Below are 60,948 nucleotides of genomic sequence, written 5' to 3'. Positions count from 1 at the left end.
GATCACTCGCTTATTGTCGACGTGCATTTTTTTGACGTAGTTTCATTAAACTCCTCGTCACTTCTCGTGTTTGTTTTCGTGACAAAACATAGTTTGGGAGACCGGACAGACTCATCCGAGATTCCTCCTGATGGTAGATAGTGTAGTGTGAAACCCCCTATTACCGATCAGTCGTGTAGTGTGACTCCCGAGTGCAAAAGATCCAGTTGTGTAGTATAAACTGGACAGCGACATGAACAACTTGAAAGTCGTGTAGTGTGAACTTGGCATCATTTACCATTAGGTAAAATTAAATGCAAGTAATTGCAAACTTATTGTGTTCTGTCCCACCCAAAAAACAGAAAAGACAAGTAAGCTGATATAGTATTCAAAATGTGACATTTTAGCATTTTGAGTTATTTTTATTAAAAACCAAACAAAAAACCCAAAATAAACAAACAAAACACAAAAACAGGCTATTAAAATTCAATTCTGATAATGCTGTAAACCAGCTTCTGGAGCACCCTTTTAAATTTAACGGTAAAAAACATTACAAATAGGAGGATACCAGTACAGAAGTTTCACTACATATAGAACTTGAAAAGACAAACTGATAAAAATGGCATTTTACACTGATCAGCTATAACATTAAAACCACCTCCTTATTTCTACACTCACTGTCCATTTTATCAGCTCCACTTACCATATAGAAGCACTTTGTAGTTCTACAATTACTGACTGTAGTCCATCTGTTTCTCTGCGTGCTTTGTTAGCCCCTTTCATGCTGTTCATCAATGGTCAGGACTCTCACAGGACCACCACAGTGCAGGTATTATATGGGTGGTGGATCATTCTCAGCACTGCAGTGACACTGACATGGTGGTGGTGTGTTAGTGTGTGTTGTGCTGGTATGAGTGAAAAAGACACAGCAGCGCTGCTGGAGTTTTTAAATACCGTATCCACTCACTGTCCACTCTATTTAACACTCCTACCTAGTTGGTCCACCTTGTAGTTGTAATGTCAGAGACGATCGCTCATCTATTGCTGCTGTTTGAGTTGGTCATCTTTGAGACCTTCATCAGTGGTCACAGGAAGCTGCCCACGGGGCACTGCTGGCTGGATATTTTTGGTTGGTGGACTATTCTTAGTCCAGCAGTGACAGTGAGGTGTTTAAAAACTCCATCAGTGCTGCTGTGTCTTATCTACGCATACCAGCACAACACACACTAACACACCACCACCATGTCAGTGCAATGCTGAGAATGATCCACCACCTAAATAATATCTACTCTGTAGTGATCCTGACCATTGAAGAACAGAGTAAAAGGAGATTAAAAAAGCAAGGTTTTATTGTTATGGCTGATCGGTGTATAATGGCTTGGTAATTTCCCACCCGATGCAAATTCACAGGCTGTAGCTTGAGCTCATGATAAAACCGCTTCATTTAAACCGCATGATTTTCATGTGATGCTAAATAATACAAAGATTATACACAAAAATTATGTTTTCATTTTCTATAAATTCATCATTTCTATAAATGAAATTTTTTCCTGGCATTTTGAGGTGATTGTTTGAACATAAAGTTTAAATAGTTTACTAAAAATGGAAAAAAAAGATCACACATACAAATACATACATGTCCACAAAGAATATTCTCTTTAATTCCCAATGAGTCTAATGTTCCCAGTCCAGCTGCCCAATAACTGTTTTGTTTAGTCCAGTCGGGTTAAGAAAGGCAGTGGGTATAAGTCAATGTTAATAATGTTAAACTCCTCATATAGTTTGAAAGCAGAGAAGACATCAGGGCTCCTCAATAGCACTGGCTGCTACTACCGATCCAAGCTTGTCGTTTCTCCACTGTTCTTATCTACTTGCATGTGAGCTAACACAGTTGTAAATCTGATATCGAACAGTGTCTGGCAGAGTGTTTTTGGAAGTATAGCATGGCAGTTCGTTGGGTTACCTCGGAGACAGAAACGCTCTCTTAGTCCAGTGAGATAATGTCTGAAAGACTTGTTGCGCCAGTGATGACCCCTGTGTCGTGACTTGAACTGCCTCGATGTGAAGTCGAATCGTACTGGACTGATGAGGACACGAGGCCGGAGCTGGTGCCGCCACTCTGGATGCTGCTGGAGAGATTGTCCAGGAACACAGGAGTCCGGTAATGCTGATGGAGAACAGACAACATTAGAACAGGCATTTCTGGTCATTACAATAATCTGCACATTACCTATAAAGGCCTAAACTTAAAAGTAAGTCTATTTAATACTAGTCTATACTAGCCAGAACTCCAGAATGATTGTTTAAATAAAACCACATACTACAATCTGGGTTATTATGTGAATAACAAATAAAAAGCAGAAGGCCATTTTTTGTAAATGTACTTTCACTTGTATGTAAATAAGCAGTACAAGTAGAAAACATGTAATGCTTATTTATTTAACTGCTTTTGGCAATAAACACAACCTAAAATTCATGACATGTTAAAAATGCAGAGGGGGACTATCAGGGCCCTCTATGCCTTTAGAGAGGGCCTAAGACATGTTAAAATAGTTTAACATATAATAATAACATAAGTAATAATACATAATGAAATTTTATCTAATTAACATTTCAACAAACACAAAACTAAACAAATAAATCTTTCAAACCTGCCTACTAAATTTGTCTTGGAATGTGAAGGGTTAGATTTAAGCAGAAGTGTTAATAGCAATAGTTTCTGTACTGAAATGTTTTAGTGTAACACAGGTTTGCTTATAGTTAAGTGACAAGTGGACTGGTACTTATGGCTGCTCCTCATGGAGTGAATAAATATACAGTGAGGAAAATAAGTATTTGATCCCCTGCTGATTTTGTAAGTTTACCCCCTTACAAAGACTTGAACAGTCTATAATTTTTATGGAAGGTTTATTTTAACAGAGAGACAGAATATCAACAAAAAATCCAGAAAAAAACCCATTAAATAAAAGTTATAAATTAATTTGTATTTAATTAAGGGAAATAAGTATTTGATCCCCTACCAACCAGCAAGAATTCTGACCCCCACAGACCGGTTATGTGCACAAAAGGCACACAAATTAGTCCTGTCCCTGTATAAAAGACTCCTGTCACAGAATCAGTTTCTTCCATTCAAATCTCTTGACCACCATAGGCAAGACCAAAGAGCTATCAAAGGACGTCAGGGACAAGATTGTAGACCTGCACAAGGCTGGAATGGGCTACAAGACCATCAGCAAGAAGCTTGGTGAGAAAGAGACCACTGTTGGCACAATAATTCGAAAATGGAAGAAATACAAGATCACAGTCAATCACCCTCACTCTGGAGCTCCATGCAAGATCTCACCTGGTGGGGTAAGAATGATTCTGAGAAAGGTGAGGACAGTCCAGAATTACACGGGAGGAGCTTGTCAATGATCTCAAGGGAGCTGGGAGCAGAGAAATGCTGGATATGACCCCAAGAACACCATCCCCACTGGGCATTTCTCTGCCTCCAAACACGGCGAGTGGAGTTGATGCCAAAGAGCACAATTTTGGTCTCATCTGACCATATCACATTCTCCCAAGCTTTCTCTGAATCATTCAGGTGTTCATTGGCAAACTTCACACGGGCCTGTACATGAGCCTTCTTGAGCAAAGGGACTTTGCGGGCACTGCAGGATCTCAATCCATTACGGCAAAGTGTGTTACTAATGGTTATCTTGGTGACTGTGCTCCCAGCTCCCTTGAGATCATTGACAAGCTCCTCCCGTGTAATTCTGGGCTGACCTCACCTTTCTCAGAATCATTCTTACCCCACCAGGTGAGATCTTGCATGGAGCTCCAGAGTGAGGGCGATTAACTGTGATCTTGTATTTCTTCCATTTTCGAATTATCGCACCAACAGTGGTCTCTTTCTCACCAAGTGTCCTGCTGATGGTCTTGTAGCCCATTCCAGCCTTGTGCAGGTCTACAATCTTGTCCCTGACGTCCTTTGACAGCTCTTTGGTCTTGCCCATGGTGGTCGAGAGATTTGAATGGAAGAAACTGATTCTGTGACAGGAGTCTTTTATACAGGGACAGGACTAATTTGTGTTCCTTTTGTGCACATAACCGGTCTGTGGGGGTCAGAATTCTTGCTGGTTGGTAGGGGATCAAATACTTATTTCCCTTAATTAAATACAAATTAATTTATAACTTTTATTCAATGTTTTTATTCCTGGATTTTTTGTTGATATTCTGTCTCTCTCTGTTAAAATAAACATTCCATGAAATTATAGACTGTTCAAGTCTTTGTAAGGGGGTAAACTTACAAAATCAGCAGGGGATCAAATACTTATTTTCCCCACTGTAAGTAAAGACAAGTGCTTTAACTGTCCACTCGGTTTATTTAAGCATATAAACGAACAGAAATTTACAACACTGCACACGGAGCTAGTGTGATTTAAAGTGATTATTTGTAAGAAGAATTTGCATTTTGCTTAAGAAACAAGCTGTTATGTTCAGATGATAACACTCTGTGCTGTTTGTCGGATGCATTCCCAACTCTAAACTATTATTGTCTATTTTTGTTTTTTAACTTTTGCAGTCATTTAAGAGAGGATTGTGACAGCTTTTTAGAGCCACTGTTACAACAATTTTTTATTCGACTTTGAAAATAAAGTTGGAAAATTTTTACAGAATAAAGTAATATTAATGTTTCAAGAATAAAGTCTTGGCCATATATTATAGCCAAAGAGTGTACAACAGGAAGATAGCAATTAACCTACTTGTGTTAAAATGAGGGACACTTATTACTTAGGTATACTTTTATATCTGATTCAGAATTGAAGAAATACTTAATCCTCTGGCACAGCAGCCTTAATTATTGTTGTTAATACCTAGGGCTGTCGTTAATTGCGTTAAAATTTTAATCGTGATTACAAAAATGTACTGTGTATTCTGTATGACGATAACATGGGTCTTTTTCCAGTTTGCGTCGTGAGTTACAAATTACTTGAGCTGCTGCTGCTACATATTGTGAAATGTAGCGTGTTTTGAAAAATAATTTCTGTTTTGAAAAAGCGTGAGAAATCATCACTAGACAAAATTACAGTTATTAATTGACGCTTCAATATCATCTTTGGTCAAAGCACGCCTTTGTCTCGTCAGATATCTAAGTGCACAAATATGCGTTACAGGCAAAATGAGCTCAGACTCAGTCTGACTTTATTTCAGATGAATTTGGATGGAAAGCCCATGGACTGTACACATCGTGGGAACATTAAAAACACTGGTGTTAAATGGATCACAATGGACTGTATAAACGCTTTAACATAGTTAATGATGTGGGTTGACATGACATGATGGGTAGCTGTTAACAACTCTATATAGGCATTGGCTGGCTTTCTTAAGATAATTTAGATGTAATAATTTTATCATAATTGCATTAATTTTTTATTGGTAAACATTTTCTTGCAATAAAAATGTGCCCAACTGTTTAAATTTTGCTTAGTTATTTTTGCAGTCGATTAATCGCGATTAATTTGGTTCTTTAATCGCGATTAACCTTGATAAAAAAAATTTAATCGTGTGACAGCCCTATTAATAACATACGAATGCTAAAATGGCTTTGCAAGAAACTGTGTTTATGAAGTATTAAGACTTTATTCTACAAATGTTGAGTTTTTTCTAAAATCTTATTTTTACTTTATTTTTGAAGTTAACACTACAAGTAAATGCTGTCGTAGTACACAGTAAATTAAGCTGTCTTTCTCCAAACAGTTTGAAGATGGAGGGTGGGAATTGCAGGCTGAGGTTTAACAGTCAGAGTTTGCTACTGTGAAAGCAGCATAAAGAGAAAAAAAATCCTAGGACATGCTTGGGTATTTAAGGAACATAAGGGAAACTTCAAATTATTGTGCTGATAAATTTTGTTATGAAAACCACTGAATTAAACTTGAGGGGGAAAAGCAAAAGGGAATAGAAAATAATGAAATGTTTATTTTTAATTAGTAAAAGAGTTATGCTAGTTAACAGTGTAAGTTTTATTACTTAACTTAGTAAACAGCTTTACTACAGATTGTCACATTAGAAATCAGATAACAGACTCGTGTAAAGGTTTTAAAAATGACTAAAGTAAAAACCTACAAATGGAACTATTTTAATAATCTAATTTCTTGCAACAATCTGATTGTTATTACTCACATAGTGTGTCATTGTCAAATTGTTACCCTGCTAGAGCTGCTAAAATCAACTGTAAGTTCTGTAATTTTGTAGTATCTAAACACTATTTGCACAACATATGCAAGACTTTAGAATAACGTAATGCCACATATTTTTCTTAGTAAAACACACCTAAAAATGTAATTACTGATTGTACTGACTAAATTACTCCAGTTTTCTATGATTGGCCCTACTACTTTGGGAAACTGAAAACTGTTGACTAACATTAAACAGTGTAAAATATCATTTCACCAAGTCTCAGTAGTGTGGACCATACTATACTTTAAACACGTACCTGTGGGTCTGCTTGAAGTAACGAAAATAAATCAAGACCTGTGTGAAAAGAAATATTCATAGTTAAATGTAAAAATGTATATGTTTGAGTTAAATATGTCTGACTGGATTAGAATGTACGGTGGCGTACCTTGCATATCGGTGGGAATAGCAGACAATGTTGAGTGATGAAATGGAACTGCATAGTCAGCGATGGAGGAACTTAGGTATGAGGTGTCCAGTGTTTGGACATTTGGCACTCGAACCGTTGGTGGCTGGTAGGTCAAGACCCTAAGGGGAAAAAAAGAAATGAGATGTTCAGCTGTATTTTTAGTAATGTAACATTTAAAAAATCTGAAATACTAATATGTCTCAGCAGGGCTGTTAAACTGTAAACTATACAACTGTACATTTAACACCGGGTGTAATGACCAATACTGTTAAAAGGTTTGGCTCTATTGCAGACCTGGGCATTGTATGGCTCCCCAGGCCACAATTGGCCCTTTAGCTGTCAAAGGTAGTTAGGAATCAAACGTAAATAAATGTACATTATACACTCAATACAGGCGCATTGCTTTTATTTTGAAGGGACTGCTTTTTCCCCGTTTATGCAAGTTTGTGTGTTTGTGCAAGTGTATGCAGCTACACTGCAATATGTTGGCTAACAAAAGTAAGCTCTTACCCTTAAAAATGTCAGCTCACATTAAAAAACAAAGACTTATATAAAATGTACAGTTTTTAACAAGACATTGTACTTGTTTAAGCCTAACAGACTACATTTCTCTTACTGAGTAAGAAAAAAAAGAAATGAACACCAGCAAATGAAGTGATTAGACTCAGGGGTGGGCAATTAAATTTTCCAAGGGGCCACATAAGAAACTGGGAATGTTGTGGAGGGCCGGACCAACAAGGTGAACTTAATTCTGCTCAATATTAATTTTATCTCTTGATTTACATTTACATTACATTTTCAGCATTTAGCGTCGACGTCTTTATCCAAAGCGACTTACATTACAGTTACAGTATACAGTCTGAGCAATTGAGGGTTAAGGGCCTTGCTCAAGGGCCCAACAGCAGCAACCTGGCAGTGGAGAGGCTTGAACCAGCGACCTTGTATTTCCTAGTCCAGTACCTTAAGCACTAGGCTACAACTGCCCACTCTTTATGAAAAGCAGTAAATTGTGCAGTTCTAATAAGCTGTTAATGTTTAGATGTTACAATCAGAAAATTAAAAGTAGTCAGAGAAAAAACATCAACATTATTTTACTATTTAACTATTTAAACAAACAAATGCAAAAAAAAAAACCAAAAAAAAAAAAACCAAATAAATAACAAATGTGAACAAATGTGCAGGTTTTTAAACTATTTTGTTTTGAGTCTAATTACCACATTTGTTTTTCAGTCCTTTGTTATTGTTAGATATTCTTTTTAAAATCACAAAGCTGGTCCTGACTGCTTCAGATCTGGATGTGTTAAACTTTATAAAAAGTCCTTGTTGCTTTTGCAGTTTAGTTAGTGAAGCTACAGGTGTGACGCTCTGCATCGTTCATGTTCTTGTATTTCTCTGTTTAGTACCGTGATTTAGAGCCTAAATTGTGATCCTTAAACAGCTTTACACCTGACTTCAGTAAATAAATACTTCAGAAGTCCATGTCTTGTTAAAAACTCCACCGTCAGTCACACTCAGTTCTGTTCGCATCACGGTGAAGCTGGATACACTCGCGCACACACGTAAATCGAAACTTACGAAAATTTAAAGATACAGCGCTCCCATCAAAATCAATCCTGTTATATTGCATGTTTGATGTACATTTATTTACATCAAATTTTTAATTGCCTCGAACCTCATGCGGGCCGGTTAGGGATGTCTCGCGGGCCGTACAATGCCCAGATCTGGATTAGACTATGAACAAAATAGCAACAGCATAAAGTACATTTTGTCCACACCTGTGATCGTTGATTAAGTAATGTTGGCTTTTTAACTGCTTTCATTGCATCCATAGAATTAAATGACATACGCTTATCAACCATCACATTAAAACCACCTCCTTGTTTCTACACTTACTGTCCATTTTACCAGCTCCACTGACCATATAGAAGCACTTTGTAGTTCTACAATTACTGACTGTAGTCCATCTGTTTCTCTACATACTTTTTTAGCCTGATTTCACCCTGTTCTTCAATGGTCAGGACCCTCACAGAGCAGGTATTATTTAGGTGGTGGATCATTCTCAGCAATGCAGTGACAATGACATGGTGGTGGTGTGTTAGTGTGTGTTGTGCTGGTATGAGTGTATCTGACACAGCAGCGCTGCTGGAGTTCTTAAATACCGTGTCCACTCACTGTCCACTCTATTAGACACTCCTACCTAGTTGGTCCACCTTGTAGATGTAAAGTCAGAGACGATCGCTCATCTACTGCTGCGTTTGAGTTGGTCATCTTATAGACCTTCATCAGTGACCACAGGACGCTGCCCACGGGGCGCTGTTGGCTGGATATATTTTTGGTTGGTGGACTATTCTCAGTCCAGTAGGGACAGTGAGGTGTTTAAAAACTCCATCAGCATTGCTGTGTCTTATCCACTCATACCAGCACAACACACACGAACACACCACCACCATGTCAGTGTCACTGCAGTGCTGAGAATTATCCACCACCTAAATAATACCTACTTGGGGTCCTGACCATTGAAGAAAAGCATGAAAGGGGGCTAACAAAGCATGCAGAGAAATAGATGGACTACAGTCAGTAATTGTAGAACTACAAAGTGCTTCTATATGGTAAGTGGAGCTGATATAATGGACATTATAAAACGGATAGTTCCGGTCCTAAAATCTGATTGGCTGAGCCGCGTTCGAAGCCGTTGTAAAATCCCCGATAAACTCACACCTATGACCACCTCACATCATTCCATATTAATACGCCACTGAATAGAAAAAATTAATGTTATTTTCGCCCTCATGTTGCCTAGCAACACTGTTAATCGAACTATTTTGCGTGGCGGAAGTATGCTTTATTGTAAGTTTATACACAATAAATACATTTATGAATTAAACATTGTTGTATTTATTATATTTTATGTTGACCGCCGTTTTATAAAAGCAATAAGCCACTCGAGACCGTGCGTTACTGTTAAGATTTTAGCACGGGGAAAGAAGTTTTAGGCACTCCGCTTCGCGTCGTGCCAAAAACGTCATCCCCGTGCTAAAATCACAGTAATGCACGGCCTCTTGTGGCTTATTGCTTTAGTGAGTGCAGAAACAAGGAGGTGGTTTTAATGTTATGGCTGATGGGTGTATGTGTTAAACATGGCATTTAAACCCAAATAAATAAATAACTACATCCATAGAATACTGCTGTTTTTATAATAAGATAAGATTAATATTAAGCTAAATTAAGTACAGCCTATTGGTCCGACCCCACACGACTGTCCCAGTTTCTCGTGTGACCGCTTGGAAAAATGAATTGCCCATCACTGTGCTATTGTTTATACCACAGCATTAATTCTTCTTAACTCTTACAAACTACAGCAAAACTGCACAGGCATAAATAATTTTGCAGTTTTTTTTTCATACGAAAGATCAATGATGGCAAAAAAGTGAAATTCTATTTAAAGGCTTTGAAATTAACACATGGCTTTTATAATAAAAATAATAAATCTGCCTGATGCCAATGGTGTGTTTAAAGCAATAATAAAGCTCTGCACCAGTTATGCTGTATAAATATGATTTTGGCAGAAAAGCAAATAAGCAAACTGATATAAAGGAAAGTCTGATATACACATAGGCACTACAGCCAAAATACATTGTACGTGTGTGTAGTGTTGATTGCTTAGAATTTAAATAGTAAAACATGTTTCTACACCAGTGTAACCTGATCTCTATTAATGCTCAACACAATGTTGACTCAGCTGATAAGGTCCTCAATGTAATGTCATCATGACATGGATGTAAGGTAGCACTAACCCTTTACTGTGCATATCCTCAGGTTTGGACATGTAGACACAGCGTTTTTTCAAGGGAGGGTCTGGCTCTGCTTCATCCTCCGAAGAGCTTTCTTGCGTCAGGTCAATAACGTCAGCCTTCTTGGTGCTGCTCGGTTCGGAGTGAGGGACCACTGTGCTCTGCCGCACAGGGGCAGGACCTAGAAGAGCATAAGATAGAGGTCAAAGGTTATGCTACAACCTATACAGCAACAAAAGATGATAATATAGGTAATATAGGATAATAATAGGCTAAATTTATTTATTTATTAGTATTTTAACATCATGTTTTACACACTGGTTACATTCATGACAGGAGAGGTGGTTATTCATCAATTCACAAGTTTAATTACAAACACAGTCATGGACAATTTTGCATCCCCAATTAACCTGACTGCATGTCTATGGACTGTGGGAGGAAACCAGAGCTCCCGGAGGAAACCCACGCAGCCACAGGGAGAACATGCAAACATACAGAAAGGACCCAGACCAGGGATCGAACCCAGGACCTTCTTGCTGTGAGGCAACAGTCCTTTTCAACTAACTTTAGGTCTTGTCAATAGGGGGCGCTACAACACTGGCGCATCTACAGTACATCTCAGGTAAAGCTGGGTGAATTCAGTCACTTTCGGTTAGGTTACAGGTGACATTTTAATAGAAATTGCTATTAGCCATTGAAAACTCTTAATTCAAAAGGCCTTAATATTAACCATTTGTCAATATTATGCATATTCTTACATGATATGTTTACTAAGCTGTACAATTTCAAAGAAACTGGTAAAAGGATGGAACATAAAGTAATGCATGTAACCAACATATTTTTGTATATTCCAGTTATAGTTTCTACACATACGGCATTAAAAAGCACGAATCAGCCACTTAGGTGGCTCAGCAGTAAAACACGCTAGCACACCAGAGCTGGGATTTCGAATACATCGTATCGAATCTCAGCTCTGCCATCCGGCTGGGGTGGGCGACTATATGAACAACGTTTGGTTGCCGTTCATCCAGGGTGGGGAGCCGGATAGGGACCTCATAACTAATGCAATTACGACCTCTGCTGGCTGACTGATGGCGTCTGCACAAAGTAGAGGAATAATGCACAATGCTGATGGCACGTGAACTCAACTTGTGCGGGTAAAAAGATGCAGTCGGGTACTGCTCACGTGTCGGAGGGGTGCGTGTCAGTTCGCTCTCCTCAATCAGGGGCGGGGGTCAGCACCAGTAGAGGAGAAGCATAACGCACCTGGGTTAAAAATTGGACGTGCTAAAAATCGGGAGAAAATGCATTAAAAAAAGCATGAATCAGTTGAAATACTGCACCAGCCAAACAGTCTGCAAAAGATGAATGCTCTTTGCAGGAGAGTGTATGTAATTACAAAGGAAACGGACATATCTGGAAATGCTGGCTGGATTCTACAGCAAAGAAGCTCTCCAGTGATATAGCCTCATGGGATTGTGCAAAATAAGAGAAGACGTCACAATGGCTGTTAACTAGAAGCAAAAATCTTGATGGGATTCAAATGGCTAATTTTGCCTATTGTGTCTTGCCTAATGGCCTATAAGAACTGTGAATTATGAATGCTTTGATAAGTTTTAACATTTTCCAAACATAATTCAAGGAAAGGAAACCAAATGTGAAATAAGCAAAGCACAGTACAGGATTTTTTAGGGTTTAACAGAGTTTAGTTTGCTTTAACAGCTGTAACTCATGAATGCTTTGAATTCTGGCACAAATTAAGTGTTGACCACTGAGCATGATGGTTTCCTAGGAGTATGGGTGTTAACGATTGCATTTAAAGCCATTTGGCAAACACTTCTATTGCAAAAAACCTACAACTATGACTGAATACAATTTGAGCAACAATAGTAGCAACTTGAAAGTGGTGGGGCTTGAACCTGCAACCGTCTGATTGCTAGTCCAGTACCTTATATGCTGAGCTACCACTGCCTATTGATTACAAACTGTTTGATTAATGCTGTCAAGTTAAAATGACTTAAATTCATGTATCAGCTCATGGGCCCAACCACTGACGTTCCAATCAGCTACCATCAATTGACTACATACACCGATCAGCCATAACATAACATCCTTGTTTCTACACACATTGTCCATTTTATTGGCTTCACTTACCATACAGAAGCACTTTGTAGTTCTACAATTACTGACTGCAGTCCATCTCTGCATGCTTTATCATGCTGTTCTTCAATGGTCAGGACTCTCCCAGGACCACTACAGAGCAGGTATTACTTGGGTGGTGGGTCATTTTCAACACTGCAGTGAAAATGACATGGTGGTGGTGTGTTAGTGTGTGTTGTGCTGGTATGAGTGGATAAGACACAGCGATGCTGATGAAGTTTTTAAACACCTCACTGTCACTGCTGGACTGAGAATAGTCCACCAACCAAAAATATCCAGCCAACAGCGCCCTGTAGGCAGCATCCTGTGACCACTGATGAAGGTCTAGAAGATGACCAACTCAAACAGCAGCAATAGATGAGCGATCGTCTCTGACTTTACATCCACAAGGTGAACCAACTAGGTAGGAGTGTCTAACAGAGAGGACAGTGAGTGGACATGGTATTTAAAAACTCTAGCAGCGCTGTTGTGTCTGATCCAGTCATACCAGCACAACACACACTAACACATCACCACCATGTCATTGTCACTGCATTGCTGAGAATGATCCACCACCTAAATAATACCTGCTCTGTGGTGGCCCAGTGGGGGTCCTGACCATTAAAGAACAGGGTGAAATCAGGTTAAAAAAGTATGCAGAGAAACAGATGGACTACAGTCAGTAATTGTAGAACTACAAAGTGCTTCTATATGGTAAGTGGAGCTGATAAAATGGACAGTGAGTGTAGAAACAAGGAGGTGGTTTTAATGTTATGGCTGATCAGTGTATAGTGCTAAATTATGACTCGCTCTCAGTGACTGTGATTAAAAACATTATTAAAAGTGCATACTAACACTCAATTTTAAGTACACTTGGAGATGACACTTTCAGAGTCTCCTTCTTTGGTCTCATTGGACACCAGGTCCCATCCTCTTGGAACTTGATTTCATCCACATCTGTGCAGTCATTTAAAATTTCCATGAAGAGTCTAATAAAGCAAGCATAGATCAGTTAACTGGAATGAAACTTCAAATAAAGATGCAATTAATATTTTTGCAACGAGCACAATGTAGTTATATATACCCATCTATGATCAGACTCTCATATGTGGCTTTCTTGTCACATACAGGGCAGATCCAAGTGGGCTTCTTTTCGTTCATTTGCAGGTACAATGCAGCATCGAAACACTGCAGGTGAGAGCAGGTAACTGCTCGACAGGGCACTGTAAGACGCATCTTTCCAAGCTGAGTAAAAACAAAGCCACATTCCAAACATAAGACTGGGAGTAAATGTAAATAAACAAATAAAAGAACACAATTTTCAGAACTTACCGGACACATGAGCGAGACTCGCAAACTGGTCGTGGCTATTTCACTGTCTGGGTCTGCTGTAAGCTTTTCCTTTACTGACAAACAAAGAGAAGACAGCAATTGGTTATTGAGATAAGGCACCTGCTTGCAAAATGTTTTAGGATATATGAAGTAGGGCTGGGCAATATGGATCAAAAATAATATCTCGATATTTTTTAGCTGAATGGCGATATACTATATACAGTGTATCACAAAAGTGAGTACACCCCTCACATTTCTGCAAATATTTCATTATATCTTTTCATGGAAAAACACTATAGACATGAAACTTGGATATAACTTAGAGTAGTCAGTGTACAGCTTGTATAGCAGTGTAGATTTACTGTCTTCTGAAAATAACTCAACACACAGCCATTAATGTCTAAATAGCTGGCAACATAAGTGAGTACACCCCACAGTGAACATGTCCAAATTGTGCCCAAATGTGTCGTTGTCCCTCCCTGGTGTCATGTGTCAAGGTCCCAGGTGTAAATGGGGAGCAGGGCTGTTAAATTTGGTGTTTTGGGTACAATTCTCTCATACTGGCCACTGGATATTCAACATGGCACCTCATGGCAAAGAACTCTCTGAGGATGTGAGAAATAGAATTGTTGCTCTCCACAAAGATGGCCTGGGCTATAAGAAGATTGCTAACACCCTGAAACTGAGCTACAGCATGGTGGCCAAGGTCATACAGCGGTTTTCCAGGACAGGTTCCACTCGGAACAGGCTTCGCCAGGGTCGACCAAAGAAGTTGAGTCCACGTGTTCGGCGTCATATCCAGAGGTTGGCTTTAAAAAATAGACACATGAGTGCTGCCAGCATTGCTGCAGAGGTTGAAGACGTGGGAGGTCAGCCTGTCAGTGCTCAGACCATACGCCGCACACTGCATCAACTCGGTCTGCATGGTCGTCATCCCAGAAGGAAGCTGACGCACAAGAAAGCCCGCAAACAGTTTGCTGAAGACAAGCAGTCCAAGAACATGGATTACTGGAATGCCCTGTGGTCTGACGAGACCAAGATAAACTTGTTTGGCTCAGATGGTGTCCAGCATGTGTGGCGGCGCCCTGGTGAGAAGTACCAAGACAACTGTATCTTGCCTACAGTCAAGCATGGTGGTGGTAGCATCATGGTCTTGGGCTGCATGAGTGCTGCTGGCACTGGGGAGCTGCAGTTCATTGAGGGAAACATGAATTCCAACATGTACTGTGACATTCTGAAACAGAGCATGATCCCCTCCCTTCGAAAACTGGGCCTCATGGCAGTTTTCCAACAGGATAACGACCCCAAACACAACCTCCAAGATGACAACTGCCTTGCTGAGGAAGCTGAAGGTAAAGGTGATGGACTAAACCCAATCCTCAAGTGGAAGGTGGAGGAGTTCAAGGTGTCTAACATCCACCAGCTCCATGATGTCATCATGGAGGAGTGGAAGAGGATTCCAGTAGCAACCTGTGCAGCTCTGGTCAATTCCATGCCCAGGAGGGTTAAGGCAGTGCTGGATAATAATGGTGGTCACACAAAATATTGACACTTTGGGCACAATTTGGACATGTTCACTGTGGGGTGTACTCACTTATGTTGCCAGCTATTTAGACATTAATGGCTGTGTGTTGAGTTATTTTCAGAAGACAGTAAATCTACACTGCTATACAAGTTGTACACTGACTACTCTAAGTTATATCCAAGTTTTAGTTCTATAGTGTTGTCCCATGAAAAGATATAATAAAATATTTGCAGAAATGTGAGGGGTGTACTCACTTTTGTGATACACTGTATATCTCAATATTTTTTCATCCCATACGGTAATAACAAAAAGACACTTCTGAGACAAAGCTACATGTTCCAAATGTTATACAGGCACTTTTATTAACATTCAGCTGTAGATAAACATGAGAAATTCCTCAAAAATAAACTATTGGCATATATTAAATCAGGGGTCACCAACCTTTTTGAAACAGAGGGCTACTTTAAGGGTACTGAGTAAGCCAAAGGGCTACTTGCAGGATACAAACTTCCTGAATAACATAGAGTTGCATGGTTCACCTTTAATGATAATATTATCATTAATAATAATAAATATTCATATATGTGAAGAGACTGTCTTGATTTACATGTTAATTATTTCTTGCTATAATTATTAACAATGATTTACCATGGCAGGAAACACAGACATATTTAAACTAGGGCTGTCAAACGATTAAATTTTTTAATCGCGATTAATCTCAGAATTTCATATAGTTAATCGCGATTAATCGCATTTTTAAAAAAAAGAAGAAAACAAGGATTTTAAAGTGAAATGTTACAATTAAAATGGTGAACACATTTTATGCTAAATGTACTGATGTTAAAAACTGCTGGGACAAGAGAAAACTGTAAGGGAGTTTTATTCACTCACATACTAGGCAGTAATTCTATCCAGCAGAGACCCTTGACTTCGTATAAATGTCAGATTGTAGGTTAGAATTTCTCCAAACATTGTAGATCAGCGGTGCTTTAGGTGGGATAAGGCGTAGTTATTGTAACAGACTTTTCTGTGGTTGTATCGTGACATTTGATGGACGTTTCTACACGAAGTGAGTGTGTTTTGACCCTTTGGGGCTTCCATAGTTCATGGACTAGCATGCTTGGCTAACGCGATGACTCCAGCTGTCCGGTACCGTAACAGAAGGAATTAATAAAAGTGTTCTGCTCCCGACAACTTGTGAATATACCGTGTATTTATTTCTTTATTAAGCGAGTGCATCACTACACGCTCGGTTACATTATGATAACAAACCGCAAATGAAAAATGGTGGCAAGCCTCAACATGAACTACGGATGACTCGCAAGGCCAAATAGAATTTGCGTTAACGGCACTATTTTTTTAAATCGCGTTAAATTGAGATCGCGTTAATGCGTTATTATCGCGTTAACTTAGACAGCCCTAATTTAAACATGTAACATTATTTATTTCTGTTCATCTCAATCAGTTTCAATATTTGAAAGGTCAGAGTTATCACATCTCTGATATTTTTGTATATATTGTTCCTGACGGTTTTGTATGAATGAGCACATTTGTAGCATTTTGATCAAAATCACACAATTTTTATTTATTTATTTTTTACAAATTATGACTTCTGTAGCATTTTTTTCAAAATCATTAACAGTCCCATCTTCAAATAATGTCCCGTTTGTACTGATCCCATTTGTACTGATCACTACTTTTGTTTTAGAACAAATCATGAACTCTGTCCCATGTTTGTACAAATGTTAAGTAAGATTTTTTTTATTTTTTTTGTATAAATTTTTACCCCTTTTTCTCCCCTTTTAGCGCATCCAATTGTTCAATTAGCATCGTGCTTCCTCTCTGTCTATGCCGAACCCTGCCCTGACAGAGGTGATTGAAGCTAACCCGTATCCCCTCCGAAACACGAGCAGCAGCCAGATGCATCTTTGCCACCCACACATTGACGAGTTTGGCGCCACCTAGCGTTGCATGCGGAGAGACACACCCTAAGGGCACCCTCTCCCATCTCTGTGTAAGCGCCTCCAATCAGCCGGCAGAGAACGCAATCGCATTCTGACAGAGAGAGACCCACATCCGGTTCTTTGTCCCACCCCCCACATGAGCAACCGGCCAATCGTTGCTCAGATAGCCACTCAGCTTCGAACCGGTAAAGCAAGGCTGGATTCGATACCACGCTCTCAGAATCCAGCCCTGGTTGCAGCGCGTTTCTTTTTACCGCTGCGCCACCTGAGCGGCTAAGTAAGATTTTTTAAAAGCTACGATTTAAATGGACGTTTCTGTGACACGTACTGAAGCCTCTCTCCACATTGTGCCGCTATCTGCCGTCGTCCCGCTAATGAAACACACACTTTTCCTCCCAATCATTGTGAACATATTAAGTTCTCTTTTGCTTTTCTTGTGTGTTTTTTCATTATTATTTTTTCGGGGTAAAACCCGCATCTCGCTCCCCATGGTAGCTGCGCTCGCTCGCTCGTCTCAGCGTTCCGCTATAAAACTCCGCACCCAGACCAGATCAAAGCTCATATAAACATCAAACAGTTTTGTTCTTGAAATGTTATATTCAGTATTGTCATTTTCAAATCTACATCAATGCAAGTGTTATTGATTCAAAGAGATCAACAACGAAAATATCATTTTTAGACGGAGCTCTATAGTCACTAGAGCTGTTTAGAACATGCCCTGCGGGCGACTCACGTGGTGGGAGGGGCGAGTTGTGTTCAGTAAGTTAGAGAGGCGGGGCAAGTGAACATGTGCAGAGACAAACTGGGAGAAGGGAACGACGAACTGTCGGATCTAACTGGAACGCAACATCTATATCGATATACGCGATACTGTCTTATCTTATATCGCGTATGAAAATATATCTATATATCTTTAAAACTCGATATATCGCCCAGCCCTAATATGAAGGATAGCAATTCTCACTTTGTGCCCTGGAGTGGTCAGGATTTCTGATCCCTTTCATTCTTAATCTTTGCAGTAACAATGGTGACGTCAGCTGGCGCACCAGGTACACAGACAGGGAGTACGTCTAAAGAAAATGCAGATATGTTGGTAAAGAAAGGCGAACACACAAAGACAAAAAAAGAACAAAAATAATAACTGAGGGAATTGCTTACCTTCCCAATTTCAGGTGCCCATGTGACCGATATCTGGTTGGGGACTGCTGATGATAATCTGACGAGGGATGTGATGTTTAAAGGTCTGCCTGGTCTCTTCTGTTCTACACCATTCCTAGGAGGTGGAGCATAGCCCTGGCACAAAAGCAAGCACATTACTTTAGGCTTAACTTACACAGGATAACTTACATTATTAAACACATACATATTTAATATTTTTCAAATGCAATGCAAAATTGGTTTGCCTATTTTTAATATATACACCGATCAGGCATAACATTAGGACAACCTTCCTAATATTGTGTTGGTCCCCCTTTTGCTGCCAAAACAGCCCTGCAACTGTGATGCACTGTGTATTCTGATACCTTTCTATCAGAACCAGCATTAACTTCTTCAGCAATTTGAACTACAGGCCAGCACATGGGCCAGCCTTCACTCCCCACGTGCATAAGTGAGTAGTTTTTTCCCCATTTTTCCTGCTTCTAACACATCAACTTTGAGGATAAAATGTTCACTTACTGCCTAATATATCTCACCCACTAACAGGTGCCACGAGGAAGAGACAATCAGTGTTAATCATTTCACCTGTCGGTGGTCATAATGTTATGCCTCGCCGGTGTATGGTGCCATAGTAAGTCAACCAGTCTACCCGTTCCAGTGTGGCTACAGCAAATTGGCAAGATGGTGTGAACATCAAATTACTTGTGTGAGTATTATACATGCATATTACTCAATTTAAACACTAAATACTGGGCAATCTCTGCTATTTAAACTACTCACTGGAAGAGGAAAGAGCTTTCCATTGACTTTGATGCAAAGACTACTAGGAAAGTTGTCCTCCTGGGGGCAGCTTGTCTCTGAAAGGCAGAACCTGACAACAACATACCAAATCAGTTATATCACAGAAACAAGCATAAAAATAATAGCATACGTCGAACATACTAAATATTCTAAATCTGAAGACTGTTAAGCCAGCTGGATTCTAGCCCAGCAATCGGGTTATTGACATGTGTAATCAAATATACACAGTGGCGTCACATTATTATGACCACCAACTACAGACAGCAGCTAGACGGGCTGGGAGTGACTCAATAAGGTCCTGGTAGGTTGTCACAGACATCTAGAGCCATGCTGACTGCAGTGAATCCCACAGCTGCTGGAGGGGGCATGGGGGAAGATCCACAGAGCAAACACGACTGTCAAGGTGGTCTTACAGTCTGGGGGAATTAGGGGGCCAGGGTAGTACTTGTAAGTCTTGGTCATACTCTTTCAACCAATGACGATCATTTTTAGCCGTGTGATGTCGCATTGTCTTGCTGGAAGATCCCATCTGCCCCAGGGAAGACAATTTTACCCATGACAGCAACAGGTGATATATGTGCAAACAGCCTATCGAACACCTTATATACCCAACTAGATGAAACATGACTTCCTTAATGAGCTACGCGCTGCCGCCGTCGAAAGTAGGAAGTGGTCATAATAAATGTGACTCGACAGTGTATTATGTTCTATGTCGCAAAATCAGATCCTATTGTATCACCAATGATGTAGTTACTAGGAACAGTGGTAGCTCAGTGGGTAGAGGGTTGGACTATTAATCAAGAGGTAGTGGGTTCTAATCTCGGTTCTGCCAAGCAGCCACTGTTAAGCCCTTAACACTCTCAGCCATACAAAGGCTTACCATGCACTATGACCCCAATGTACAGAAAATGTCATTGTACTGTATATGATAAATAAATGTGTTCTATACTATTTTAATGTTAACTTTGTTTAATACGTAGTACGTAAATAAAACAATAAATATTAATCAGTAAATTAAACCCCGAGTTAACCTTCAAAACATGAAAAGACATACATAGCATGATGGATTTCTAATGGATTAGTCACAAAGCCAAAGCTTTTTCATATACATACCACGAATACTACAATAAACAAGACACTTACCGGAGCTGAATTTGAACCATGTAGTCTCTTCTGCCACCAGGAAGACAGTCCCTTTTAAAATGAATAAAGACTACATTACAATCGCCCCCATAAGAGTACATTACAATTAGCATGACGCATTTTGTCATCAAGTACTTACCGTGATATGCAGACTTCTCTTACTTGCTGTGGGGTCAAGGCAAAGATAAAGTACTTTTCCTGATGAAACCTCTGGACAGTGCTGGCCCCTTAATGACACACAATAGTTCAAGTTAAATGAAGTATGAGCCAGATTTGCTGAATCAATGCTGATATGAAGTACAGCCATCAAAGCACAAGGATGAAAGCTTATCTACACACTTTATTAGTTAAGTAATGACTAGATATTATTAAGTTTCGTCAAGTCAATTCCACCTGGCAAACAAGTAAACAGTAAGATATACTAAGATTACGCTTTATGGCAAAGTATTTGGACAATGAGCTTTTTGAACATCCCACTTCAAATACAAATGGTATTAAAATCGAGTGATCTCTATGTGACCTTTTTTTTTTTTTTTTTTAAGCTATGACAGCCACTACTTTACTCAGAAAGCTTGAACAAGACTTAAAAAGTAAAGTATGCCTTTGGGAATTTGTGCCATTTCATTCAAATGAGCACTTGTATGGTTCGGCACTGTCTTAATTGGTGATGAATATCATTCCAGAGCTGTTCAGCGGGGCTGAAATCAGGGATCTGTGCAGGCCAGTGAAGTTTCTTTAAACCAATATTGTCTTTATGATGTTATAGACCTTTGTGCACAGGGAAACAGAAATGCTGGAACAGAAAATGGACTTCCATAAACTGTTGTTGCAAATAATTGTCTTGATACAAATTATTGATTTAAATTACACTGATCATCCATAACATTAAAACCACCTCTATGTTTCTACACTCACTGTCCATTTTATCAGCTCCACTTAGCATATAGAAGCACTTTGTAGTTCTACAATTACTGACTGTAGTCCATCTATTTCTCCACCAGGACCACCACAGAGCAGGTATTATTTAGGTGGTGGATCATTCTCAGCACTGCAGTGACACTGACATGGTGGTGGTGTGTTAGTGTGTGTTGTGCTGGTATGAGTGGATCAGACACAGCAGCGCTGCTGGAGTTTTTAAATACAGTGTCCACTCACTGTCCACTCTTGACACTCCTACCTAGATGGTTCACCTTGTAGATGTAAAGTCAGAGATGATCGCACATCTGTTGCTGCTGTTTGAGTTGGTCATCTTCTAGACCTTCATCAGTGGTCACAGGACGCTGCCCACGGGGCACTGTTGGCTGGATATCTTTGGTTGGTGGACTATTCTTAGTCCAGCAGTGACAGTGAGGTGTTTACAAACTCCAGCAGTGCTGCTGTGTCACACACTAACACACCACCACCATGTCAGTGTCACTGCAGTGCTGAGAATGACCCACCACCCAAATAAAACCTGCTCTGTAGTGGTTCTGGGAGAGTCCTGACCATTGAAGAACAGCATGAAAGGGGGCTAACAAAGCATGCAGAGAAACAGATGGGCTACAGTCAGTAATTGTAGAACTACAAAGTGCTTCAATATGGTAAGTGGAGCTGATAAAATGAACAGTGAGTGTAGAAACAAGGAGGTGGTTTTAATGGCTGATGGTGTATGTTAGCAGTTGTTATGGCTGAAACATACAACTTCAATAATTCAAAAGGGTGTCCCAATACTTTTGTTCATGTGGATAGCAGAACTTGCTATGACATAAAACCAACAACATCAACTGCCAAAACATGATTACCTAGACTTGATGGTTTAATCAAAACATCCAACACGTCATAAAACGGGAGGGACTTCATCTGGACGTCTGGGTGGACGGGAGGCATGAGCTGGGTAGACTGCTGCATGTTTGTCCTTGGTTTTAAATCATAAAATGCTGATGATTCACAGGGCAGCAACTGCGGATTTGCCAAGTATGAAACAGCTGAGCTCTTAACCGCTGCCTTTTCTTTAGAATTAATATGATATTTTAAAGCAGACGAATCAATGAGACCGTCCAGCTTCCTTAGGGATCTCCAGAGATAAAGGTCCTTGATTTTGTGCTGCACAGCAGAACTATAGTCACTCTTGAGCTTGCGTAAAGCCCTTAACAGGAGTTCATGCTTGCGACCACTTTTGTTCCTTCCAGCAAAACCTAGCAGTACCTGGAGCTCTGAGACACGGAAACTTGATACCATATTCTGAAAAACAAAATAAGGGTTTGTAGTAAAATCATCTTGGTTCAGCGTCATGAAAAAAAATCTATGCTAGAAATATTAATGATTAACCAATTACTGACAAATCATTGTTTGATTAATGCTGCCACAATCACTGCAAATAAAAAACACTAAACACAGGTCTGTCAAACAAGGTATGTCAGTTAAATTCTCCAACCAAGTAAGGTTATCTGTTTTAACCGTCCTATGTTGTATTATTCTGGTGCTGTCTGAAAAAAATAAACTGGTTTAACATAAAATGAGATGCTGAAGTGTTATATCTACCATAAATTGGGAACAATTCCAAATTCACAGAATGGTGTTGCAAGACAAAGTGATGAAAGACAGTGGTAAAGATTTGTCCATGACTGTGTTTGATATAACCTTGTGAATTGATGAATCTTGTGTAATGAGTAACTACCATTTCCTATCATGAATGTAACCAAAAGTGTAAGACATGACGTTAAAATCCTAATAAACAAACAAACAAATCGGCTTACATGTATAATTAGATGATATTCAACTTAAACAGCAGAGGTCATTGGCGCTACTCACCTCGCCTGGTTGACGTCATTACAGAGTTGCCAGGTTCTGAATTTTCCGTCAAATTTATTTATGTGAGGATACTTTCTTTATTTGCATTATTCATTTAATATGGGATTTATTTCATTTCAGTTTTTTTTTTACACAAAAAGGGAAATGTGCATTGTTTTGCATAGTTTGTACTAGGGTATCGGTACGATATTGGCCCAAATCACTGGATCGGATATCGGAAGAAAAAAATTTGTAATCCGATCCGATACTGTTGCTTAATGTAAATAACACTTAATGTAAATAAGGCCATTCAGAAATTAAAACACACTGATCTACTTAAACTTTTAGCATTTTAAAAAATCATCTACTACTGTCACATCTAAAAACACTGTTTTACGGCATGTCGTATAAAGTGTCTACAATTTTAAAATGTGGATGTCAATTAAACGTGATGGACCAATTAGAATTGACTCAGTGTTTGGTTGAGATTTTCCATTACAGTTCTGTGGTGTTTTTAGATTATTAAACCCTGCTGGATTCTGAAGAGGACATCTGTGGCCAAACGGGAAACGGTGTAGTTTGTTTTATTTCATAACACTAATGGATTAAATTTCGTTGAGGATGTGAGATATCTCCAAGCCGGGACAAGATAGATACATTTGTTTAGTTTTTATTATTTAATTGTTTCATTTTTATTGTTTATAAATAATATTTTTTTATTATTTATTTTATAATTTTTTCGCTACCACTTCAAGGTGTAGACTTGAGAGTTGACAGATCTAGAATTTTATATTGAAATAATAATTTATTTGTTAAATACAGATAAAGTTGCACTTTAAATTTTATTTTAAATGTTCGTACGGTGCTGTTAAACAAGCCAAAAATGCTGCTAAATGTTCTGTGTGTAAAAGTTAAAATAAAAACTGCAGTTTTGCATAAGTGTGATGTTGTAGGTTCTGTATTTATCCTTTAGAATATTTCCCCCCTTTTTCTCCCACTTTAGCGCATCCAATTTCTGCCCGTCAATCATCCTCTCACTAATGCTGGTCCCTGCTCCTGATTAGGGAGGACGAGGCTGCTCCACGCCCCCTCCGACACATGCACAGCAATCAAACATCTTATCACTTAAACTTGATGAGTGCAGTGCAGTACAGCGCTGTGTACAGAGAGCCACACCCTCTACCGCACTCCTTTCCCATCTCCGTGCAGGCACCACCAACCAGCCCTCAGAGGTCGTAATCGCACTAGTCTGAGAGAGAGTCCCCATCCGGCTTAATCCAGCCCCTATCTGAACAACAGGCCAATCGTTGTTCATGTGGCCGCTCAGCCTCAGCCGGTAGGCAGAGCCTAGATTCGATACGATGTATTCGAGATCTCAGCTCTTGTGAACAGCGTGTGTTTTTACTGCTGCGCCACCTGAGCGGCAGTCTGAGCATTGTTATTTAGATAGCTAGTTTAACCATGGTGCATTGAGACGTGTATTATAACTGCTTAGTTGTTTGACAGGAGAAATGACGGTATCGGATTGGTATCGGCAGATACTCAATTTGCAGTATCGGTATCGGACATAAAAAAGTGGTATCGAGCCAGCCCTAGTTTGTACCTACCTCAAAAATAATAGGGCATTAATTATTTAGATAAATAAAAGATAAGCACAAATACAGAATTTTTAAAGAGAAATAATAAAAGTAAACTTTTGTGTCGTGAATCGCATCGTGGGTAGAGTGTATCGTTACATCCCTAATCTGTACCATGTAAACAAGTCAAAGTAAACAATGCAGTACGTGGTTATTACAAGGAACCTAATATACTAGTAAAGCACAACATTCATCTAAGCTAAGCATTAAAATGTTCATTCTAATATAATTTAAAAAAACAACGACCGCCTTGTCAGACATGTAGATTTAATAGTATTTAAGTAATTTATTTAGTAATAAATTAACGTAAACGCTCGGCTGTCAAGCCAACCAAGCTGAAAAGCTATTAGTTGCATTACAATGTTGACGAGCCGTTATTTTATTAAATAAAATAACTAAGTCTGTGGTCTCGCAACTATATTCTAAGTACAATTCGTCAAGCATAAGCTAAAGGCTTAACCAAAATTCAACTCGACACACTACTTTACATATTTGGGTAAAATTCATGTTAGCTAGCATGCTAACTAAGCTAAAATGCTAGTAAACAATAACAACAGTTCAGCCAGCTCATATTGCAAAACAGACCGAGGTTTGTCTAGTTGCGCCTGAACTTTACATGTATGTTATACTACGTTATATAAATGCAATAAATGATAAAAACAGACAATACAAAGAAAAAAGCCCGTGTACCTTGATAGCTAGCGCAGTATTAGCAGCAGAGAGCTAGCAGTGTAGAAACCTGGTGCTAGCGCTTCATAACAGGTCCGGCCTTCACAATCTCCCCTCTCTGGCCTGCCAAAGCCCAACATAACGACGCTCTGCAGCCGCAAACGCGCTTAAACAAGATAACGAACAAAATAAACCGAAACGTGTTTAAACCTTGCTAAGTGCGAAGCAGTTGACGTCTAGTAACGCAATTTTGCCAACCAGTCACTCACACTGTCCGCCATTTTCTGGCTACCTTTATCCCTACCCAAAGCAGCTGATGTTGAGTCACGTGACCAGGTCAGAACCTGAGGTGATGGCGATGCTTGGCTGAATGGCGAAGCGTTTGAATTTTAACCGCGATTTACTTAAGCAATAGAACACGAGAGGGAGTGTGTTATCGCGAATAACATCACGGCCGTAGATCATCACAGCCGTGATGTTATTCGCGATAACACACTCCCTCTCGTGTTCTATTGCTTTTATTCAACAGTTTTTACAAAATAAAGAAAGAAAATAAATCAAAAAGCCCTGAATTTCATAATAAATATGCTTTAATACTGACAATACCTTCCGCCAAAAAGTAGTTCCACAACGAATATAAAGTTTAACACTACAAAGCAGACATCCCAAGTTGCAAAAACTCATTTCAGGGAGGTAAGAAGAAGAAAAAGAAGGTAAGAACCTCCGAAGGGAAAAAAGAAATAAAAAACCTCCTGCACACACCAAAGGATATGGGTGATAACAGAACTTCTAGGAGCTTTTGTGTGCATGAAGCTTGTCGTTAATGGCAACGCGTCAGCGGAGTAATACAAAAGACCGTGCTGTTATCACGAATATCAGCACAGTTAGAACGCTTCTCAACCAATCAGATTGTAAGGTCGGAGCTAACTGTTGTATAATGTGTTTTAAACACATGTAAACCTTTTCATTCATGGATTTAAACTATTAACCATTTCATGCATGGTGGTCACTACAGTTATTATTTTCCATGTGCGTAGGTTTTGATGCATGACAGCCTTTTAAGGGGACGCTACCAAACAACCCAGTATGGCGCCACCATCTGGCTAATAATTGCAAGTGCATGCAACAAATCATATGGTAAACAAATGGGATACCTGGACAAGTTCACAGCGCTTTTGACAATGGAACTGCCCTGGGAAAGCAAATTTCCTCAGCGTTGGCGTAACAGCCACTCTAGCCACTTTCTCCATTGTGGGCTGCAGAAGTTTCTGTGTCATTTATTTGTTACTTTATTATTTGTTTTTTTGGCTGGCTCCTTTATGTTACTTAATGTCCATTTTAGTGACTTTTAGCCTCAGTTTTATTTTACCTTGATTAGGCATCTTGCACTTTAAACTTGCACTTCCCTTTTCATTCTTGCTGGTGCACCTACACCAAATTATAAAGTGTGTAATAAGACCATAAAAAAGTTTAAAGATTTTATATATTTTCCTTAACAGGTTTTAAGGTATTTTTTTAATTAATTTCCTGCAACTGTTTCTTTATTACATACAGCAGCTGGGCACTTCATTATAAAAACTACACCAATGTACACAAAATTACAATGTAAAGAAGGACACATGGTGCAGCAGACTAACTGGCTAGCTCACTTAATTTTCAAATTCTATTTGTATAGCTCTTTTTGCAGTAGACATTGTTTTAAAGTAACTTTACTGATTTCAGGACCAAAACACACTAATAAGCAAGTGAGGGAATTTTGTGTTGAATATGAATATAGAATCAGAATCAGTGTTACAAACATTACATTTAAAAAACTAGAATTTACAAAGATTTGCATTCACAAAATTTACAATAACAACAATAACACACAAACAGACGTTCTGTCAGTAACAAGCTGGTGAAAATTGCACATTGCCCTTTGTAAACATTGCCCCTGAAACTGCACAGTCCCATGTGTTTAGTAAAATCATCTTATATAGAGGTATTTAGGGTTCGTACTGCGGTGGTTTAAAAGCTATTTTTGAGCCGCTCAGGTGGCGCAGCGGTAAAAACACACGCTGGAACCAGAGCTGAGATCTCAAATACATCGTATCGAATCTCAGCTCTGCCTTGCCAGCTGAGGCTGAGCGGCCACAGCTGAGGCTGAGCGGCCACATCAGATGGGCGGGATAAGCCGGATGGGCTCTCTCTCTCTCATGACTGGTGCAATTACGACCTCTGCTGGCTGAAAGAGTGCTCTTAGGGTGTGTCCCTCCGTACACGCAGCTAGGCTGCACTGCACTTGTCATACGGCATGCTGCCCACGTGTCGGAGGTTCTCCTCAATCAGAGCAGAGATCGACATTGGTGGAGAGGATGCATGATGCAATGGGGAAATTGGACGCGCTAAAAAGGGGAGAAAAAGGGGAGAAAATGCATAAAGAAAATATTTTAAAAAAACTATTTTTGAGCCAGTTTGTCCTTGTTTTAGGGCTGCAACTATTCTATCAATTATTCCAGCAATTAATCGAGTAATCGGATAAGAAACACTTTTGCTTTAATAAAGAGCAAAAATAAATGCATATAAGATTAAATAAGACGCGTCTCTTAACCCTTGATGCACAACCTGGGTCAAAAGTGACCCAACTGAGTTTTTATTTTCTATATCTTTGCAATACATTAATTTTGTCATTCAAGCTTCCATGAATTCCTCAATTAACTTGTTTTTGATCATCACAAATCCTTATTTCAGTTTTATATTTTTTACTTTTTTAATAAAAATCATTTTCTATCACTACCCTTCTAATGCACAACATGGGTCAAAAATGACCCTTACGTATTTACTATGGAAATTGACACGAACTACTGACATTTGTAAGTGTTTGTAGTCAAAAACATATTTACTGATCTTTTGAAAGACAACCAAAGATTAGGCTCTTGAATCTTGAATATATCCAATACTATTTGCTTGCTAGCTGTTTACATATTCTAGTATAGATAGCTTTTATTAGCTAAGACAGTAAATACATGAATAACTGAATATGAAATATGAAAATATTCTTGAATGGATGAATATGGGTCATTTTCCACCCATGTTGTGCATTAGAAGGGGTTTGCTTAGCTTGTGCATCAAAGGGTTAAAACAAACTGTACATTTTTATTCCTTGTGTACAGGGAGTTTAAAGAGAACACTTTTGAAATGCAAAAACGAATACATCAAAAATAAATCAAATTACTTTTAAAATGTAAACAGGCAACCTAAAACTAAAACATAAATAATAATAAACAATAATACATAAACATAAGCCTCTAATTTGTGCAACTTTCAGAACTAAAGGTTTCAGCTACAGCTCACGCAGAACATAAAGCTTTAATATTTTGTTGGGAGGCTTTGCGGCGTTTGTAGGAGGTTCTGTCAGGATTGTATCTCCTAGATGAGGGAGATTTGGCGTGTGTGTTTGCCTGAGCCTTCAAAAAAGCGTGTGGTGATTGCAATGAAGAAAAGTCAGTATCAACAAGACGCTCTGATGGTGTGGATGCTGTTCTGAGTTTTCGTTTTTTCCAGCTTAAAATGATCTCAAACTTTCTGTGGTTTTCTCTGTTCAGTCTCCTCTGTTCGCCCCTCGATATTTTCTCTCTCTCTCCATTTTGCAGTCAGCGTTATCAAATCTCGGCTTCGTTTTAAATCGCACTTTCATACTGAACAGTACGCGGGAGTAGCGAGCGTGTCCACTACGTATTCATTGAACTGTACGTGAAAAGTACCTGGATTAAGTCCTGTTAAATACTGTTTAAGTTTGTGATTTCGGACGCAGCCCTCGGCTTTTTCACGTCACCTGTCCACAGCGTAAACACGTTGTGCAAAAGTGCGAAACACCGTGAGCTGTATATACTTGTATGGATTAAACGATGCCTCGATGCGAAAAATTTGCATCAATGATTTTTAGTAATCGAATTACTCGAGTTTCTCGAGGAATCGTTTGAGCCCTACCTTGTTTTGATAGTTCTATACCGTCTGACTGATGGTAACAACTTAAACAGATGGTGGCCGTGGTAAGACTTGTCCATAACAATTTTGTACGCTCTTTGAAGGCAATGAGACGTGTGTAGGTCCTCCAGGGTGGGTAGAGAGCACCCAACGATTTTCTCCGCAGACCTCACAATCCTCTGTAGTTCTTTTTTGTGTGACGCAGTGCAACTGGAGAACCACATGCAGAGGCCGTGAGTGAGGATGCTCTCTATGGTGGAATGGTAGAAGGACAGTCTCTGATCGATGTTCTTTTTCCTGAGGGTCCTCAGAAGAGTCTCTGCTGTGCCTTCTTTGTTAGTTCACACCCCAGGTTAGGTCCTCCTTCCACTAGTAATGTTAGTTGTGTTAAGCTATTTAAGTTTGTTCTTGTTTTACTGGTTTATTGCACTGACACAGCTCTCCCTATTTATCAATGCTTGGGATCGGCAGTAAGAGTGCCCTGATATGTGTACCCTAATTTGCAGGGTTGATGATTGAAAAGGACTAATATAATCAAACTTTCTAGTTCTAATTAGCACTCAAAATGCAGAAACTTGGCATTGCAATATTTTACCCTTGAAGTTATAAATAAATGGATCCGTTTTTTAGCATTATTTTGACAATATTATGCCAATTAAAGAGAGCAAGCGGGTTAGACAATTTTCTGACAAGTAATATCTCATTTTTATCTGAATTAAGCATTATATTTATTAGTCCTGAACTCAGCACCACTAAATAAACTGTAACATCAGTTAAGGCTTTCTTGACCAACATCAATACCCAACCATACAAATGCTCTGTTGCCTGAATGGGCCCACAATCCCACAGACATACCTTCAAATCACAGCTCACATCAAGGTCACTCTATTTTAATACCATTTGTTTTTTTATATATGGGATGTCCAGCAACCTCATGGTCTGGTGTACCTAACGTATGTACGTACAACTGTATGTCATCTGCATAACAATTGATGCCAAAATTATGGATAATTTTTCCTAATGGGTGCATGCAAAGTGTGCATAATAGAGGTCCTAATACCGACCCCTTTTTTGTGAAAATGTTCCTCATTGCTGCTGTAATTGTGACCCCTGTCTGTTCAAAGAGCAAGACATGAATGATTAATAGACAGCAGTCGGTGACTCAATACAGAAAAGAAATGTCCAGGGACTGCACAAGTGTTGAACGGGATGTGTGATTGTCTGTCTATTTTCACTCTTGGTATTTTATAGCTGTTTTACATCCCATATGTTAGCAATCATGATCATTTTGTGGGAAATTTATTTTGGATTACATTATTAGTTTAAAAAAAGATGATGATGCAAAAATATTGAATCTGCCAGCTGTAATTCTCCAGCGCTGGCTTGTTAGCCGGTCTGCTGTGCGATATATTACATAGAAACGTACATAAAATCACATTTACATTGAATATGGTTTTAGGAAGCAGCCAAAATGGTGGATTTCAAGCTGCTGAGTAAGTTAATGGATAAGCTAATGTAGCTTTTAGGTGGTACAGAGTCACTCTTCCGTTATGTAAAAACGTGATGGCATGTACATTTAGTTTTTCATATTTATCAATGTATGCCAGGACAGCAGCATGTAATACAGCTTGTAGTGTCTGTGCCACACAGCCTCTGTCTTATAGGGACCAGCAAGTGGAAACTTGAGTGGATTAGCTAGTCCAAATTGTCCCTGGGTATGATTAAATGTAAAGGTGTTATGGCATGAAAGTGTTGTGCAATGATAATAAACAGCAACAATGATGAACCTTATTCACGTTCCTTTCTTAAGTATGGCCAACTGTGCCTGCTGGATGCCTGGCCAGGTCATTAGCACAGATGAGATTTGAACTCGAGAGCTTGAGACTTCATGATTGAGCTACACATCCCACAGGTTATATTCCCACCATGGCAACACTGAATAAAACGGCAAACGAATTAATAAATACATTAATGGCATTACTGTCATTGATTAAAACCTTAGAAGTATTTTCTCCTTAGCCCAGAAATGAATTTTACTAGAAACAGGTCCCAGTCAAGTGGTTCCTTTCTGTGTGGAGTTTGTATGTTCTCCCCATGTCTGCACGGGTTTCCTCTGGGTGCCCCGGTGCTCCCACAGTCCAAAGCCGTGCAGTCAGGTTAATTAGAGATACTGAAGTCCCCCTAGGTATGAGTGTGTTTAAATGTGTGTATGCATGTTTGCCCTCTGATGGACTCGCGACCTGTCCTTGGTGTTTTCTGCCTTTCCTGTTTTCGCACAGTGGATTGGACCCACTGCGACCCTTAATAAGATAAATCGGTGGTAAAAACAGACAGTGACAGTAATTTTTTTCATTAAAACAGATTTTGTCCAAAATGGTAAGGATCCGGTAGTAATGCCAGATTTGTCCAGCAGAGGGCAGTAGAAGAAAGTGTGTGAGACCTTAACGTTTAATGGCTCAAAACTACAAACTAATATGACGATATAAAGCGATGTAACCACACTTCTACGCTTCTAATTAAACAATAACCACCTATTTATATAATAGTTTTACAATATATCAAAAAACCTTAAATCTATATAAAACTGGTGCCTTGCTTTTCACGCTATAAGTGCGTGCTTGTATTGCCCAGCTAATCAAGTATACACTGATTAGCCATACCATTAAAACCACCTCCTTGTTTCTACACTCACTGTCAATTTTATCAGCTCCACTTACCATATAGAAGCACTTTGTAGTTCTACAATTACTGACTGTAGTCCATCTGTTTCTCTGCGTGCTTTGTTAGCCCCTTTCATGCTGTTCTTCAATGGTCAGGACCCCCACAGGACTACCGCAGAGCATCTGTTTCTCTACATACTTTTTACCCCCACAGAACCACCACAGATCAGGTATTATTTAGGTGGTGGATCATTCTCAACACTGCAGTGACACTGACATGGTGGCGGTGTGTTAGTGTGTGTTGTGCTGGTATGAGTGGATCAGACACAGCAGCGCTGCTGGAGTTTTTAATCACCTCACTGTCAGTGCTGCACTGAGAATAGTCCACCAACCAAAAATATATCCAGCCAATAGTGCCACATGGGCAGCGTCCTGTGACCACTGATGATGGTCTAGAACAGACCTGGGCATTGTACGGCCCGCGAGACATCCCTAACCGGCCCGCATGAGGTTCGTGGCAATTAAAAATTAGACGTAAATAAATGTACAGTACATCACACATACAATATAACAGGATTGATTTTGACGGGAGCGCTGTGTCTTTAAATATCCGCAAGTTTCGTTTTACGTGTGTGAGCGAGTGTATCCAGCTTCACCGTTCACCGAGTTTTTAACAAGACACGAACTTCTGAAGTATTTATTTACTGAAGTCAGGTGTAACACTGGTTAACGATCACAATTTAGGCTCTAAATCGCTGTTATGGTACTAAACTCAGAAATACATGAAGCTTCACTAACTAAACTGCAAAAGCAACAAGGATAAAGTTTAACACATCCAGAACTGAAGCAGTCAGGACCAGCTTTGTGATTTTAATAAGAATATTCAACAATAACAAAGGACTGAAAAACAGCAAATGAGGTGATTATACTAAATAAAAAATAGTGTAAAGTTTAAAAACCTGCACATTTTGTTCACATTTGTTTTCCTTGTTTTTTTTGCATTTGTTTGTTTAAATAGTAAAATAACGTAACAAGCCGTAGCCTAGTGGTTAGGGTACTGGACTAGTAATCAGAAGGTCGCTGGTTCAAGCCCCACCACTGCCTGGTTGCTGCTGGCCCTTAACCCTCAATTGCTCAGACTGTATACTGTAACTTTATTGTAAGTCACTTTGGATGAAGGTGTCTGCTAAATGCTGAAAATGTAAATAAAGAGATAAAATTAATATTGAGCAGAATTAAGTTCACCTTATTGGTCCGGCCCTTCACAACAGTCCCAGTTTCTTATGTGGCCCCTTCGAAAATTTAATTGCCCACCCCTGGTCTAGAAGATGACCAACTCAACTTTACATCTACAAGGTGGACCAACTAGGTAGGAGTGTCTAATAGAGTGGACAGTGGGTGGACACGATATTTAAAAACTCCAGCAGCGCTGCTGTGTCTGATCCACTCATACCAGCACAACACACACTAACACACCACCACCATGTCTGTCACTGCAGTGCTGAGAATGACCCACCAGCTAAATAATACCTGATCTGTGGTGGTTCTGTGGGGGTAAAAAGTATGTAGAGAAACAGATGGACTACAGTCAGTAATTGTAGAACCACAAAGTGCTTCTATATGGTAAGTGTAGCTGATAAAATGGACAGTGAAACAAGGAGGTGGTCACAATGTTATGCCTGATCAGTGATTCTAGTCTAGTTATTAACACCAGATCCAGTGCTGTTTTTGTAGTGGTTAAAGGGCAAAACCCCCCATCAATCTTATTACAATGAACTTGAGAGGTCTAGTAAAGTAAGAAACGAGAGCTCTACCTACCACAGGTCAGTGACAACAAGACTTGGCTTGAAAAGGGTTTAGTCAAATTACAAATAATACATTCCTTACATTTTTCTCTACAGATAATGGAGTGATACTATGAGCAAAAAGCTCATAGTATAGTTTAAAGCTCATTATGAAGATTTTTTTTGTCTGTTTGGTGTTAGATACTGCAAATCCACATTTTGGATATTGAATTTTAATAAAATTTTGAATTATTTGTCATTGATTGAATTACTCATCACTACTACTAGCACTACTAACACCAGAATTCATGCCTTAAAATATGCTTTTTATATATATATATATGCACGTTCTCCCCTTTTTCTCCCTTTTTAGCGCGTCCAATTGCCCAATTGCGTCATGCTTCGTCTCCACCAATGCTGATCCCTGCTCTGATTGAGGAGAATGAAGCTAAACCACGCCCCCTCCGACATGTGGGCAGCATGCCGTATGCATTTTATCACCTACACTTTGACGAGTGCAGTGCAGCTCAGCGTTGTGTACGGAGAGACACACCCTGAGAGCACTCTTTTTCCCATCCGGCTTAGTCCCACCCATATCTGAGATTCGATACGATGTATTCGAGATCCCAGCTCTGGTTCCAGCGTGTGTTTTTACTGCTGCGCCACCTAAGCGGCCTTAAAATATGCTTTTTAATGAATGATTAATTAAAGGAATCGAGTATTATGCCTAACAATTAATGTGCAAATTGAAAATGAGACTGTTTCCAATTTTATGACCCATAATTAGTCAGTTTGAGGTAGTAGAATTGTATGTGTATACAATTGGGATTTTTCATTTGGGTATTTTTTTCTTTTTGGATTAATCTCATGGACTGATAACCTTTCATTGTTCTCAAGCATTATTAATAGACCATAGATTTGTTATCCTCTTTATAGTTTGCAATATACACCAACAAGGCATAACATTATGACCACTGACAGATGAAGTGAATAACACTGATTATCTCTTCATCACGGCACCTGTTAGTGGGTGGGATATATTAGGCAGCAAGTGCCCTACACTAAGGTAAGGTACTGGACTAGTAATCAGAAGGTCACTGGTTCAAGCCCCACCACTGCCAGGTTGCCATTGTTGGGCCCTTGAGCAAGGCCCTTAACCCTCATTTGCTTACACTGTATACTGTCACTACTGTAAGACGCTTTGGATAGGAAAGGCGTCTGCTAAATGCCGAAAATGTAAATGTAAATGTAAGTGAACATTTTATCCTCAAAGTTGATGGGTTTGAAGCAGGAAAAATGGGCGAGCGTAAGGATTTGAGCGAGGTTGACAAGGGCCAAATTGTGATGGCTACAACTGGGTCAGAGCATCTCCAAAACTGCAGCTCTTGTGGGGTGTTCCAAAAAAGAACAGTGGTAAACCGGCAACAGGGTCATGGGCAACCAAGGCTCACTGATGCACATGGGGAGCGAAGCCTGACCCGTGTGGTCCAATCCAACAAACGAGCTGCTGTAGCTCAAATCACTGAAGAAGTTAATGCTGGTTCTGATAGTCAGAAAACACAGTGCATGGCAGTTTGTTGCATATGGGGCTGCATAGCCGCAGACCAGTCAGGGTGCCCATGCTGACCCCTGTCCACCGTCTGATGGATCACATTTTCTTTTACATCATGTGGATGGCCGGGTGCGGGTGCGTCGCTTACCTGGGGAACACATGGCACCAGGATGCACAATGGGAAGAAGGCAAGCCGGTGGAGGCAGTGTGATGCTTTGGGCAATGTTCTGCTGGGAAACCTTGGCCAAAACATGGCCAAGCAGCAGAGTTAAAGGATCTGCTGCTGACATCTTGGTGCCAGATACCAACACAATAAAATATTCCAACTTTATTAGCACTTTTGCCAGATGCAATAAGAGGACAGTTATTTATACTCCACCTATACTGCTTAAAGTACTGATAATAATAAAAACATAACTGTAACAATAGTACAGAATAACAAAATGTGAACAGTTCTGTCAACAACAACTTCTTCCATGTTTAGGTACAAGTGATTGATAAGGGCACACAGTGTAACCATTTAATTCCACAGCCTGGCTAAAATGCCAGTGGCATTAATTACTCAACCTTTCCTACCTAAAACAAACTGCCAAATGAACACACACACACACACACACACACCTGAGCCCTTGGCTTTATTATTAACCTTTACTTGTGTTGTTGGCAGCACTTTCATAAAAGCGAGACCCCAATTATTGTACAAATCAAAGCTGCTCCAGCTAAGCTCAGGCATGAAGGTATAAAAGCTTGTAGTGTTGAAGTGGCTTGTTAGGCTGCTTAGTGCTAACTCTACCGGGACCCAGCCTGTCGACTAGCTGTCTCTCCCGGCGTTGTTATTTGAACATAAAATCGAACATGTAGGTGTTATGCCAGCCATTTTTGTCAAATACAGAAAATGCTGTGCTTTTGGGTGTTACTGGCAATTTGTAGTGTAGCACCAATGTTGTAATGGAGTTTGCTCATTTGTTACTGTTGACATATTGACTGTTTAAAGTTGAGCGCATTAAAAGTGGCCTAGTCCTTTATTTTAGAGGTAGCTGATAGTAGCAGTAGCATTTTCCTGGCATCCAACAATCTAAGATTGATTTTTGTTATTAAAATGTTCTGTAATTGATACTGTAAAATAAATTAAACAAAGGGGGACGTACATCCAACCACTATTTTGGTGATTTAACATACTTTTAATTGTAAAATACATAAGATTGTAAGGTCGGAACTACCTGTTGTATAAAGAACAATAAAATCTCAGACTAATGCCAAGTTCACACTACACGACTTTCCAAGTCGTCAGGTCTCTGTACAGTTCACACTACACAACTGGATCTCTTGTAATCGGGAGTCTTTCAAGTTGCTGTGTATTTCACACTACACGACTGATCGGTGATAGGGGGTTTCACACCATCTATCACCAACTAGAATCGCAGGCGAGCTTCTCTGGTCTCCCAAACTATGTTTTGTCACTAAAACAAACGCGAGAAGTGACGAGGGGTTAATGATACCACGTCCAAAAATGCACGTCAACAAATAGCGAGCGATCAAAGTTTGTGCGTTGATGTGCGGTGTAAAATCAAGAAGAAAAATCTGAGTGGATTTGGCTACGCAAACAGCTTAGATTGTTCTATAGTGAGTTGGAGGTTAAATATTTTTTTGCAATGCAACGTTGGTGTTATGTTTTGTAGAGAACGATCAGGTCAGAAATACTGTAAAACTTGTGTGTGTGCCGATGTATTCTGATATAAACTATATTATGCCCCTGTCCCACCTGTTTATACTCCTCCCCTGCGTTTCCCCCACACCGTATCTTGCGTTCTCATTGGCTGTTCAACATAGCACTCATTGCCAGTCAGGCAACTCAGATTCAGATATTCGACATGCTAGAAAACTCGCTTCGGTCGCCCTGAAAATCAGGGCAAAAAAAGTGTAGTGTGAACTTGACAAAACAGGGAACATAGGAACAGCTTTTTCCCAAAAGTTGTGACCTCTCTCACCCCCTCTGTGCACCCCCAACCAAACCCCTAAAAACTCACACATTGTTGCACCTCATTTTTGCCACTTTGCACCTCAAATCTTTATATGCTGCTATTATTGACTGCATGTTTTATGTCTGTCTGTGTGTTGTTTTTCTTGTTGCTGTTGTTTTTCTTGTTATATGATTAATTTATGTTGAGAAGTACAGCACAGCATTCTATTCTATATATTTTCTGTATTGACTGTAAATATTAAATGAATTTATTTAACAAAGACAAGAAAAGTGCAGTTGTTCATTGGTTATTCATTAGACGAAATGTGTTTTTATTATTAGCTCTTCCTCAAAAGCTACAGAATCATCATGCTGTATCGTCAAGCATTTTTGTTTACATTAAATGACAAAACCCATCATTCATGTGGCTGAGGCATGTTTCTTTGTGATGTGGAAAAGCATCAACCATGAACAGGACCCTTAAACAAATAAAGGCAAAATAAATACATATACAAGGCTTAGCAGGAACCAGCTGTGTTTGTTATGGTGTTAGCATGTTTATAGTACGCATTATACATCCCTTAGTTTTGGAGATATGGACCTGTTGGCAAATCAGCGTTTTTAAATGTTTCATTCCATCCCAAATTCCACACAAATACTTGACGAGTAAAATGTCTGAGTATTCGCTGTTAAAAAAGTAAACTGATAAAAAGTGGCAGCGTAAAGTATTTATGGATTTACCCACGATTAGAGATGATAAACGGATAGACATTTGTCTGCCTAATTGTGGTTTCCATTCTGGTTATAATGACAAACCTTTTCAATTACTATGTTCAGATTGACGCAATTATGCAACATTTTTTTCCAATAAACACAAGACACATAATTGTAATCAAAAAACACTATATACAGACAGTATGCCGTATAGCAGGTAAAGCCTGCTTTATAGATAATCAATTAATTTTATGCCAGACACAATTTGTATTGACTTTAAAGTGATCGATGGCTGATTTGCCTATTGACTTGATATCCTGTTTGTCACTATAGCAATCACATAAAGAAAAGCTTCTTTTATAATGAGCAGCAAATAATAAAAAGCTTATCACTTGCTAGATGCTATGACAGATGTTCAAAAAATTAATGTTGGCCAAAAATTTACCTAATTTATGCAGTTATTTTGTATCATGGGCTCTTTAAATATTAGCAGCCAATCATTCATTCTCTCTTTGTTTTACTACTGCTTTATCCTGTTCAGGGTCACAATGGGTCAGATTTTCTGGGCAAAATGCAGGAATCCCTCTGGAGAGGTTGCCAGTCCATCACAGAGCAAACACACATACACCCATTCACACACAAACTTATACCAAGGGGGGGCCTTAGTATTAGACTGCATGTCTTTGGACTGTGGAAGGAAACCCACACTGACTTGGGGAGATCAAGCAAACTCTACACAGAATGGACTCAGACCGCTCCACCTGGAAATCAAACCCAGGACCTTATTGCTGTGAGGCGACAGCGCTACCCACCGTGCCACTCAGCAGCCAATCACCAAACATGTTATTACATGGTTGCTTTAAATGTCTTTTACATGAAACAAGCATTTTGATGGGTAACTATGAGATACAGCGGTACCCTGTAACTCAACGTCCCTTAAACTCAAAATCTTTGAAACTCGGCGCCCTTCGTGCAGAAATTTGTACCCTTAAACTCAACGTGTTCAGTTTAAAAAATATATATTTATTTAATTTCAAATTAACAATAAACAGTTGGTGTGGTAAAACATCATCAGTGTGCATATGAGACGAATCTGCATTTGTGTGGAATAACCGTCATATTTACTCTAAAAGCGTCCACATGTATCTGTGTTTAGCTGGTTTTCCCTCACTGTTTCACTTTTAAACTTGTGTTATAGCTCGGGGTTTTGAGAAATTGTAAGAATCAGCTTTTTATTTCAGTGTTTTTATGTTTGTCTTATTGTCAGTGTATAAGTGTCAAAAAACACCCAATTATTTTACATTGGCCTAAAATATATGCAAGTCCATGGGACCATGGAACACATTAACAGGTTTCCCAAACATCCTTATGGGAAAAAATACCTTGAAACTCAACGCCTTTTTAACTCAACGCCACTCCCAGAACCAACTGACGTTGAGTTGAGTTTCAAGGTAGCACTGTAACTATGAAATTCAAAAAATCACTGATCCTTGGACATGTGATACAAACCATGCAACGTGTTGATTTTCTCTTTATGGTATCAAGAGTACTGCAACTAAAACAATGAGTGTATAACATCAAAAATGTATGTAGGATGTTGTTGATCATTTGAATATTTCAACAATACACTTTTATTTTTTCTGGGAAAGAGTTTTCAGTGGTTATTCCATGCATTAGATGAATGGGAACAAAAAATGCAGCCAGAATGAGACATTCATTCATTCATTCATATTCTTATCCGCTTATCCAATTAGGGTCGCGGGGGATGGGTAGCCTATTCCAACATTTTTAAAGGGTGCAAGGCACACAGTAACACCTTGGACAGGACACCAGTCCATCACAGGGCAGACACACATACACACACACACACACCCACACCCACACCCATTTACTTATGGGGCAATTCAGTGTCTCCAGTTAACCTGACTGCATGTTTTTGGACTGTGGGAGGAAGCCAGAGCTCCCGGAGGAAAGCCACGCAGACACGTGGAGAACATGCAAACTCCACACAGAAAGGACCCGGACCACCCCACCTGGGGATTGAACCCAGGAACTTGTGAGGCAACAGTGCTACCCACTAAGCCACCGTGCCGCCCCCAGAATGGGACACTTATCTGAAATGAAATCGGCAGGTTTCTAGGCTACCAGGTGCTATAAAATCATGTTAAATATTGGGCGGTACGGTGGCTAAGTGGGTAGCACTGTCGCCTCACAGCAAGAAGGTCCTGGGGTTAATCCCCAGGTGGGGCGGTCAGGGTCCTTTCTGTGTGGAGTTTGCATGTTCTCCATGTGTCTGCGTGGGTTTCCTCCAGGTGCTCCGGTTTCCTCCCACAGTCCAAAGACATGCAAGTGAGGTGAATTGGAGATACAAAATTGTCCATGACTGTGTTCAATATAACCTTGAGAATTGATGAACCTTGTGTAATGAGTAACTACCGTTCCTGTCATGAATGTAACATGTAAAACATGACGTTAAAATCCTAAACAAACAAGCAGACATTACTTTTGGCTACATTCAGCACCAACAAAAATCAAACCTAGTAGCTTGAATTGTGTAGTTAGTATGTTCCTAGTATTAAATTAACTTTGGCTGTATGTATTGTGGTGTTGTGGGTAAAGTTACAGCCTCCCACTTGGCTACGTTAAGGATTTAATGATTTATTGGATGAACTGATTAATGCATTAAATAGATTAAATATGGTTGTTATTTAATTAAGCTGTTTGTTTGGTGTCCTTTTTATGTTTATCGACTGTCCCATTTTACCTGAACATGACATCGGTGTGAGGTAGGGGTTCTTGAAGGTTTGAAGGTCCAAAGTTTCTAAATCATTTTACATGGCAACTCAGTTTCTTTATAGAGTAAAGCAACATTTATGGCAGTCTTCAAAATTGTAGGTGGTTTACTTGTACCCCTACAAAGAATCTTAGATGTCATTGGTCCATGCAAGCAATATGCCAGGTCAGAAAATGTGACCTAGATTTCCACCTAAATATAATCCAATCAGTTCACTATAACAGGAATATAATGACAGGAACACACTGCCCTTCCCCCATTACTGTTCAAAGATCTTTCATGCTCAGTGTCAACAGCGCAAATGGAAGAGGTGCATACCATCAATGCTCATTTGTGCCCTTTGACAGCCTGGTTTCACTCACTTCCAAGTCAAAGAGGGCAAATGGCACATGAACCATAAGTAGTATAAATAAATATGAATAAAAATAATAAAGATGATTGAGATCTTGGATGGAGATTTGATAAAATAACTACAATCTATCAAATTTAAAAGAAATTAAGTAGAGTTTTTTCTTAGTAGGTAATGTCATTGATGCATTTATGACCCCAATCTGTGGTTAAAATGTTAAGCTCACCCATCAGTATGGACTCCACTAGACCCCTGAAGGTGTGCCGTGGTATCTGGCACCAAGATGTTAGCAGCAGATCCTTTAACTCCTGTAAGTTGTGAGGTGGAGTCTCCATGGATCAGACTTGTTTGTCCAGCACACTTTGGAGGCCAAATCAACACCTCAACTCGTTGTGCTCCTCAAACCATTCCTGAACCATTTTTGCTTTGTGGCAGGGCGCATCATCCTGCCATCAGGGAATAACGTTTTCATGAAAGGGTGTACATGGTCTGCAACAATGCTTAGGTAGGTGCTACATGTCAAAATTATATCCACATGGAGGGCAGGACCCAAGGTTTCCCAGCAGAACATTGCGCAAAGCATCACACTGCCTCCGCCGACTTGCCTTCTTCACATAGTGCATCCTGGTGCCATGTTTTCCCCAGGTAAGCAAACGTGATTCATCAGACCAGGCCACCTTCTTCCATTGCTCCGTGGTCCAGTTCTGGAACACCCCACAAGAGCTGCAGTTTTGGAGATGCTCTGACCCAGTCGTGTAGCCATCACAGTTTGGCCCTTGTCAAACTCGCTCAAATCCTTACGCTTGCCCATTGTATGCTTCTAACATCAACTTTGAGGATAAAATGTTCACTTGCTGCCTAATATATCCCACCCACTAACAGGTGCCGTAATGAAGAGATAATCAGTGTTATTCACTTCACCTGTCAGTGGTCATAATGTTATGCCCACAGGTTTATATTTTATATTTACATTCACTGCTGCTGTGCACATTAAGTTTTTTGTTATATATCGTATATTTTATCATCTTGCACCCATTATCTAAGTTGAATTTGTCTATTTCTATGCTGTCTTATGTGTAAATGTCGTCAGAATTGCCACTTGATTTCACTGTACTCTGTGCACTAACAATAAACTCATCTGTCTGTCTATATGTCTCCATTAACTACTATGATTTATTAAAGTATTTTTGTTTGCTGTTCAAATAGTAAATGTACTAAACAAAAGACCTAATGTATAGAGGCATAGAGGATGGCCTCTCAGCTTGCCTTTGAAGTGCTTTTGCCTTTTGGCATTGCAATGAATCTCAATGGCAAGTCACGGCTAGCCCACCAGCACCAAAAAGCTATTTGATCTTGAACTGTTTGTTGCAACAGGAAGTCTTTAGGAATACGACAGACATATAAAGAAAATTTGTCAGCTATAGCCCACAGATAAAACCACCTCCTTGTTTCTACACACACTGTCCATATTTATCAGCTCCACTTACCATATAGAAGCACTTTGTAGTTCTACAATTACTGACTGTCTGTTTCTCTACATACCTTTTTAGACTGCTTTCACCCTGTTCTTCAATGGTCAGGACCCCCACAGAGCAGGTATTATTTAGGAGGTGGATCATTCTCAGCACTGCAGTGACAATGACATGGTGGTGGTGTGTTAGTGTGTGTTGTGCTGGTATGAGTGGATCAGACACAGCAGCGCTGCTGGAGTTTTTAAATACCGTGTCCACTCACTGTCCGCTCTATTAGACACTCCTACCTAGTTGGTCCACCTTGTAGATGTAAAGTCGGAGACGATCGCTCATCTATTGCTACTGTTTGAGTTGGGCTTCTTGATCTTCTAGACCTTCAACAGTGGTCACAGGACGCTGCCCACGGGGCGCTTTTGGTTGGTGGACTATTCTCAGTCCAGCAGTGACAGTGATGTGTTTAAAAATTCCAAAAAAATCCACACACCACCACCATGTCAGTGTCACTGCAGTGCTGAGAATGATCCACCATCCAAGTAATACCTACTCTGCAGTGGTCCTGTGGGGGTCCTGACCATTGAAGAACAGCATGAAAGAGGGCTAACAAAGCATGCAGAGAAACAGATAGACTACAGTAAGTAATTGTACAGTAGAACTACAAAGAACTGCTTCTATGTGGTAAGTGGGGCTGAGATCACTTGTTAAATCACTCATGATACCAGAATTTTTTATAGCAAATTTGTTCCTTACTAATTCCTAATATACCATAACATTTAGTTTTCACTTGGCTTCTAATCACATCAAGTTCGGGTAAAACAACACCTTGCCAAATGTTGTGTCCAAAATGAGGCGATAAGCCGATTAATTGCTACGGCTGGCTTATTGAAGCGCGGGCATATGCTGAAGTTGCTAATTGTTATTGACAGAACATGGTCGAGTGTTTTCAGATCAGTGAACAGATCACCCCTGACAGCCAGAGTGAAATTTCTTTCCTGTCCTGGGGTAAAAATTCCTCTTCTAATCAATGACTACTAAGAAAACAAAAAGGAGATGGTGCATTTAGGTGACATTTATCCAGGATTTATACATTTTTTATATAAAAGAACAGAAAGCAAACAAAGAACGTAATATAAGGTTAGTTGGAATATGTCACTTTACATTTACAAGTGACTTATAGTACTGTGACAGTAGATTGTCTAAGCAATTGAGGGTTATGAGTCTTGCTCAAGGGTCCAACAGTGGCAACCTGGCAGTGGTGGGGCTTGAACCAGCAACCTTTTGATTACTAGTCCAGTACTTTAACTGCTTGGCTACAACTGCCCTTTAAACAATAAATAGTTTCAAACATTTGTGTAGATATGTTCACAAGATCAGGTTTACTAGGTGTAATTTAAGCAACTTGCAACAGGCTTTAGGTTCAAATTCTACTGGTGTTATTACTATTATTTTGCCTCGCTGCATAATTTTTTTTTTATTGCAGAGAGAATCCACTAATACACAACCACCATGTCAGTGTCACTGCAGTGTTGAGAATGATCCACCACCCAAATAATACCTGCTCTGTGGTGGTCCTGTGGGGGTCCTGACCATTGAAGAACAGAGTAAAAGGAGGTTAAAAAAGTATGTAGAGAAACAGATGAACTACAGTCAGTAATTGTAGAACTAATTGTAATTGAAGAGTCATTGGACATGACTCACAATCTAGTCATGTCCAATTACCCGATTGCATTTCACTTTTCCTCTGCTGCTGCTAACCTCCACTCCTGACCGAGGAGAGCCGTGACTAACACACGCCCCCTCTGACACGTGTGCAGTAACCGACATCATCTTTTCACCTGTATGAGACGAGTTCATATGGGGCTTGATCTCATGCACAAACAGTCACACACTGATCTCTATTATCCCCCGTCTCTGTGAAGGTGCCATCGATCAGCCAGCAGAGGTCATGATTGCATCAGTTATGAGGAATCTTCTCCGGCATCCAACCCTGACAGACGAGCCAATCATAATTGAGATTCAGATTGAGACGCTAGCATCCGGGGTAGTGGTTACTCCTAACTGCGCTATACCAGGGCCATGTGAGATTGTTTTGCTGTCTTGTACTTGGTGTTGGTGGGCTGTGCTTCAAACTCACCGCAACTCAGATGAGGTAAAGATGAAGATGAGATGGTTGCACGTTGCACATGAAAATACATAAATGAATTAATTCATTCACTCATTAATTTTCTTATCCGCTTACGCAATTAGGGTCGTAGGGGGTTGCTGGAGCATATCCCAGCTTTTCAATGGGCGCAAGGCACACGGTAACACCCTGAACAGTACCCCAGTCCATCGCAGGGCAGACAAACATACACACACACATACACACACTCATTTACATAAATGAATTAATAAATAAAATAATTAATAAATAAAAAGATGAAGTGATTACAGAGTTTGTCAATAAGAGTGTGAAATTTTTCTGTAGTTCTGGTAACATGCTAAGCAAAAAAAAAAACTTTTATTTATGTTTATATCGTCAAATGTATTATTATGTAGATTTTGATCACCTTTATTATGGAAGGGAAACAGCCCACTGGGTAAAAATATAAAATATAAATAATAATTAAGCTAAACAAAATGCCCAATTATTTGTTTTTTTTGTTAAGATTACGACCATAGAGGCCGCTCAGGTGGCGCAGCGGTAAAAACACACGCTGGAACCAGAGCTGGGTTTTGATACATCGTATCGAATCTCAGCTCTGCCTGCCGTCTAAGGCTGAGCGGCCACATAAGCAACGATTGGCCTGTTGTTCAGATGGGCGGGATTAATGACTGGTGCAAATACGACCTCTGCTGGCTGATTGATGGCGCCTGCACAGAGATGAGAAAAGAGTGCTCTCAGGGTGTGTCTCTCCGTACACAACGCTGAGCTCACTGCACTCGTCAAAGTGTAGGTGATAAGATGCATACGGCATGCTGCCCACATGTCGGAGGGGGCGTGGGTTAGCTTCGTTCTCCTCAATCAGAGCAGGGATCGGCATTGGTGGAGAGGAAGCATGATGTAATCGGGCAAATTGGACGCGCTAAAAAGGGAGAAAAAGGGGAGAAATTCCATAAAGAAAATATATAATAATAAATATATATATATAAAAAGATTACGACCATAGAAGGCTCTGATATAAAATGAATCCACAAGCCTTTATTTGTACATTTGCAGTTTCACTGTGGCTTCTAAAATGACCCAAGGCAGGGGTAATTTGACTCTGTAGTCACATGACCTGTTTAATGTAGTCAAAGTCTATTTGGGACGCATGATGGATGTGGACCAAGGTCTTAGGTCACTCAGCCATCTGATCATATACACACAGCCATAAGTGGAAGCTTCTATTCTGTTTGTTTTTGGAATAGTGTTTCTTTATATAAGTGAGCCTGGTGCAGCCTTGCATATTATCCCTGTGATTTGAGTAGTTAAAAGGGTAGTTTTTACTAGGGTAAGGTTAGGGTATAGTTACATGCATTATTTTGATGCACCTTGTTCCCAAATTGGCTCCCCTTGGTCTTGCTAATTAAATTTTAATTTAGAAGAAGAGCACAACACAGATGTGGAGGCAGTGTAGGAAGGTCTTACGCAGAGCGAACAATGAAGCTACAGTCACCTGCCAAATTCTTCACTCATTGCTATCTTTAGACAGTGGCGTCATCACTTTGTGGTTTCCTTCCTTTAATTTCCTTGGTTACCATTATAGCATTAAAACCAGTGCTATCCAGTGGTCACTAGCCATTAGCATTAGTCATTTGACCTTAAGACAGCCGCAAAACCCTGGCTGAGAATCCCAACCAAAATAACGGGTTGTGTCATTGTGAATTAGAGATATTTGAATGTATTAATATGAAGCATTAAAATAATCTAAATACATAGAACTTAGTGTGTTTGGGAATGGGGTCGAGTGGGATTGGGGGTTGGGGAGGGGGTTGCAGTTTGAGACACAGGCTTTCCCACCATGCTGGCTGAAACAGTAAATGGCTGCATGAACTTTGTAAAACAACAGTATTTGGAAGCAGAGATAGGGACTGGAGTCTGCGACTCGTTTCAAATGACTCAGACTCAACTTATGACTCGCCAAAAAATGACATGTAAACAACAAAAGTCCCTAGCGTCAGCATGTGTTAACATTAGTTACGTGTGACAATTATATATATATATATATATATATATATATATATATATATACATATATATATATATATATATATATATATATATATATATACAGTATATAACACACACACACACACACACACATATACGTATATATATATATATATATATTAGGGCTGTCAAACGATTAAAATTTTTAATCGCGATTAATCTCAGAATTTCATATAGTTAATCGCGATTAATCGCATTAAAAAAAATCTGTGTAAATGTTATAGAAAACAAGGATTTTTAAGTGAAATGTTACAATTAAAATGGTGAACACATTTTATGCTATATGCACTTATGTTAAAAACTGCTGGGACAAGAGAAAACTGTAAGGGAGTTTATTCACTCACATACTAGGCAGTAAATGTCAGATTGTAGGTTAGAATTTGTCCATCAGCAAACATTGTAGATCAGCGGTGCTTTAGGTGGGATAAGGTGTAGTTATTGTATCAGACTTGTCTGTGGTTGTATCGTGACGATGGTTTGATGGACGTTTCTACACGAAGTGAGTGTGTTTTGACCCTTTGGGGCTTCCATAGTTCATGAACTAACGTGCTCGACTCAGCTTTCCGGTATTCGGTACAGAGGAAGAAGTTAATTAAGTGTAATAAAGTGTTCTGCTCCCGACAACTTGTGAATATAGCGTGTATTTATTTCTTTATTATGCAAGTGCATCACTACCACGATCGGTTACATTATGTTAACAAACCGCAAATGAAAAACGGTGGCAAGTCCGACATTAAAACGTTTGTTCTACCAGTCAAGTGTCAACATGAACTAGAATTTGCGTTAATGGCACTAATTTTTTTAATCGCGTTAAATTGAGGTCGCGTTAATGCGTTATTATCGCGTTAACTTCGACAGCCCTAATATATATATATATATGGGTAAATGTTACAGCCAGCTTCCGGCGTAGTGATGAAGTGTTGCTCCCTACTCCCTAGATAGTTTGAAGTTCACTCCATTTGAACATTTTTGTTTCCTTTGGATAGGAATCTCACTTAAAAGGGTGAAATACCCTACGTAGTGCACTTCACAGGAACAACTAAGGTGAATGGAATGCTCCTACAGAACTGGTACTAACGGTTGAAAGACCGCTTTCTGAACCAATCAGACCTTCTGATTTTAATTTTTAGTAAAGAATGCTGTTATTTGCATTTATTCAGTTTGCGTCACACAGATGATGTGTCAATGAAACGCTTGATTGGCTTTCTAACGAGTTAGTGTTTTACTTCACAATCAGGAAAAGTTTGGAGGTTTATAATTATAAGCTTGTTTGTTTGTTTAGTAGGATTTTAACCTACTTTTTAGGATCCACCACCCAAATAACACCTGCTCTGGGAGAGTCCTGGCCATTGAAGAACAGCATGAAAGGAGGCTGACAAAGCATGCAGAGAAATAGATGGACTACAGTCAGTAATTGTAGCAATACAAAGTGCTCCTATATGGTAAGTGGAGCTGATAAAATGGACAGTGAGTGTAGAAACAAAGAGGTGGTTTTAATGTTATGGCTGATTGGTATATAGTTTGAGTATACAGTATAGTGTGTCATAGCTATGTCATAGTGTAAGTATATAGTGTATCATGCTTCTTTGGTTTACTCATACCAACATAAACCATGTAATTAGGGGTACTGGTTACTCCTGGACTGGGACCATGTCAGATTGTTTTTCTGTATCTAGTTTAGAAACAGGTACATAAAAATCAATTATATACAAAATAATATGCTTTTAACTTTGTGGCACTTATTTGCAAAACAATGACAACTGGTCAGTCACTGGCTTGTGATTATCCATCATCTTGATCACATTTTAAATACTTTTAAATGGGTTCAGGTCTGGAGATTGAGCTCGACATGACAGAGTACTGATGTGGTAGTTCTCCATTCACACCTCAATTGGCATGGCTGTGTGGCACATCCTGCTGACCCAAGATGGAAATTAAACTCATCAGCAAACATGACCTCGTGGTCTAAATCTTATCCTGACTCTTCTTTGCCTCTAATTGAGTAAGCTTGGCATGACTTAGCTTCTTCAGTCCCTAGGAACCTATTTAGAACCAGCCCTACCATGCACTTCACCCAAGCTGCCATTCTTTTTGTAGATGACTTGATGTCAACCTACAGGTGTTGACAGACCTTTAAATGAGGTGGAGGTCATTGCTTCATTTGCTGTTCCCAATGTCTCTGCTTGACCTTGTCCTTATGGACCGTCATCTTTGGAATTTTAAGGATGGAAGCAACCTGATGCTCACGGGATCCCTCTGCCAGTAAACCTTGTTTACTCTTTCAAATTTGTTCTTTTACATGGTTTTGGCATGGTGAATATTTTTTTTAATTTATTAACAGCACTGTTTTGCCAGCTGGTCCTATTGAAGACGAGGTTAATGACCACAGCTGTGATTTTATTACTTTCCATGTTCTATTCAACAAAATAAAAAAGTCTCCTATTCACTATAGTATTCAGATCCTTTCCTGTGGTGCTCCAAATTTTAGTCAGGTGTATCCTGTCTGCTTTGATTTTCCTTCAGATTTTCCTTGTCTAGTACTCAGGCAGAGTCTACTTGTTGGAATTAAGGTAACATAGTTCAGAAAGGGACACATCAGGGTCCATAAGGGTTCATAAATTACACTGAATTGTCAAGACACAAACCAAACCATGAGGTCTAAGAAACTGTCTGTTGAACTCTAATGTCAAGACACAAATCAAGGGAAGGATGTAACATTTCCTGTGTTTCCATACACCGATCAGCGATCACTGTCCATTTTATCAGCTCCACTTACCATATAGAAGCACTTTGTAGTTCTATAATTACTGACTGTAGTCCATCTGTTTCTCTACATACTTTTTTAGCCTGCTTTCACCCTGTTCTTCAATGGTCAGGACTCTCACAGGACCACCACAGAGCAGGTATTATTTAGGTGATGGATCATTCTCAGCACTGCAGTGACACTGACATGGTGGTGGTGTGTTAGTGTGTGTTGTGCTGAAATGAGTGGATCAGACACAGCAGCGCTGCTGGAGTTTTTAAATACCGTGTCCACTCACTGTCCACTCTATTTAACACTCCTACCTAGTTGGTCCACCTTGTAGATGTAAAGTCAGAGACGATCGCTCATCTATTGCTGCTGTTTGAGTCGGTCATCTTCAGGACCTTCATCAGTGGTCACAGGACCCTGCCCATGGGGCGCTGTTGGATGGATATTTTTGGCTGGTGGACTAGTTTCAGTCCAGCAGTGACAGTGAGGTGTGTCTTATCCACTTATACCAGCACAACACACACTAACACACCGCCACCATGTCAGTGTCACTGCAGTGCTGAGAATGATCCACCACCTAAATAATACCTGCTCTGTGGTGGTCCTGTGGCGGTCCTGACCATTGAAGAACAGCATGACAGGCGGCAAACAAAGCAAGCAGAGAAACAGATGGACTACAGTCAGTAATTGTAGAACCACAAAGTGCTTCTATATGGTAAGTGGAGCTGATAAAATGGACAGTGAGTGTAGAAACAAGGAGGTGGTTTTAATGTTATGACTGATCAGTGTATCTTATAAAAATATTTTTATTTCTTTCTGACAAGGCAACAACTTGGGTTTTCTCTCTCTTGGGGGAAAAGTTTTCACATGGCCATCTAAAACAGAGATTGATATCTCCATCACCTCTCCAGAGCTGTAAAAGACTTTAACTCGAAGTAAACTCTCCCAGAAGATAATGCGCTAATTGTAAACTCTACAAAAACAGCACCAAAGCAAGAAAAATCTCCTCCTCCGCCTGTCGTCAGGGCGGATTGATGGCCTTCTTACTTTATAGTAGCAATATTGATTGTGACGGCGCTCGTCAGTGGTGCATAAAATTAACACTGTGTTATAGAGCATGGATTTCTGTCAAGGCCTGACAAGATAACCCATTATCTAGCCGACGCTGCTAATTTGTTTTTGTTTATTCCGAAGCGTAATGTAACACTGCTGGAACCCCTCCTTCCCGTGATAACTCTATTACCTGCAAATCCCAGGCAAGATCATCAACAGCCACTAATCTTGGCCTGCCTCCTAATTACATCAGGTTCTCAACCCTTAATTAACCAATCTTTACTCCATTTTAGCTGCTTAATGCTGCACACACACACACTCGGCATCATTAGTTTAATTACCAGCGTTTGCAGAGTAGGATTTTTGACCTTTGTCCTGACGAGCCGTCTCTTTCCTGCTTCACTGTTCTTTTTTTGCACTAGCAGTCGCTGATTTTTCCTCCCTCAGTGCTGACCTGTGTTTGTATGTGAGCACCCGGGGCTGCTCAGGTGGTGCAGCGGTAAAAACACACGCTGGAACATGCTGCCCACGTGTTGGAGGGGGTGTGGGTTAGCTTCGTTCTCCTCAATCAGAGCAGGGATCGGCATTGGGCATAAAAAAACTAGACACTGAAGGTGCATCTGCATAGCTCTCAAGATATTGCCGTGGATTTGGATCTCACAGTGTCATGTGACACCTTTACCTGAGGTGCATTTAGTAACAGCTTCGCATTGCCGCCGCGGTAAAACACGCTAGCACACCAGAGCTGGGATTTCGAATACATCGTATCAAATCTCAGCTCTGCCATGCGGCTGGGCGGCCACATGAACAACGATTGGATGTTGTTCAGGGATGGGAAAGCCTCATAGCTCATAACTGGTGCAATTACTACCTCTGCTTGCTGATTGATGGGGAGTTGGGGAATAATGCCGCATATGAACTCACCTCGTGCAGGGTGAAAAGATGCAGTTGGTACTGATCATGTGTCGGAGGGGATGTGTGTCAGTTGTGAAGCTCCTCAGTTAGCAGTGGAGGGTTGTATCAGTAGAGGTGAAGCGTAACGCAACCAGGATAATTGGATACGATACAAAAATGGTAACACAAAGTAATTAATTTTAATCAATTAACAACCATTACACACTGATACCTTTAAAAGCAGTACTTTATTTCTAATCACGCTACAAGTAATGGCAAACAAACGAAATCTTCCAACTGTTTTTTGTACTTTTTTCTTAAACCCCTGAGCACCACAATCCAGCTTTCCCATAATGCACTGGATTTATCCGAATAAAATAAGTAAAGTAATATAAAAAAAATGTTCATACATGGCGAAAAGGATCTAAAATCTAACAGAATAGCATTGTGTACATATCGAACAAAGTAAACATATTCAATGTAAGCGGACACATGAGTGAACCCTTTTTTTTACATTCAGTAAATTGTGAACATTTGAAGGTAAGGAAACAATTGATTAACATGAATTCGGGTCTCATTTCACAGTTTCACAGTTTAACAGCTGTAGGTGAATAAATGGTCCTTGACGTACACTGATCAGCCATAACATTAAAACCACCTCCTTGTTTCTACACTCACTGTCCATGTTATCAACTCCACTTGGCATATAGGAGCTCTTTGTAGTTCTACAATTACTTACTGTAGTCCATCTGTTTCTCTGCATGCTTTGTTAGCCCCCTTTCATGCTGTTCTTTAATGGTCAGGACCACCACAGGACCACTACAGAGCAGGTATTATTTAGGTGGTGGATCATTCTCAGCACTGCTGTGACACTGACATGGTGGTGGTGTGTCAGTGTGTGTTGTGCTGGTATGAGTGGATCAGACACAGCAGAGCTGCTGGAGTTTTTAAATACCGTGTCCACTCCTACCTAGTTGGTCCACCTTGTAGATAAAAAATCAGAGACGATCGCTCATCTATTGCTGCTGTTTGAGTTGGTCATCTTCTAGACCATCATCAGTGGTCACAGGACGCTGCCCATGGGGCACTGTTGGCTGGATATTTTTGGTTGGTGGACTATTCTCAGTCCAGCAGCGCTGCTGTGTCTGATCCACTCATACCAGCACAACACCCACTCAAATAATACCTACTCTGTAGAGGTCCTGGAAAGTCCTGGCCATTGAAAAACAGCATGAAAGAGGGCTAACAAAGCATAAAGAAACAGATGGACTACAGTCAGTAATTGTAGAACCACAAAGTGCTTCTATATGGTAAGTGGAGCTGATAAAATGGACAGTGACTGTAGAAACAAGGAGGTGGTTATAATGTTATGGCTGATTAGTGTATATACATGGTAGAAAACTAGCCTTATTTGTTGTATTGGATAAACGTATTTAGCAGTGAGCGATTCAATTCAGGTTGGCGTTGTCAATCTTTGATATATTTGTAAATGTTTGCAAATCATTGTCCTTCCTAGCATTCAATTTTCTGTCTCGGAGACTTTCTAAATGCGAAAGAGGCTTTTGGTTTTGCGTTTACCTGGCTAATGCAAAACACAACCAAATGCCATACAAAATTTGTGGGATTTAATCAAGCAAGCCTGTTTGTTGCAATTTATAGGGAAAAAAAGGTCATTTCGCACTGACTTGCCTCGAGCAAATGCTGGCGAATTTGCATTATAATGCAGCTGCTGGGTGGAAGCCTCGTTATTGGTCAGACTGACGATATTGTGCAAGGAAACGAATTCAAGTAAACACTGGAATAAAACAGGTACAAGAATGTAGCTGCAGCAATGTGCACACACTGAATGTGTGTCAGCGCTTGTCCGTGGTTGTACACCTCAGGCATCAGGTATAACATTATGACTTCCTTCCTAACTGACTGGTCTGTGGCTATGCAGCCCCATAGGCAACAAACTGTGATGCACTGTGTGATGTATTCTGACACCTTTCTGTCAGAACCAGCATTAACTTCTTTAGCAATTTGCTGGATCGGACCACACGGGCCAGCCTTCGCTCCTCACGTGAGCTGCAGTTTTGGAGATGCTCTGACCCAGTCATCTAGCCCTTGGTCAAACTCGCTCAAATCCTTATCCATCAACTGCCGAATATATCCCACCCACTAACAGGTGCCGTGATGAAGAGATAATCAGTGTTATTCACTTCACCTGTCAGTGGTCATAATGTTATGCCTGGTCGGTGTATGGTGCAATAATAAATCGAGCTGATGTATCATTTACAAACCCGACCATGTTAAATAGCATGTCAAAGAGCAGATCGTGTCCATATAATAAAATCCTTCTGGTATTTTTTCTATACATACAAAAATGCCACAGACAAAATTCAACAAGCAATGCAAAGTACACTGTCAAGTCCATTGAGCATCATTTCAATAAGTATTACATGTTAAAATTAACAAAAACACGTGATTGGTGATTGTGGGTATGTTCGTTGGCACAGTCTATGAGGTAGATGCGTGTTTATATAATTAATTCCCTTCTTTGGTATAATACAATATACGTATCAAACACACGAAAATAAAATAAAATAAAATAAAATAAAAAATCCAGTGAGCTGTTAAAATAAAAGCCTCGATTTTAATGGCTTTAAAAAATATTTAAAAAATAATAAATGAGGTATCATCATCATATTCATACACGAATCCTAACGAGCAATTTATTACGTACGTCTATTATGTATCTAGTATGTACATTTATCGATTATTTTATAAGTACAAGTACTGACTGTAGCCCATTTGTTACTCTGGACACACCTCTTTGAGACCCCAAGGACCCCAAGGACCTTCACTGATCATATTATGTTTGGGCAGTGGAAGCTCAGCAGTTAAGGTACTGGACTAGTTCTGTACTAGTACTGGACAGATCACTGGTACAAGCCCCACAGTTCCCAGGCTGCACCACCTGAGCGGTTTTAGCCTTAATTTTGGAGATTGCTAGATCCGTTCATGTGTGGTAAACTGTTATCAATTACCAAAGACACCTACAAGGTAATAACAAAGCTCTGATCAGAAAGCGTCCACTAACTAAAGAAAAAACAGGCCAGTATGTTCAAACAGTATTTAAATATTACAACACACGCTGAGGTGGCGCAGCCGTAAAACACGCTAGCACACCAGAGCTGACATTTCGAACTCGTCGGCATTTCGAACTGGGCGCCTACACGAACCACGATCGGCTGTTGTTCCAAGGGGGTGATGCAATTATGCCTGCTCAGAGACGAGGGATAATGCTGATCAGGGTGTGTCTTTCTGTACACAAAGCTGATCCTCATATGAAGTCGTCTCATGCAGGTGAAAAGATGCAGGCGGCTACTGCACACGTGTCGGAGGGGGTATGTGTCAGTCTCGGCTCTACTCAACCAAAGTGGAGGTCAACATCAGTAAAGTGGAAGTGTACAAATCCCAACAACACTGCTACACCTCATACACTTATACCAAAGCAACACACACTATTTAATTTCCATGTTAGTATCATGGAAAACCAGTGAATGGTCCACAACACAAACGTCGTCCGGCCTCTTGGGGTCCCTTTCAATTAATAAATGGGACAAAGTGGGTCTGTCTAAAAAAACCTAGAGCTCCCTACATAGCTCTGCATTATGTGTCATTCTACACGCACTCCTGAGAGGAAGCCTGTCTCAATTCCTAGATGCCTCAAAATGCTGCCTAAGGAGCTGCCTTATTCTGAGTGACATTCAAATTTCTTACTAAACAGAGCAGTGAGTGGAGTTATTATGAGACGCAAGTAATTCTTATTCATTTTCAATTTGTATTAAGGTGTACAAGTGTGATTTATTTGCAATTTTGGGCTTCTCGGCGTCAATGTAACAGTTTTCTGTGCACAGAGGGAGATAGCTAGCACAGTGGGAGGGAACAGCCGATGGCGCTGTCTAGCTAGAGCTTACCCTAACCCTAACCCCAACCCTAACCCTAAAGCTCAAAAATCTGCCTTCTTTAGATTCATGTCAGTTAGAATCCTCTCTACTCAGGCAGTAGGCAGCAAGGCAGCTCACTAGGTTTTGGTCAGATGGGCTACAGTCAGTAATTGTATACCAACAAGGTTCATCTGTAGGTACAGTAGGTATAGCTTATAAAACACTGAATATATATACAGGTAAATCTGTGAGGTATTATCCTGCATTTCCAACAAACATTTTTTTATCTTTTAAAATCAACTATAAGATGAATATTTATGAGCTAATATGAATAGAATTGAATTACATTTACAGACTTCTCAAAAGTGACAAAAATCATCCTAATTCCCTTAACAAAAAATATAAACTGACAAAGTTTTACAGTCTGTGTGGAGTTTGACATGTTCTCTCCAGTCACCTTCCTAAAACATGTAGCAGGTGAATTGGCTAGACGGTGGAAAGGATAAACACACACACAGACCTTGAAAATATGCCGAACTCCACCTGATCAGTCCCAAATCTACTTAGAAAGGGGGGGGTGGGACTTCCTCCGGGAGCTCCAGTTTCCTCCCACAGTCCAAAAACATGCAATCACGTTAATTGGGGACACAGAATTGCCCTATAAGTGAATGGGTGTGTGTATGTGTGTGTTTGCCCTGCAATGGACTGGCGTAACGTGACCCATTTAATTTGCTTAACCTGCCGGTAGGCAAATTAAAATTTGGTGAGGGTGGACGGGCTCCAAGTTGGGCTCTGGGACCGTGTACAATCCTGATTATGATTTAAAAAAACAAATGCTAAATAAATAATATAAAAAAAGTAATTTTTAACCACTGATTTGAGCTGTAATTTGAGACACATTTGAGTTACATTTACTCCCTGACTAGTTATGTGCTTTGTCTACCACTAAAATCTGACGACGCTTACAGTATAATTGCATATTTATACGTTTTATATTTTATATATATTCACACAGCATCTAAACCAAGACATCAGATATCACAATATCACTACGCTCTTTGGTATTAGCTGAAAATAAAGCTAGATTGTTGCTTGAGCTGTTATTTTACACTAAATAAAGATAAAAAATGACATGACACGCATGTGTATCATGATTAACAGAAGACGAACATCTACTGTTTGAGGTTCTGGATTGTAATGCTTCATTCAAGTCTTGTCCATTGAGTTATCTCACAACCCGTCATCTCCACGCGGCTTCAGCAGGAAAATAAAAGCCTGCACTGTATTTCTATATTCATATTTACCATGCTTTGTGTGTGCTTCCATGACGTCTTCTCAGGATGTCGCTGTAACGTTTGATTCTTTTGGAAGTACGTCTGAGGAGAGTGTGTATTCATTATAAGAGCCACCACGCCGAGAGCTTGAAATACAAACAGTTCAGCAGCCTGCCTTGCATCTGTGAGAGAGAATAACAGCAGGGCTTATTACAGGTCGTGGCTCAGGGTGAGGCGTTCGGTCCGTTCGAGGACGACGAGGAGGACGAGGAAGACGAAGGCTTGCCGTGGCTGCTCAGACCGGGGCTGCTTCGTTTTCTCTGGGAGCTGGAGTGGAGGTGGCCCTGCGGACTGTCCTGCATCGCCGACACGGCCGTCTTACGAGCGAACAGCATGCCTGAAGAGATATTGAAGTGTTAATACGAAGCATTTTCACTTTCAAATAGAATTAAATGCCTTTATTTGTCAAAGATACAAATACAAATGACTTTTTTCCGCATATCCCAGATTGTTTGGAAGTTCGGGTCAGAGCGCAGGGTCAGCCATTGTACGGCACCCCTAGAGCCGAGAGGCTTAGGGGCCTTGTGCAAAAGCCCAACAGTGGCTGCATGGTAGAGCTGGGATTCTACAATTGATAGCCCAAAGCTCTACCCACTAGGCTTCCACTGTCCCATGTATGCAGGTTTGCTTAATTGATAAAGAAAAACCTAAAGTTGGGACATTTTGTAAAATGCAATAAAAATAAGTTGTTCATTAATCATTTGTGGTTCATTAATTAATTAATTAACTTTTTTTCTTAACTGACTAAAGTACAAAGAAAATATTTTTATTGTTTTCTGTTACGAAGCGAGCGAAGCGATGTTTAACCAAGGTGGAACAATACTGTGGCTAAAAAGCTACTGACAAAAAAGCTACTTGTTCCACCAAACAGGATCACAGGACAATGCTTCTTCATTTTGCTCTAAATAAGACAAAAGAGGAGGTAGAGATAACAGATCCTTTAGAACAGTGGTGGGCAAACAACGGCCCGCTATAGGCTGTTTAATCCAGCCTGTCGAGTGTAATTCACTTAAGAGTTTGACCTGTGGTTCCTTCTGTTTTTGGAAAAGGAAGATATAATAGATCAAACTATTACAGATTCTAGTTGTTTTTGCATTTTACACTATTTTTTTTTTTTAAATGGGGTCTGTTTTTAAAATTATATTTACTGATTAATAAAAAAAATTATTTAAACATTTTAACTTGCGAGTAAACATGATCTGTTACCCTGAAATAAGGTGTTAGTTTAATTTATTTTATTAATTACTTTGACAGTGCTACATGTTGTTGACTTTTGCAGTCAAACTGATCCCAGTTATATGGGCACTGAGAAGTCACCATATGTTGTCAATCATAATCATTGCCACAAAGTTTAAAGACATTATAAAACTTTTCACACCACAAAATAACAGGTTTATAGTAACTTTCTGTGTTTAAATGTTTTTACCCTAATTATTTTGACTTGGACTGTAGTTATTTGCTTGGTACTACTTGACAATTTAAATTTATTGGTAGTGTTTTTTTTTACAATAGACATTCCATGGCCTACAAAATATTTCAAAAATATTTACTGATTTAGTTTGTACATTTTTTACCATCATGTACCGATATCAACCTATTACAGATTCTACTTTTTATTGCATTTTAAATTTTTTTGGAAACAAGGGTTTGTTTATAAAATTATATTTACTAATTAATAAAACTAATACTATTAATTTTAACTTGAGTATAAGTAAACATCATCACTAAAATAACATATTAGTTTTATTTATTATATTAATTAGTTTAACAGGTTGGAAACTTCACATACAGTTGTAAGGAATAGTTTTTGAAGCTTGCTTGAATGTGGACAGTGTCAGCAATATCTAATGGCAGAAAAAATCCTCTCAGCATAGGATAGTTTTGCAGTCAAACTGATCCTAGTCATATGGGCACTGACAAGTCACCATATGTTGTCAGTCATAATCACTGCCTCAACAATGGTAAAAGTTTTTTTAGACAAATGTGTGCATTTTAACAATTTTATCACAGCTAAACATTTAGAATTTTTAATATTTAGAAATTTAGGATATTTAGAATATTTAGAAAAACAGAGGTTTGTTTCTAAAATTATATTTACTAATAAAGACATTCATTTTAACTTGCATGCAAGTAAACATCACTAAATATATTATAATATTAATATTAATTACATTGACAGTGCTAAGAAATCATTTTTAAAGTTTGCTTGACTGTGTACAGTGTCACCGATATCTAATAGCAGAAAATTTGTCATAGTCACATGGGCACTGAGAAGTCACCATATGTTGTCAATCATAATCATTGCCACAAGGTTTAAAGATAAAGTTTTAAAGATAAAGAACAGTTTTCAGTTTTAAATGTTTAAATGATTTTAACCAGTAGATTTAAGGAAAAAAAATTGTATGTGTTTCAACAATTTAGACACAAAAAAGAACAGCTAAATATTTAGAATTTGCTTGGTGCTGCTTAAATATTTTAATTTACTGGATTAAATCAGTAAATAATTTAATTTGTATGCCGTCCATCATAGAGAAAATACAAATCTAAATATGTACTGATTCAGTTTGTACATTCCTTATTTACCGATAACGTATAATAACAGAAAGTTTCGCTGTGGTCTTTTGCTGTCAGTTAAAAAAAATCCACTTTACTTGATGGAGCAAACTTCTTCAACACACTTATAGAGCGCTCTTCAATGAGCTATCTCCAGGTAATTACAGTCACTTGCTTGCCAGGCACAAGCACTGTATCAGGCTTAAGCAGAGGCCCCTTCCTTTCAAGCGCGAAAGACAATAAGCCCCATCGACCTGGAAGCAGCCGGGCGCCAATTTCCAGATATTTAACTTTTTTAACTCTATTGGACTTGCCACTTCATTACGATAGATTTTATAGCAAAGGCATCAAATTGTGTGGAGGACTAAACGCACGGGGGTGCTGCTATAACTTATTGAATTTCCTGCCCGCAATTACATCAGCAAACGGCCGCTCTATTTACCTGTGTAGACAACTCCATTTATTTCTATTGACATGTTGATGCTGCTAATGCCGTTGGTAGACAGGTTCAATGCAGTCTCTTGTCTGTCATCTGTCAAGAGGGAAGCCGGGAGAGAGCAAGGGTGAGAAAAACTCAATATGAGCGTTTATAAAAGGAACACAAGAAGCAAGAGAGGCGCACCGACGACTATCGGTGATAACTCATGAGTGACAGGATAAGGAGCAGTTTATTAAAGAGTTCAGGAGGGAGGGGGGCAGGTGAGGGAAAAAACTGTCAAAACCTTTACACATCCTTTTAAACTTACTGGTTATCTTAGAACAAGGTGCGACACTCAGGGATAGTAAAACACAGGCCTTTTAAAATATTATTATATTACATCAAAAAATTAATTAATGGCACTTAACTGGCATTGATGAGTTTTTGCTTTCTTTAGGCTAAAATACTTAAAACTATTATTAATATGAAAGTTATTTTACATGTTATTATCGTTAATGTTATTTTAAATGATATTATTATGATTACTATTATTATGATCACTATAATTATTACTATAAATGTTGTTTTACATATTATTATTAATGTTATTTTAAATTTTATTATTAGGATTACTATTTTTATGATCACTATAATTATTAATATAAATGTTGTTTTACATGTTAATATTATTCATGTTATTTTAAATGTTATTATTATGATAGGTATAATTAATATAAATGTTATTTTATATGTTATTATTATTATTATTAATGTTATTTTAAATAATATTATTATGATTACTATTATTATGATCGCTATAATTATTAATATAAATGTTATTTTACATGATATTATTATGATTACTATGATTATTATTATAAATGTTATTTTATGTTATTATTGTTATTTTAAAATATATTATTATGATTACTATTATTACAATCGCTATAATTATTAATATAAATGTTATTTTACATGTTATTATCATTATTATTAATGTTATTTTAAATGTTATTATTATTATGATTAATATTATTATT

The 60,948-nt window shown here is 39.3% G+C and overlaps 2 protein-coding genes across 4 annotated transcripts in view; both read right to left on the bottom strand.

Annotated features, from left to right (window-relative positions):
• Positions 1-1,612: 1,612 nt before the first annotated feature.
• Positions 1,613-25,899, bottom strand: pias2 (protein inhibitor of activated STAT, 2). 3 transcript variants are annotated; one of them, XM_063017764.1, is made up of 15 exons: positions 25,802-25,899; positions 25,554-25,681; positions 22,239-22,677; positions 20,597-20,684; positions 20,458-20,508; positions 19,294-19,384; positions 18,514-18,648; positions 18,320-18,425; positions 13,867-13,940; positions 13,619-13,779; positions 13,390-13,523; positions 10,399-10,576; positions 6,584-6,723; positions 6,455-6,492; positions 1,613-2,146 (listed from the first exon to the last, which is right to left on the bottom strand). In XM_063017764.1, the coding sequence occupies exons 3-15, from the start codon at positions 22,672-22,674 to the stop codon at positions 1,964-1,966; spliced, it is 1,815 nt and encodes a 604-aa protein (XP_062873834.1). In that variant the 5' UTR covers positions 22,675-22,677; positions 25,554-25,681; positions 25,802-25,899; the 3' UTR covers positions 1,613-1,963. The 3 variants fall into 3 exon arrangements, with proteins under 3 accessions (XP_062873834.1, XP_062873835.1, XP_062873833.1); XM_063017765.1 differs by having other exon boundaries at positions 25,554-25,698; positions 25,837-25,851; XM_063017763.1 differs by having other exon boundaries at positions 25,554-25,899.
• A 31,202-nt stretch (positions 25,900-57,101) lies between these two features.
• arid3c (AT rich interactive domain 3C (BRIGHT-like)) overlaps positions 57,102-60,948 on the bottom strand; it is a 107,982-nt gene continuing 104,135 nt past the window's right edge. Inside the window, exons 8-9 of the mRNA XM_063017953.1 lie at positions 59,933-60,022; positions 57,102-57,274 (exon numbers count right to left, since the gene is read on the bottom strand). Coding sequence (XP_062874023.1) covers positions 57,102-57,274; positions 59,933-60,022 — 263 coding nt within the window. The remainder of the gene's footprint in view (positions 57,275-59,932; positions 60,023-60,948) is intronic.

The sequence above is a fragment of the Trichomycterus rosablanca genome, chromosome 21 (genome assembly GCF_030014385.1).
Source record: "Trichomycterus rosablanca isolate fTriRos1 chromosome 21, fTriRos1.hap1, whole genome shotgun sequence".
Classification (NCBI taxonomy): domain Eukaryota; kingdom Metazoa; phylum Chordata; class Actinopteri; order Siluriformes; family Trichomycteridae; genus Trichomycterus; species Trichomycterus rosablanca.
The sequence above is the reverse complement of the archived record's forward strand: the minus strand, read 5'-3'. Positions and strand labels throughout refer to the sequence as shown.

Coding starts and splice junctions, on each gene's coding strand:
- pias2 (XM_063017763.1), bottom strand. CDS start 22,674: ATGGTATCAAGTTTCCGTGTCTCAGAGCTCCAGGTACTGCTAGGTTTT. Junction 18,649..19,293: donor GAAAGCTCTTTCCTCTTCCA/GTGAGTAGTTTA, acceptor CTTTTGTGCCAG/GGCTATGCTCCACCTCCTAG. Junction 13,941..18,319: donor TGACCACTCCAGGGCACAAA/GTGAGAATTGCT, acceptor TTTGTTTGTCAG/TAAAGGAAAAGCTTACAGCA.